The 72,089-nt window shown below is 40.4% G+C and overlaps 1 protein-coding gene across 1 annotated transcript; it reads right to left on the bottom strand.

Moving 5' to 3' along the window:
* Window positions 1-33,012: 33,012 nt before the first annotated feature.
* On the bottom strand, window positions 33,013-42,853 carry CHRNA9 (cholinergic receptor nicotinic alpha 9 subunit). Its single transcript, XM_075180623.1, has 5 exons — window positions 42,787-42,853; window positions 38,430-38,575; window positions 37,809-37,963; window positions 36,567-37,099; window positions 33,013-33,673 (listed from the first exon to the last, which is right to left on the bottom strand). The coding sequence occupies exons 1-5, from the start codon at window positions 42,851-42,853 to the stop codon at window positions 33,090-33,092; spliced, it is 1,485 nt and encodes a 494-aa protein (XP_075036724.1). The 3' UTR covers window positions 33,013-33,089.
* Between the last annotated feature and the right edge of the window lie 29,236 nt (window positions 42,854-72,089).

Here is a 72,089-nt window from a genome sequence, read left to right as displayed (position 1 = left end):
CTATTACACCCCTGCTGAACGATTTACAAGTGACAACCATTAACCATTAATTGAGTTAGAATCCCGACCAGGGCCTTATCTAAGTGGAGTTTGCATGTTCTCTCCGTGTATACCTGAGTTTCCTCCGAGTGCTCTGGTTTCCTCCCACACTCCATAATCATACTGGTAGGTTAATTGGCTGCTGACAAAATTCTCCATATGGTGTTTGTGTCTGTCTGTCTGGTCGTGTGTCTGTGTGTGTGTGTGTGTGTGTGTGTGTGTGTCTGTGTGTGTGTGTGTGTGTGTGTGTGTGTGTTAGGGAATTTGGACTGTAAGCTCCAATGGGGCAGGGAAAGATGTGAATGGCAAAATTACATAATTGTTTCACTGTGTCGCCAGCGGGGCAAGATCATGGGACTCACGGGCACACGCCCCCTCCGCACTCGTTCTTCAATTTTCGCAGGTGAGAAAAAAACAGGCAGCAAGTATGTATCGTTCATTCCCAGTTGGAACTTTAACATCATACGTGTACGTGCCAAACAATGAGTTTCCTGTTATGACTAATTACCAGTAGTTGCATTATTTTCTCAAACATAGGAAGTTTGTCTGTTTTGAAGATATCTGTGTGCATAAAAATCAAAGCAGGGAAAAGTTAACCTTTAAACCACTTGATAAATCTATATTTTTACCATCCCCATAGGGAACTGAAAACCACAGCGAAGACAGGGTTAGCGCTGATGATAACACCTTGATATATTAGGCAAAACTAAAAAGAAGGCTGTCCCTAGCGAAAACAGACGTTTTTACTGGGGTTAAGCCCTGACACCACTTAATAAATAGACCCATGGGAATTAAATAGTGTAAATAACAGGTTTCCATTGCATAATAGACTCTTTGAAATTAATACAGGAACAAATGAAACAAATAGACAAAGTTCATACATGCACCGTGTTTGATTTTTTGCTGTTTATCTATCTGTCAGAAACTTTCTTTCAAGCATTTTACAAGTTTTTATCAATTCAAACCACCACAAGTTAGAACACCTACATTTGAACTCCATGGGGCCTGATTCATTAAGGAGAGCAAAGCATAAAAAAGGAGTAACTTTGCACCTGGGCAAAACCATGTTACGATGGAGGGGGAGGTAAATTTAAAATGTGGGGACAGATTTATAGTTGGGGTAGGGCATGTCCTAGATCAATTTTACATTTCAGTGTAAAAATAAAACTATAAAGTATTTGTGTGTTCCAAGCAAAAACAGCCAGTATTTTACTTACCTGCAAAATAATAAACTCATTTGCACCCCTTGCATTGTCACATGTGTTGACCAGTAGCAAGAGGATTGTTGTGTTTTGTATATGTCGAATCAAATACAATTAGCTATAATGGAAATGCTTTGCTGTAATTGTCAGTTGTTTTTAACAGATGAATTGTTTAGATGTTCCTATTTTGTTTCAGTGTACTCAAAAACCAGCCATGGAAAAGCCAAGCCAAGAAGACAGCAAAATAGGCACCAGAGCCAAGCAGGGACTGATTAAGGGTTCAGGCTGCTCTAGGCTAATACGCTCGTAGCGCACTCTCTTCTTTCACGCAAAGCAGATGCGCGGTAGGTAAAACCCCCACACAAATGTTTATGTTCCCATGTTATTCAAACACAGCTTCACTTGGCTGTTAGAAAGAGTCGCGGCAATCTTTGTCACTCATTTATTTTTCATTAAAATCAGAACTAGCAGAATGGAGGTATGAGCGAGCGCTACTGAGCTTGAAGATGGAGGGGTCTGTCACGTCTGCACCTGTTGCCAAGCTTTACTTTACTACTCGCTTATCTTGTAACGCCTGCCCAAGGATGACTCATTGTCTTCAGCCTTTACCATGGGTATACGTCAAAATTAAAAACTTAATACATTTTTCTTTAATTTGGAGAACTGTCACGGGTGTTAGGGGAGACAAAGTCACCCACCCACAATCCCACTCACAACACCCCTGGTACTCACCCAATCCTGAGGCATAGCTAGGAGGCGCACCGTGTTTTCTCCAAGATAATTTGGAACTCTCTCCTTGCGCGTTGGTTCCCCCTTCTGGTTACTGCCAGGACCACCTCACTTCTGACCTCCCATATCCACCGGCACAGCCGCCCCACAGGCCTCCGCCCATGGCCTGAAACCCAGCTTTTGAGCCCGTCTAAAGGACTTTGGGTGCCCTTCCGGACCAGATAGAGGAGTCTGGTATACTACCTCTTGACAACCTAGTACTAAGATCAGGGAGCATCTGTCTCTCTCGTCACAAGGCTTAGTACCCACCTACTCTATCAGGAGCCTATAGCTCCTCTAACAACCAAGGCCTAGCACCCTCCTACTCTATCAGGAGCCTAGCCCCCTGCTAACAAGCTAGGGACCTTGTGCCCAACTCCAACTAAAGGGCCTTTTGCCCTAACTAATGGGCCTGGTGCCCAACTTTAACTAATGGACATGGTGCCCAAATTTAACTAATGGGCCTGGTGCCCCACTAACTCCTATAAGGAGCCTGGTGCCCAACAAAATCTCCCTACTGTGGCCATCCTATCTGCTGCTCGGGCCTAATGCTCGTTTTGTGGCTTAGACCTAGTGCCTGGTATAGAAAGGGGAATGAATGCAAGTGCGGGCAGTGGCCCGGAAGAAGGGGAGCCCAGCAAGGCCCTACCTGATTCCTGGCCTCTGTCGCCCTCCTCTTGACCCGTCACAGAGATCTTCACCTAGCTGGGTTCTTCTCCACTTGTCTCCGACGTCTTCTTGGCAGGATAGCTCTCGGCCCTTACAAGAGATCCCTGCTGCTGCTCACTGCCGCTGCCATTATCTCTTTCCTCTTCTTTCTTCTGCGCTTGATGTCTCTTCTGTTCGGCGTCTTCTTTCTTCTTCTTCGGGCGGAGCTTCTTTCCCGACATCTTCTCTCTTCTTCTGCTCCCGAAGAACTGACATGGCGTTATAAAGGGGGAACAGTGTGATGAAAGGGAGCAGTGGCATCAACTCCTCCTACCTCCAGTCTTCAGCCTGCATGGATCTAGCTCAGATCGTCAGCAGTACTGAGGTAAGTTAATAATATTGTAAACATCCAATGCACCTTACAGTCTGTATTATTAGAAACTATTTAATACAGTCCCAATGCACAGCGCCAAATAATTAAAAGGAAATAAAAAAACATCTCACATTTGTAAGGTCCAATTAATTGCTGAATATCAGAGCTGCAGAATAGGATAAATGATGCTTGGCAGCAGTCAAAAAAGTTTTAATTTTTCCATATGTATTCCTAAACTTCTGTGTAATACAGCAAAACACACACACAGTAAATTGGTGTTTTAAACAGCCTACAGGAACAGGCCCACACTTAAGGGCTAGTTTACAGTTGCCAAGACCACTCTGCTATATCTCTTTTATTTAACTGCAGGTGGGTGGAAGTAAGGGCGAGTGGAAAATTATTTACCAGGGAGAGGAAGGGTAGGAAATGGACTACGGGGCAGTGAGAACATTAATTACATGGTAAAGGGTTGCTGGGAAATGAACAACAGGGGAATGTGAGATTTTTTTTACTCAGGACTTTGTCCCGACAGCGGGGACAGTTGGGAGGTATATCCCCCCATTTAGCAGATAGGGCAAGCCAGAGTCAGTGAACGAGTACAAGCGAATTACAAGGGAGAATAGAGCAAGATGGAAGAGGGCTGGTGTTGGTTTAATACTAGTCATTACCCCTCAATGGGTTGATGATGCCCCAGCTCAATATTGAACCATATGAAACCCCCCCTTTCCTTACTAGAAATCTTTTGTTTGCCTCAGGGGTTACCTGTAAAAATGTCTTTTAGTGGGAAAATGCTGTACGGTCCCTTGATGTCATCAAATCTTGTTTTTTTTGCATATTTCTGCTTAAGTAGGAGCATGAGGGCCCATAATCAGCTAGCGACATACCAATTTGCCAAGTCCCTCCATCAGAAGATGCTAAATTTTGCACACCCGCAAATCCATGAATTCCCTGTAGAAACATGGGTCTCTGTGCAATTGGAACTGATTGACTATTATTGAAACTACTTTCTTGTAAGTTTTCCTGTATTTACTGGGTTAAAAAAAATGTATGTAAGCCAAACAGGCAAGTCTGTACCTTAGACAAAGTGTTTGGGAGAATTTGTTGTGTTGTCAATCTGAGGCACCAAAATGTGTTTATAAACTCACATACATATGATTTGGCTTGAGACACGGAAGGTAAATGTCCTTGACTGGCCAAGTCAGAGCCTTGACCTAAATCTGATAGACAATCTGTGGATGGACTTGAAGAGAGCAGTCCACGCCCCACCTCACCAAATTTGACTGAACTTGGAACAATTCTGCAAGGAAGAATGGGCAAATATTCCCCAATCTAGGTGCACAAAGCTGGTAGAGACATATCCAAACAGACTGATGACTGTAATTACAGCAAATGGTGGCTCTACAAAGTATTAAACCAGGGGACTGATCACCTTTCCAATCCTGTTATTCTAGTTTTTAGTTTTGTATTAATTTTCAGAACTGTTGCCTTTTCTTTCAATAGTTGAATGTTGTAAGGCGAAATGTGTAAATACAACTGGAAAAAGTTTGTTTTAATTTAAGAGATTGATTAATCATTATTAACAAATATGCAGGACAAATCGATTAATAAATCAAATAATTAATGGTAAATAATTAACTTTATAGAAAAAAAAATTATGCTCACAGGTATATTTATGTGTGCTTAGTGTGTGTTGGTTTGGGGGGTGTGTACTGAGAGTAGTTTAAATTTCTAATAACGCAAATTAAAAAGCAATATTATAAAATGTTAATATGTATTTATTAAAGATCAGTATAAAGGTATGTGTGTTATGTGTGTGTGTTTAGGGTGCGGGAGGTGGGATGCTGTGTCTCGTGTGCTTGCAAAATGCAATATAATTGAAATAGTGTATAATTAGAGTATGTATAACTGTTTTTAATGAGTGTGTTTTGTAACATAGTGCAAAATAGCATTATATCTGTAAATATAGTGCTTGAAATCTGCATGATCTCACCCAGAGGCCAGGAGCACAAGGGAGCCAGCAGCAGAAATGTTCAGCAAATGGCAGCCTAAGAAGGGCGGCGCGAATTTTATGTGGCCGGGCGGGGCGCGAGAATCTGGTTAAGATCCCCTTTCTCGCATATTAGCAGGGCTGGACTGGGACTGAAAATCAGCCCTGGCATTTAAGGTACACAGGCCCACCTTAGCTCCAGCAGGAACAAAAACATGTGCCGCCGCGCTGAGGCGGTGCCGAACAGGGCGTGACCTCATTGTGTTGTGGGTGTGGCCAACATGGGGCATTGATACATACATTATAATAATACATTACATTTATCATTTTAGACAAATACACAGGCACTACTGTTAGAAGCACACAGCTCTGCCTTCACAAGCAGTACGTTGTGAAGCAGGACATATCTCCCAACTGTCCTTGCGGTCGGACCAAATCCTGACTAAGGGAGACATTCACCCAAATTCAGGACTGCCCCACCAGATTCAGGACAGTTGGCAGACTGCTCTCTCCTACCTGTCTTTGTCACTTTCACCACTTGTAGCAGCTGGTTTCTTTAGCTCAGTTCATTCTTGTCTTGATCCTGGAATATTGGATGCCCTATTTTGAAAAAAAAAATAGATACATGAGATTTAGAAAACTCCCTGGTGTTAAAACAATAGCACTCACGTTTTATAATTAGGCCTCCCTCCAGTCCCCACAATAATAATATTCACATTTAATAAGTAGACCTATTTCCCTCCAACCAGCCCCAACATTAAATTAACAGTATACCCATTTAATCAAAACATATTTCCCTACCTCCAAACAGTCCCAGCAATAAATTAAATAGCATTAAAGTTTAATATAGCCATTTTTCACAACCATCCCTGACAATAAATAATTCATAATCACATTTAATAAGTAGCCCTCCTCCCCAAAATCAGCCCCATATTCAACTGATAGCCCTAAACCACCCCAGCATTAAATTAAAGGTTCCTTCACCTCACCTTAAATAATTAGCCCCCACCTACACTCCACCATTAAATAGCCTACCTCCCACACTATATTAAGATCCTCCCTTCCCTCACATATTATATTAAAATACTGCACGCGCACACACACACGCACCTATGTGAACATGGCCAAATGCACACTATAGCAAGATGGGGCCACACAGAAACACTATTAGCCCCACAGCCACACTATTAGCCAGACACACTATTAGCCCCAGAGCCACACTATTAGTCAGACACACTATTAGCCCCACAGCCACACTATTAGCCAGACACACTATTAGCCCCAGAGCCACACTATTAGTCAGACACACTATTTGCCCCACAGCCACACTATTAGCCAGACACACTATTTGCCCCACAGCCACACTATTAGCCAGACACACTATTTGCCCCACAGCCACACTATTAGCCAGACACACTATTTGCCCCACAGCCACACTATTAGCCAGACACACTATTTGCCCCACAGCCACACTATTAGCCAGACACACTATTTGCCCCACAGCCACACTATTAGCCAGACACACTATTTGCCCCACAGCCACACTATTAGCCAGACACACTATTTGCCCCACAGCCACACTATTAGCCAGACACACTATTTGCCCACAGCCACACTATAGTGTACATATACAGATGTATGTACAGATTAAGTCATAAGTATTTTACAATGAGCAAAGTCCTATTTTTCTAACTCATAAAAGCGAAGTGTCAACCCATTGAATAAAATGAATGCCATTGTGATTAATAGGTCTCTAAATTGCATGTATCTCAGGAACCATACAACATAGAAAAAAATGTAGAAGTTAAATTAATTATTACATTATTGTATAATTTTTAAAGCTTTGCCCTCAAAAGGAGGTGAAGCATTATTTCGAAAAAAAGTCCACATCTCGCACTGTTTCCAAAATACAAGCACAGAAATAAATGGCAAATGCTGGCATGAAATCCTTTGGAGAAATAAATCATATTTGGAGTCCGTCACTTTGCAGCTGGGTAATATTTCTTTTCCAAAACAATCTGACTAAGCTGATCTTTAGCGGCGGAGTGCCAAATAATTGCTGTCATTATCATATAGATTATAATGGTACTGGCATAAATAACTTTTCCAAATGGTAATGTCTCAAACACAAAGTACGCTTCCACATAATTGCAAAAACATATTTCTTGGGTGTTGTACCCAGGGCTGGTGGTCTGTCTGTAGGCGCCCTACATGCCCCTCCTCGGCACTGCGCCACGTCCAGCCTATCACTGATGTGGAGTAGCAGAAGCCCGCAGCATCACAGGTACCAAGCTGCTGTCTGCTCCTCCATATCAGTGGCCAGCGCTCGGTGGGGTGGCCACAGCTTAGGTCATCTAATTGTAGCACTACCTCTGGTTTTACACCTAAATAGAGGAACACCTAATTTCTTCAGGGACCTACTAAGTGGACACAAAAACAAGTATATTCCTAGGAGGCTCCAAATTTAAGTGACAAGTGGCAGGAGAGAGGACGATGCTGGGTCCCGGGTGCCGCCGGATTGGTAAGTTTTTTTTTGGGGGGGGGGGGGTTTCCCTCTTCCTGGCCCCCAGGATGCAGACGGGGCATAGAGTGAGGGTGAGGGGAGATGAAGCAGAGGGGACACAGAGTGTGTGAATGCAGGGGGCACAGAGTGTGTGGAGATGAAGCAGGGGGGCACAGAATGTGTGGAGATGCAGAGGGGGCACAGTGTGAGTTAGCTGTAAATTATTCTTTGACAGAAATATAATTGAAAAAAATATATAAAAATATTCTTTTCCCTTGGATTTATGTGTATTATTTTTGCATACAACTAAATAAGTATTTCTGTCCTGACCTAAATACTTATTAAGTTTTTTTGTCCCAACTGCTTGTAAAATGGGACTGCTTTTATAAGTTTTTATATATACTCCAGCAGTCACCTGTATATATTCCACCCTCCATTTTCCGATGCATTGATAGCTATTTGATTTCATTGGTTTGGGGAGGGGGAAGGGCTAAGGTCAAGCTCAGCTCGCTGTATAGATCCAGATCTTCTGGTGGATTTGCACTTCCTAACTTGAAATTATATTATTTTGCCTCTCAATTGGTCCACCTTAAGGCATGGGTTTCGGACCCCGATTACCATGAGCTACATTGGGTGTTGGTACACCAATTTAATTCTAATCACACTCCCTTACAGTCACTGCTGGCGGGGCGGCTTGGTATGCGGGCTCCTGCGCTCCTGATTCAGGCAGTTAAGATTTGGACAATCTGTAATAAAATAATGAAACAAACTGACATTGATCCATATACTCCTATCTGGGGGGCAAAGAAATTTGAGAAGTTGAATACAGTGAAGAGGGCCAGGGAGTGGTCTCGGTTGGGTGTGGTGTCGGTAGGTCAGCTTTATGATACAAATGTACTTAAATCCTTCGAACAGTTGGTTGGGGAATTCTCTGTACCCAGAACAATGTTTTATTCTTACCTTCAGTTACGACACGCCCTAAACACACAATTTAAAGGGGAGACTTTGGTGTTTGGGGTGGATCCACTGAGGAAACAATTACAGGCCTTGGGTTATAGAGGTCTGATCTCTGGAATGTATTCATGTCTTCTGTATGAATCCACTGCAGATGATTTGGATGGTTTGAGGAATCAGTGGGAAATAGATATTGGCCCTTTATCAGACAAGGAGTGGGAAATGGTTACAGACAGTACTAAAGGTTATACTTCATCATTAAAATTTTAACAAATACAGGTGTTTATCTTACACAGGGCCTACTTTACCCCTATTAGATTGGCAAAATTTCGCCCGGATGCTACCCCTAACTGTCCGAAATGCAATTCGATCAATGCTAACTTTTGGCACCTTCTATGGGAGTGTTCATGTATACAAATCTTCTGGCGAAGGATCAGGAGATGTATTCAGGTTACTGGAATTGAAGTGTCTCTTAGTTCACCGGCCACTTGTCTCTTTGGGCTCCGATTGAAGGGGAAAGTTAATAAACTGACAAAAATGTACATTTCACAGTTATTGATGTTGGCTAAGGTCTGTATAGCGAGGCTGTGGTTGGCCCCGACGAGTCCCACGGTTAAAAATTGGAAGGCACTGGTCAATACCACCATAGGGCACGAGAGATTTGTTTATACTAGCAGACAGGCTCTGAAGGAATTTGAGAATATTTGGTACAGATGGTTAGAGTCTCCATTCTATCCTATGTCATCTAGTACAGATGCTCTATCTACTTAAATGTATGGCTACCGCAGTTCTTATAATAAGTATCTGAGTCCATGTAATAAACCCTGCATGTGTAACATACTTATGTATAAGCATTTACGATGTATGATCCTGAATGAATATAGCACATTTATTATTATTATTATGCTTTAATGTAATCTTGTAAATTCCGTCATTTAATTCCGATATGTATGCGATTGTTTTTCTTTTCTTTTTGTTGTTTAGTATGTTTATATCTTAAAAAATTTCAATAAAAATACTGGATTTAAAAAAAAAATGGGACTGCTCAGTAATTATTTTGGAGGGGTGCCTTGAAAAAATTATGGAGACTCTAAGGGTGCCGCGAACTGCAAAAGTTTGGGAACCACTGGCATATTCCATTTTTTCTCATGATTATCTGAAACCAGAATGGAGGATTTACGTCAGTAAAAGTTTTGTTTCTAAAGTAAAACCTGCATTTACAATAGTGTCAACCTTTTCCCACTGCTTGTGATGGGAAATATTCTTTTGAATTAATCATTTGATATATTTTCACACACTTTTCAAAAGCCACCTTGGTTGCAATTTTCCTGAATATATTATACCGGTCTCACAATCTATGTGTTCTGCAGAGAAAAATGGCAAAAAAGCATGCATAGCAAATCTGTAGATGTACTGTATATCAGAGCAGAAATAAAGCTGTCAGATCCCAAGATTTATAAGTCTTGATCGTGTAATTTTATTCTAAATTTCAGGCGAATCTGTTGCAAGTTTAGGTTTAACATGTAAATGCCTGTACATGTCCATTTCATTTTTTGCATTGGTTCCATAAAACTATAAACAAGGTGTGGAAAGGCTGAGGTCCATTGCCAACAAACATAATTACAGAGTTGTAATGCAAGTTTGTATGTTTCAAGCTGAGCATATAATACTTGTAAATGCGCCATCTAGTGGTTTCTCCTATAAATAAGTAATACAAATCATGTCAACTATATAATCAGAGGAGAAAGCAAATGAAAGGGACCCCTTTAGAGCTGCAGACAGATAGTCATGGTTTATAAGCACTACTTTAAAATATATCAAAATATATATTTTTTGTAGGCTTTTAGACAGATTCTAAATAAAACAAATTAATCATTAGAGAATTTTTTATGTGATGGTGTTTTGCAGGATATATATACATATATCGGAGAAACTATGTAGTTATTTTTAGAAAAAATCATAATTTAAAAGAAACTCTGGCTCCTAGTATGCTCACGGAGGAGAGAAATACAACTAAATCAACATTCCTTGATGTAAAGGGCTTAATTAAATGCAATCATTGCAACATTTGTAAATAAATGAAATCATTAAAAAAGGTACCGTATTTACCCATGTATAAGATGCACCTTTTTTCGAAAAATGTTGGGTCTAAAAATGGGGTGCGTCTTATACAGTGGCAGCGGGGATCCGCGGGGAAGCGAATATAGTTCCGTTCCGCTGAGAAGTGTGCTGAGATTGAAGGGGCTTACTGCCGGCCAGTACACTCTCCCTGCCTGTCTCTGGCGAACGGACCTGCACATAGTGTGCAGCCGCTGGCAGTAAGCCCCTGCAATCTCAGCACACTTTTTAACAGCAAATACATTTTTTTTCAAATTTCGGAGCCAAAATTAGGGTGCGTCTTATACATGGGAGCGTCTAATACATGGGGAAATACTGTATTTTTTAGCCACAACAACAGCAAGGAATTTGAGATTAAACACCTAATGGATTGTATGACTACATCATGTAGCCTTCATGTGAGGGTGAATTACAAAAGAAACTCGCCCAGAGAGAAATGTATTGGATATATGAATTAGGCACTTTAACACTACAAGGATTAAATGAAAATTATGAAATTGCTCCATTTTTATAATATTTATTGCTAAACTCTGGTTTTATTGCGATGGGTTTAACCTATTTTAATTTTAACTTATTACTATTTAGTTATATACATCTTCTTATGTCGAGGTTTTGGGCATAGGACACATATATATATATATATATATATATATATATATATATATATATATATCTATAATATAAATGTCTAGTGGCGTGTGTTAGTCTGTCTGTGTGTGTGGAAAAAATAAAACCAAGCTGCAGCGCCACCTGCTGGGCGGAGTTATACACTGACCTACTAAATTCTTAGTGTGTGTGGAAAAAAAAATTCAGAAAGGGCTGAAATTTGGTATACTAAGATGTTTTTAATTTGTTAATTTAATTTGTTAATTGTTAAAAGTGTTTATAAAGATTTTAAAAAAATATATATATATTTCTTGAAGGAGAAGTGACAGTTGGGAGTGGTTGGTGGTTGCCGGGGGTGACAGTTGGGAGTGGTTGGTGGTTGCCGGGGGTGACAGCGGGGAGTGGTTGGTGGTTGCCGGGGGGGACAGTGGGGAGTGGTTGGTGGTTGAGGCCTGGGCTATGGCCCAAATGCATGACAAGAACCTTTTTAACACCTTAAGTAGCTTGATTTGACTAGAATGCATGAGTATCATGCACGGGTTAACTTGTGTATATATATATATATATATATATATATATATATATATATACCTGTATACATCATTTCCACTTTGACAGTTGGAGCACTGTAAACCAGATTAATGCTAATCCAACCATATAAATAAGACCTGCCACACTTCTTATTGACCCATTCACATCCCCAAGGTGATATGGTTATATTACCAAATCTTTAGGCCTCACAACCTTTGCTAGGTAGTCCTGATTTCCATGCGACTGCCCCAGTGGGCATCAATATGGTCTACCTCATGCAAAATGAACTTGACGTGGAAGGATCCAACGTGGATCAGGGAAATCAGGGAAACGGTCTAATTTGTACCGCTTTTCCAATCAGGAATATGGTGAAGTGTGTAGTGGGCATGCTACATTCATACATTTTTACAATAATCAAGTGAGTGTCACACTTTATTCATGCCTGAAGTGTAGCAATTCTTTATCAGTGGGATGTTACCAAAAATATGTTTTGTTTTAAAAATGAGACTTTTCACAGTGCAAGTTTAAAAATGTGTGCAATATCTTTGAGAAAATGGAATATGAATACGCAAATTCAATGCAACAGTATAAAGTCATGCATTCTCTATCAATTAATATGTCTGAGTCAATATTTTTCATTTTGTAGTTACAACTCCTGCTTTATTGTATCCTTAATTCTAACTCAACCACCTGGCTCAAACTCTTTCTCATCCATCTCATGCTCTTGTGGGATAAAGTTAACAAACAGGTGTAACCCTGTGTTAGGTTTTTATCTGCTGAATATTCTACTTCTTACTCAGTCCTGGTTTGCAGTTCAGGTGTCTCCTCTGAAATCTGATTGGAGGGCTGCACTTTATAACATGAAAAAACAGTCAGTATTTAACTTATGTGCAAAACAGAAAACTAGTTTGCACCCCTTACATTGTAACATGGTTTTGTCCAGGAGACTGAAATAAGATACCTCTTCATTTAAGATCCTTAATGAATCAGGCCCCTGATCTTGATAACAGTCTCACTTTAATTCAGGTAATAACTGATGGACAAACGAGTGGTGAACCACAAGGAATCTCTGTATTAGTTCACTCTTGGCACTGGAACTGGAGTCTCTGTATAGACCTTCTGATGTCTTTGCTACTGCAATAAATACTGTGTTGTGCATGTTATACTTCTAACCGCATGGGATATGAAGAAGCTGCTAGAGGCATTTGGTTTCCCTGTATTTGGCTCCTTTCCTGTTGATTGCAGATGTTCCACACACTTAACTCTTTATCGGTGTCTCTTGATAAACTTGTGGTGGTTTGCCTGCTACCTGGCACAGCATAGCTCCAGCGTTGCTCTTAGCATGTTACTAGTCCTGCCAGGAAGGAATGGCAGCTCCACAGAGGCTTTTCCTTGCATTACTTCCTGCCCATCATGCTGCTGGAAATTGTTTCCAGCAGCTATTAAGAGAAGAGCACAACAGGACACCCAGGGGTTGTCCACAAGGATGACTGCCCATAAATCCTCACACCAATCGACATAGGTAAGACATCTGGGGTTACATTCTTCCCTTCGTGAACTAATAATATAATTGACATGATTTGTTTATGCATATCTGTCATGGTGTTTGCAGCTTCCATGAAAGAACCATATGGCTGGGGTAGCTGGTCGTGAAGTACTAGCTGAAGTCAAGCGATTGGAGAAGGTAGAATAGTGCTGACGAAAGGAAAGTCAAGGGATTGAGGAAGGTAGAATAGAAGATGGTAGAATATTGGAGGACAAAGCCGAGGTCGAAGGATTGAAGAAGGTAGAATTGTGATGTACAGTTACACAAAACAATTCTCCTTCAAACCACAAGCAGTGAAATCCACGAGAGCTTTGCTCCTGCAACGGTTTTTTAAGACTGGCGGACTTTATAAAGGCTACAAACTGTTCAGATAAATTGTTCTGATTGATTTGACCTTTTCACTGAGGTACTGATTGCAGAGTGAAGAAAGCTGTACAGTAGTCCAAGTGAGGTGACTAGCAGGATTGCTGTTTTTAGCAGAGTGCTGATTACAGGAATTGAGAGAAGGTGTTTGTAGCTGTCGTTGTGAATTGTTTTCTGACAGCTGTCATCTGGAACTAGTGTTGTTAATCCTCACTGTAATTATCTGCTAGTTGACATCTGGAGCTAGTGTTGTGAATCCTCACGATATCCGACAGACACTTACTGGGTCTTGTGGCCTCTTTATCTGGACTTTGACTTGCTCTCTTGGGGACAGATTCAGCTGATCCTCTATGTACCTGACTCTCTTCAGGCTTGGCTCTCTGTTCTACCCCTTCAAAAGCTTCAGTCAATTCCCTTTGCCCCTTGAGAGAATGCATCACTTCCACTCACCTCATCACCCCAGTCCTCCTCTGTTATGGCCAATAAAGTCTGTGCTTGCAGATTTAGTACTTTTCGTAGTATATTCTCTTTTTCTGTGTCATAATGAAGTCGACAGATGATATCTCTAGGGATGTCAGATTGAGCATCTCTTGGTTTAAGAGCTCGGTGTGTGTTGTCAAATACAATTTGATTATCTGGGTGCATCAATGATCCCTGCAGGTTGGGCATCTTCAGGCATTCCCCTGATCCTTACATTATTTCTCCGGCCAGGGTTATTAAGATCATATAAGCAGCTTTGCAGTCTTCTTATTTCTGACGTCTTATGGCTGATTTGCTCCTAAAGTTTTGAATGGTAAGTCCCCACTTGTTACACTTCAATGCTGAAAGCTGGAAATCACAGCTATGGAGCCCGGAATATGGTGAAGCATATATTTATTGAACAGGTATGAAACAGATAATGCAGAAAATTATACAAACTGAGTATTGCAGACACTGAACAAGGATTTCTGAGAAAGGCTGAAAGCAGGTAAACAAGGAATACGGCTGGTGCAGGTGAACAGGCTGAGTTGAGAGGAACCAGGTACAGAGATGTTGACAAGCAGCTAGTAGTAGTCCCAAGGAACAGGAGAAACAAGTGATCACAACAATGTCAGGCACAGCAACATAAACAACAATGACCAGTAAAGGTAACTGGGAGAGGCAGGTATAAATAAGGAGGCAACAGGTGCAGATGATTAGCTAGTGCAGCAGATTAACACCCTTGAGAAGAGACAGGGCAAGGCACAATAGTAGCACCTTTGGTGGATTAGAGGTAGGGTAATTACAATAATCTAAAGTCCAATATAGTCCCAGAGGCAGGAGCTGCCGATGCAAAGCAGCATGCTGATGCAATGCTGCAGTACAAGTGGAGGCAGCACCACTTTTTCATCAGACTCCGCAAGCGCCACAAGATTTAAGCAACATGTGTGATGTTGGACTGCACTGTGTTGACCCACTTTGATTTCTTCTCTTTTGTGCCAAGAAATCTTGTTTAGTTGGTAGTGAGTCCAAACGGTGAAGTATATCACTGATGGCGCTTTTGTGTCTGCAAGATTGGAAGGAGAAGGTGGTTGCATGGGATAGACATATCAGTGTTAGAGTCCATAACTGCAAGTAAGTATCTTATGTCGTGTTGTGAAAGTACTTCTTTTGCTTTGTCAGTGTCTCTCCTCTGAGTTGGTTTCTTAGCTTTCCCCATTTCAAGTGTGCTAGAGAAATATCCGTAAGGTACGTTGAAGGATTCAATAGTAAAAATATAACATAAGTAGATAAGTTAGCTGTCAACATCAATGGGTAGCTAGATCATAGATGGTACATTGTGTTTTCATTGTAGGTCAGGAAAAAGAGATTCAGGATGTGTTGGCTGCAGTGCAACAGGTAGCCAGGAGATGGTGGCATATTCAGATATCTACCCTGCCATTGTTGTAATCAAAAGCTAGATAGCAGGTATGTAAAAGGAGGCAACTGTTTGTCTGAGATCTCCTGATTTAGTTTCAACAAACCAGTTTACATATTGAAATGGTGTCAACTGCAATCTCACTAACTGTCAATAGGTGGAGTCAGTGTTCCACAGCCTATAAAATGAGATCCAATATCATCCAAACATAATAGAACATGGGGATCAGGAGTTTCTCAATTGTATAGTCAAAAGCTTAGTCCAGCTGCTTGCCAGTCCAACATAACACCCATGCAAGCAATATCAATAAGTGCCTTTAGTGGCACCTCAAAGCGCAGTAATATAGTTGCGATAGGGACACTGTCTGTATGTGATAGATAGATCTTATGAGTTTGTAGGGGTTGCACTGAATTGGTGAGGATAGGCAAAATTTTACTTTATGCGTGAGATCTGTAGAGAGCAGCTGCAGTGCAATGCAACAGTAATTAATGTTGGGGCTCCATCACCAGGAGGCATGGAGAGACCCGTGTTTGGCAGTGACACCTGCAGAATTGATCATAGAGATGGAGAAGAGGTTTGGATGCCCTTATTACTCTGTTTGCAGAGGAGAAATATTAGTGCCGCTATGTGATGATTGCAGCTGATTTGGCCTCACATTCAGGGCACCTTCAACACATGCTGCAATCGCTAGTTCCTTAAGGAGGTAACAGAAGGATGACAGGTGTTTCGCAATTGCCGATGGGCCTGTTGTATAGGAATCTCGTGCGGTATCATCACTTGGTGGTTAGGATGGCTGTCTCCATGAGGTGAAGGCACTTTGTCAGCTACAGTCCTGGTAATGGTCCAGAGCATATAGGATGCATATAACCACGGTCCACTCCATGCTAGTGGTGCTCTTAAGGCGGAAAAGGTAACTTGGGGGAAGGGCGGTCCCTGATGTAGCTTGAGTTCCAGGAGGTAACAGGAGAGCACTCAGATGGCATGTCCACCTTGTTTGGCACCGAAGCCAAACACCCTACAAGCTATATGCATTGTGCAAGCACAGCCCTCTGAGCAATAAACATTTTGGAGTTATATTACAGAGCACAGTAACCCTAGACCACCATTCTGAGTATTAACCCCTACCAGAGCCTTTAACATCCCATCTTTTCTCTAATTCACCCATCTGATTCCATCTACCTCTTTTATTCCTTATTCTACTTCATATGCTATATATATGCTATAAAAATCATTTCATATCTCCTCTTTATTATAATATCTACATCTAGCTATAAACCAACACAGCTATCTACATTGCAGAGCTATACTAGACTATGCCTCCCCCAGGGCTTTCCCCCTCCTATCTAACCCCTATCACTTCTCCCTCACCCCCACCTTTTGTCTCATCTACAGGTTAAGAAGAACCCATTTGACTACTCATTGACCCACAAAGACTACAGATATAAACTACAAGGATAATTGGTATATCCCTACAAGGATAACTGATACACAGCTACATAGGATGCCAAAGAAAACAGAAACTAAAAGGAGAATAGATATATCAATAAAAGGATAATTAATACACTTAACATTTACTTCATTATTCTCAAACACACTTTTACACACTCCGCGCCTCCTAGATTAGCTGTGCCAAAACCAGAAGGTGGGTCTTATTTTCACGGCTAGCGTGACAGAAGGTGGCGATAAGGGCCTCATTATTCCACTTGAGTTCAGATGCAAGTGTGATAAACTGTACTATGTACTGCTCGACTGGTAGAGATCCCTGGTGCAGGTTAAGGGGACGATACAGCAGAGGAGACTCTACCAGGTTCATTGAAATTTTTTTGAAAAGTTTTAGTAAATGCTGCAGAATTCCAAAGGAGGGGATCCTCTCATTCCCAGATGGAAGGCCCAAGCACAGGCTTGCCCAGATAGCATAGAAATAATAAAGGCCACCTTAGTGCACTCGGAAGTAAAGGCACCAGAATTACATTCAAAGTGAATGGCGCACTGGTTTAAAAAACCTCTGCATTTCTTCGGGTCACCATCATAATTCTCAGGTGTCAGAATAAGAAGACTAGAGGCAGCTGTAGGAGTGGAGGTGGAAGCAGATGGAAGTGCAGAGGCCAGAGGTACCGTGACCGTACTGGAGTCAGCCAGGGAGTTCTGTAAGTTGTCCAATCCGCATTATAGTAATTGAGTCTGCTCAGCGTCTTGTTGATCCACCCGGCAGGCAAGGTGAAGTAGTAGCTCATGGGCAGAAGGTTCCCCAGTACCATCCGAAGATATGGCCAGAGTATACTGTCAATCCTCTAGAGCTATTTGCTGATTTTGGCACTAACCTATCTGGAGGCACGAAGTCTAACACACCACTGGTCTTCACCAGGGACCCCCGTAAGGGGGTTTGGATTTAGCTGCAAGAGACATGCAGGTTGCGGTGCCTCATGAAGGTAGCCAGCGATATAGACAAAGATGATCGGATGGTCAGGAATGCCGAGGTTTAGCCATGTGGCCAGCGCAGTACACAAGGAGGATCCAAAAGAATAGTCAGGTAGGCAGGGATCAAATACCAGAGCGAAAATGAAGAGCCAAAGGGAGAATCTAAGAGGAGCGTCAGGAGCAGCCGAGTCCAAAGCCAGGAAGTCATACCAAAGGTAATAGGAGCACATAAATGCCTGGAGATAGAAGACCTAATAATCTGGCACCCTAAAGGTGCCAGAGTCTTCCTTAAATAGAGGCAGGGAAACTGGAAACGCTGGCGGCGGTGACATCAGCAGCCACTACAAGCTGTCAGAATAGCGTCCCTTTTCCTAGCAATGGGACACGTATGTACAATAGGATTTGCCGGGAGGCCGGACTAGATGTGTCTGGTTGCTCTCTCCAACAGGAAGCAGACGTGGCTTCCTGCAGGAGAGAAGGCGCCAGTCCCTGTGTGGATGGAAGAGCACAGGAATGGCGCCTGACACTTTCCTTGCTTACGAATCATTTCTTTTAGTACACAGACTTCATTAGGAAACATGTTGTCTTGCTTCTGCAACAACTTCGATCTGCTGCACTTCTTTGATTAGTTGGGTGAAAGGCAATGGGTCCCTGCTAAAACTTGAACACCAAAACAAGATTGACAGGGTGATGGGCTAAGGCCCCATTCAGCAGCTGCTTCATCTGATTCTAGTCACATTGATCACACTTAATTCCACCCTTAGCCGCTGCTTTGTACGATATTTTATCAAGTCGGTGGAACTATTTGGACATTTTCTCCCCTATCTCTTGGTTAGTCACATGCAGCTGGTGCAACAGGTGCTCTACTTCTTCAGGTACCCTGTACATATTTTTGAAAGCATTAATACCATATATGGGAGGAGGACACTTCACTACTTCTACTTGTTGTTTTGAATAATTTCAGCACCTGGAACTTTAAACTCTTCACTATTGCCATTTTGACGTGTCAAAATACACTCCTCATTGAATAACACTGTCTCATCATAGTTCACACTCTTCTCCACCTGCGGCGTAGATAAATACATGCAGCCTCGACATACCCATTCATTTTGTGGGCATTACAATTATTTAACTAGTTTCTCCAGAGTAGCCACCAGGATATTTTCATGGCTGCTGCCCATCTCATTCTGACCACTATTAGGCACTGAGGCTGTGCTCCTCTGGGATAGATGGAAAAGACTATCTGGCAGGTGAACTTTGGGGATGCCTGTTTGTCCTCCACCCTATAACCTCCCAATTCTGGTTCTGATCAGAATGACACAAAAGCTGCTATCAAGTCTCAGTCTACTGGGCCTTCAAAAGCCCAGTCATTTAGTCCCTTTACACGCATCACTTCCCGCTCCCCGGCATTCTGGGAGATGGGCTGTCCATGGGGATTCTTGCCTGTAAACCAATCAATACGGTAATACAGTGGAGGTTACACAGGTGTCTCTGCACATGCAGGTTTCATAACAGAAACATGTCATTCAGGTGTAGCAGCTGTAAGAGTGGGCTGTGTGCTCTCCTGCAATGAGTGCACATCAGGCTATCTGATTTAGATAAAATCATAGTTGCCTACTCTCCTGGAATGTCCCAGAGACTCCCAAAGGGCAACCTCCTGAACCTTGCCTGCTTAGTTGATGAAGTGGGTGGAGGCGGGGCTAATCACATCATCCTGGCCCTGTCAACTTCTATAATAGGCCGAAATTGGTATTGTATAGCAGGGGCGGAGACTAATGATACAATTAGCGTGGCCACGCCGCGTGACACAGCCAACTTTGGAGATCTCCCGGGGGGGGTGGGGGACTTAGTTTAACAGTTAGAGTCACCTTATATATATATATACATCACTTTATCACCACACCAGTTTTCGGGTGACTCACTCTCTTCCCCACTCTCTGCTGTTTCTAATCTGCATGGGTGTGCCTGATCATTAAGCTGTCCATGGAGGCAACTGAAATGGCACCCCTGTAATCCATTACAAAATATACGTTTTATGTTAGTGCTATAATGTCACTTCAATTATTGCTAATTCAACCAAGAAGGTCGGTTTACATTTTTTTGTGTACAAAAATTAGCATTTATGTAATTTATTCCTTACAAGAACAGCCTCCTTTCTCATTGTGTAACATACATCCTATGTGTTTCCTCTTGGTTTCCCTTTCATCTGTAAGATGGCCGATTAGCTAAACAGTAAGTACAAAAGATCTCTGCCACTAGAGAGCGCTGCATACTAGCCGTGACAGCACAAGAACAGAAATACTGTCTTACATTGTGATATCTTACACTGCTAACAAGGACTGTTAGCTTGCAGCAAAAAAAATATTTGATAGTGAAGCTTTCTAGCTTACGCAAGTCTCTGCCAATGTCTTTGGCGATAAAGATATCTCAAGAACGCAAATTCTTGGAAAGATTAAGAGGAGCCACAATAACTTTATAGGGTTATTATAGAAGAACATTATATATATATATATATATATATATATATATATATATATATATATATATATATGTTCTTTTTATAAAACAAGGACAATAACATTTGTTGTGGCACTTACTGGCTACAGCCCAGAAAACTGCAGCAATACATAACCAGTAGTCAGTAGGACAGATATAATTGATATCATCAATCTCATTGAAAGAAAAGGCACCAGCCGGTAAGTATCGTATGTTAGTAATGTTATGCCTGTACTGCTACTTGGTAGGTTAGGTAGTAACTGGTAAATGTTTCCTCTGTGTGCTTAGCTCTGAGGTTATCTGGAGAAAAGTTGTGCTGTGCTATAAAGTTCATTTTGCTAACAGCTAATTGTTTAAATTGTTTTTACAGCCAGTGGCTCCTGCACTTCTCCTGTTCAATGGTAAGGACACCATACTCTCCTCGCAATCTGATGGTCCTTTAACATTTTTGAGTGGGACAGAATTGCAAAGTCCAGGGTTTTGCGAACCTGATAGAGACTCAAAAATAAATCAGTTTAGGGGTGTGCACAAATATACAACCAAGAACCGTAGATTTTTATTTTTGCTTCTGTTTCTAAAAATTGTTTATATGCTGTTCAGTTGTTGGTTACAAAGTTGAAGAAGTTTTGACACGATTTACCTTGATTTCAGAGTTTATATCATTTCAGTGTAGACTTTTTATTTTATAGTGGGTGCACGTGCCAGTTCAGTATAGTAGGGACGGGCACATGCACATGGAAGTGTAAGACACCCCGTGGAGTTACCACTAAAACAAGGGGACAACGAGCGTGCAGCCCCCCTGCAAAAGCGGAAACCAGCACGGGCTATATCAGTCTTGTCTGATCACACTATAGGAGGGAGACCCACAGCGTGGGACTCACAATTACAATTACTTAACAAGATCACCATATCACCTTCTGTATTAGTTAAATGCATATGCTCAATGCCACTACCAGAGAAATATTCTGGATCACTATTGTGGTATTTGGTGAAATCTCTATAAATCTCATGAGATGTAGCATTAGATTTTATATGATGCTGGTGTTTATGCAATCATTGTTTAATGATTCAGCTGATTAAGGTGCATATTTTTAAAAATACGTGTGACTTTTTTTATAACAGAGGTAAAAGAAAATCACTTATTGCTGCAATTTATCAATATAATATTGCTGGGCAGTTGAGCAATATTCAGCTCCACTACTAAAATATAAGAAAAATAAATAGATTGTAAAAAATAGATAAACAAATAAATAAAACATTTAAAAAACTAATTTCAAAAACCTTGTAACATTTCATTTTGAAAAACTGACATATTTCCCTGCCATTGATAGCCGTGCTATTGTCAGCATTAACCCCTTAATGTATAGGGCGTTGCGAAAAAAAAGCCATGTAACTGACGAAAATACCAATTTTCTCTCCCCAATAGGGCTTTTTTGCTCTTTCATAAATATGCCAAAGTGTCACAACTAATTAACAAAACAATGACTATCCTAATTTATTTCTTCATAACAAAAGATCACACTCAGAAAGTCCTTTAGAAAGGAAGGTTGAAAACTTAAGGAAGGTTAAGGAAAACAATTCATGCAAATTAATTCACCCCGGTGATAATTATTCTCCAATGGTGTTAACCAAGGATTCTCATTTTTTTTTAAAAAGCAATAGGAGCTTTTCTGGGTTATATATAAAAGATCATATTCTTTTTTAGATATAATAGATTCCAGAATACATTTACTTTAAAGGTCTATTTAAACTATCAGTGGCTCATGATAATAAAATGTGTAAAAATGTGTTTCCCCAGTAATCACAAGCACTCATTGTTGTAAACCTGTTTAGCAGGAACAATGGCTCCACAGCCCTTGTCAACTACTTCGACAATACTATGGTTATTATTGCCTAACTTAAATTATTATATTCTTTTTATTTAACTTTAAGTTATTACATTTATAAAGGATACAATAAGGTCATAAAATGTTCGTATTTTAGGACCCTTAACAAATGTGGGTTGAAAAACACATTTAAAAAACAAATAAAACAAATCTAGTGTGAATTCTATCAGTTTGAACACCATGGGGTATATTTACTGAACTGCCGGTTGGAAAAAGTAGAGATGTTGCCTATAGCAACATCTCTACTTTTAGTTATCATTTGTTAAGTACATTCTGTAAAATGACAGCTAGAATCTGATTGGTTGCTATAGGAAACACATTCAATTTTTCAAACCTGCAGTTTAGTAAATATATCCCCAGGAAAGGAATTGGGAGTATCAGTAGGTGAATATGGGGCAATGGGAGATTTCACTGGTGATAGAGCTTATACATCAAAAGTGTTACAGCTACTTCTCGATTAAGAAGCCTATTTATCAAGTACAGAAGGGGTACAAAATCATAACAAAATCATTAAAATATGCTTTATTCTCAAAATAAAGCATTTAAAAAAAATGCAATAATAATTGACATTTTTTTTTTATTTTACTTTTTTTAAAAAACTTACCCAAATCTGGGCTTTCAGATCCACTGCACTTGAAGGCTGTCTCACACATGCGCATGAATGCAGCAACTGGGCTGGGGAAGAGGCAATTCTTACAACTATAGTACAGTACAGCTGGGGCACCTGAGTGTCACTCAGCTGACTTATGGATACTTCTCTTATACATTACAGTTATAGGTGATTTTCTATTAATATATAAAAATCTTCTTCTCTAATCTAATCTTCTTATATTAAAAAGACCCCTACACCTCTGTAGAAACCTGTTTACGTACAGTAAAAAGCTCTGTATTGTTAACTTACAAATACATTTCATTAAGTCAACAAACAAGTTAAATTTACTCAGTCCATTTGTAGGAGCAATATGTAGACCTATAGATAACAATTGAATCAGTGAGTTCAGTTAAATATTAGTCAAGTTAAAAATACCAAATATTTGTGAAATATTAGTCATATTAAATGTGGATGGCTTCGATTTCCAATAGTATCTTTTGGGAGGTTGTTCTCCCTCCCATCCCCTATTATTGTTCTAACTGACTATTATTTGATATTATGATATGTGTGTATAGTGGCAGTTGTACACATTTGGGCACTGATGACCTTTGCAAATGTGGGACCCTGTGTGATACCCATTGCGGTCTCTACTATCAAAGTAGAGGGGACATGGGTATGTTTTACAATCCACTTTGCCTGAAATGTATTGGCTATTTAGATGTTACCCTATTACTTTGAAATGTTGAAACCTGTTATACTAATTCTTAATATGTAACGATAACCTCTGAGGACACATAATTATGTTCTTAGTGTGGTTCCTGGAAATATCATCCTTCCATGTGTCATTTACACAGCAATTAACAGTCATGTCCTCTCATTAGACATTTTTTTGTATGCATCTCTCCTTGAATTTCTGACCCTTATGTGTGAATCCTGGGGGTAAATGTATTAACCTGCGGGTTCTTCAACACCCGCGAGTTCAGCATCTTCGGCAATTAAATTTAAAGCGGCGCTGTATTGTAAAGGAAAGTTTCCCTTTGTTTATTTGTTTATTTGTTTCATTGATCTATAATAATTGATAACAGAATTAGAGCGACCTATCTATTTACAGTTGCATCTCAGCAGTAATTTATTTCTGATTTCCACTTAGTATAGCACAAGAGCACAATTTCCAGTGTGTGTGAGGGTCTCGCCCCAGGCCCTGTCTCCACCCCCCTCCGGATCTCCCCCTGCCCCAGGATGGTATTAACACTATTTGCATTTCATGTCTCCTCCCTGCTTCTCTCTTTCCCTCAAGGTTCCATGTTCTGTATATAAAATGTTATTCTCACCATCTGTTCTTGTTTTCTTGTATTTTAAACGTCTTTAGAATACAAAAATGTAATTATAATCATGTTCAGAGGACATGTCATTATTAGCACAATAGTGGAACATGGCGTGCCTAGATTGTACCATGTGAGGAGACCCAGACTGACCAACTCAGGAACAACACGTCCCTGGAAATAATATAAAAATGTTGTCAAATATGTATGTAGGCCATATAGATAGGCAGCCCGAACTCCTCTCCACTGGCAGTGCTATGGGGTCATGACATCACATCCTCAATGAATGCAGCCCGAACTCCTCTCCACTGGCAGTGCTATGGGGTCATGACATCACATCCTCAATGAATGCAGCGCGAGCTCCTCTCCACTGGCAGTGCTATGGGGTCATGACATCACATCCTCAATGAATGCAGCGCGAGCTCCTCTCCACTGGCAGTGCTATGGGGTCATGACATCACATCCTCAATGAATGCAGCGCGAGCTCCTCTCCACTGGCAGTGCTATGGGGTCATGACATCACATCCTCAATGAATGCAGCGTGAGCTCCTCTCCACTGGCAGTGCTATGGGGTCATGACATCACATCCTCAATGAATGCAGCCCGAACTCCTCTCCACTGGCAGTGCTATGGGGTCATGACATCACATCCTCAATGAATGCAGCGCGAGCTCCTCTCCACTGGCAGTGCTATGGGGTCATGACATCACATCCTCAAAGAATGCAGCGCGAGCTCCTCTCCACTGGCAGTGCTATGGGGTCATGACATCACATCCTCAATGAATGCAGCGCGAGCTCCTCTCCACTGGCAGTGCTATGGGGTCATGACATCACATCCTCAATGAATGCAGCGCGAGCTCCTCTCCACTGGCAGTGCTATGGGGTCATGACATCACATCCTCAATGAATGCAGCGCGAGCTCCTCTCCACTGGCAGTGCTATGGGGTCATGACATCACATCCTCAATGAATGCAGCGCAAGCTCCTCTCCACTGGTAGTGCTATGGGGTCATGACATCACATCCTCAATGAATGCAGCGCAAGCTCCTCTCCACTGGCAGTGCTATGGGGTCATGACATCACATCCTCAATGAATGCAGCGCAAGCTCCTCTCCACTGGCAGTGCTATGGGGTCATGACATCACATCCTCAAAGAATGCAGCGCAAGCTCCTCTCCACTGGCAGTGCTATGGGGTCATGACATCACATCCTCAATGACTGCAGCGCGAGCTCCTCTCCACTGGCAGTGCTATGGGGTCATGACATCACATCCTCAATGAATGCAGCGCGAGCTCCTCTCCACTGGCAGTGCTATGGGGTCATGACATCACATCCTCAATGCTTAAAGGAAGAAGAAGAAAAAAGCGCCAGTGTGGGAAAACGCTTGTGATTAGCTGAGCAGCTACGTGGACACTGCGTCACGCCAGGTCACAGTCATTTAGCATCAGGGGCAGACTGGGCTGGGTGGCAGGGGGGAATCCACCCCCAAGGCCGTTCCCATAGGCTGGGTCACTGGGCCACCTGCATTTTTTTTCCTTTAAAATATTCGTAATAGGCTGCTGAGTCGAGTGTTGCCCCCCGGGCTATAATTTGCCAGCCCTCCCCTGTTTAGCATGCAGTTGCATTCTCTTTTGTGGGATTTACTCCCATTGAATTACAAAGACAGAAGAATAAAATAAATGTTTTATTTTACAATACAGTGATGAAGAAGGGTTTGAGGAATGTTTCATTCAAATAAACCTTACTTATAACATGTGTCTCTATGTGTTTTCTTTACTTTTTGATACACTTTTGGTATGGTGGACAGATGTCTGTGGGTCCCTGATACATTATACTGGTATAATGGCAACCAGCCAATAATGTCTAACACTAGAGCTGGCAGAGGATTGTATTTTAAGGATGTAGGAAGAGGTGGGAGGGCTTTTATTCAGTTCAATTTAGGGACATTTCAACCAAACAGCTTTGCATCAGGAAAGAAGTTCCGTGGCCAATTTTTTGGAATAAATAGTGTGTGTATATATAGATAGATAGATAGATAGATAGATTGATATTTTTAATACAATGGTTTTTGTATGTTTTAATACAAAATATATTTATTTTGGATTACAGTATGTTGGTGCTCGATTCTTACAGTTCCTGATTCTTAAATTAACGCATACAAAGAATTGAATAGGACTCTTGGAACCTGCCCTGTACTTTGTATAGTGAAGTAATATGAAAGTGAAAAGTTCATTTCTATTGTGCAGGAGCATGAAAAAGTTTTTAAAGATTTTAATGAGAGGCAGGAGGGGGAGGTTCAAGCATTCCTTGCATTTTTGCTCAGTAACCATTATCACACAAAATGAGGAAATTAATAGCTCCCACAATATTCAATTTTTCCTTTAAATGCTGCATATGCCTGTGATAAGCACTAGTTTAAACACTTGGGGCTTGAGTCATTAAGGAGATCAAAGCAAAAAAGGAGTAAATTTGATTCTGGACAAACCATGTTACAGGGCAAGAGGTGTAAATTAGCATATTATTTTTCACATAAGTTAAATACTGGCTGTTTTTTCATGTAGCGCACAAATACTTGATAGTTTTTTTTATGCTTTGCTCTCCTTAATGACTCAGGCCCTAGAATTCCATCACTATTCTAATAAAGAAAGGTGCAATCATAGCTAGGATGTTCATATTTATTTATACATATCCATATTATATTACTTCCTGAGTGATTGCTTTAAATATTTAGCACACTGTTAGCAGGTTATAAAATGAGATTTGCTGCTAGCACACATTGCAATTGTATTTGATTACAGTCTGATCATTGATCCACACAGCTTGTATTACAGAGGCAATTCCAAGACCAGACTCACTTTTCTGGGACAATCAACCCAAATAACAAGGAAACAAAACTAGCAAGATTGGATTCAAAAGTTCATCCACAATAGTCTGTTCAGTGCATTTTCCCAAAGATGTAAGAATCCAGTGTATTGTGTTTTATATAGCTACAGTATAAATAATTTAGTTTTATTTTGTTTTATTTTGTATACTCTTACTTTTTATTCCAAAACAGATAATGATACAATTACTAAAGCTGGGTACACACTGCAGAAATTTCGACCTACTTTTTATGCAGAGCGATTTTACATGCGATCGATGATCCGATCACTCGGTCCATGGACTGCATACACACTAGCCTTGTTTAGGATGACAAAGGGAAGAGCGGACGTCCTTTTAGCGACTTTTTACAGCCATGTTGTCGTGAGCAATGTAATTTCGTACTCACTGTTGTGGATCGGTCGGAAGTCTATACACACTACACAGCGGAAACGAGATTGGACCGAAAATATTAAATGGTAAGACCAACCAAATGAGGCGATAATCGTCCATTTGGGCAGACTTTCGACCATCGTGTCACTGCACACACTGACCCGACTTTTAAAAGAGCGGTCGTATGTCGGCTGTTTGAGCCGATTATTGGATGAAAACAGTGTAGTGTGTACCCAGCTTAAGCTTTTGCACCTTCAGATCACTTTGATTATGCTAACTAAAATGCTATGATACAAGCAGGCTCTTTGCAATGGACACAATTGTTTCCAGAGAACAACGTTGTGTTGTAAAAATTTCCACTCTGTAAAGGGACATGATCCTCGCACCAGGCCAGTGCTGCTTTTCTTCATATCTCATCTTAAACTTTAATCAGATACATTTTGCATCTTGCAGTTGCATTTCAGGGGAGAATGACATTTCTACGCACACTTTGCCGAATGCAACAAAAAGCTTTACCCCAACTGACATGCCATGCGTAATAAAGACAGTCCTACTGCTCCCTCACTTTCATGCTTAATTTAAAACATAAATGAGCCTAAATTGAGCAATACTGTAATAAAAAATCTGGAAATAAATAATAAAGTCGTACTAAGGTGGTTGGAGACTGGCTTTGTGATGTGATGTTTACACTTTTGCACAGTGCACCCTTACCTACACTTTTTATATGAGGAAATGTATCCTGAGAGCAGTTTACATGGCATTTGAGTGTACATTGTAAAAAAAAATAGGTCCTCTACTGATGTAAAGACATGACTGAAGGATGTCAGAAAAATAAAGCAATATATGTAGAAGAGACCATGTACATCATCATCATCATCATCTATTTATATAGCGACACTAATTCCACAGCGCTGTTCAGAGAACTCAGTCACATCAGTCCCTGCCCCATTGGAGATTACAATCTAAATCCCCTAACATACACACACACACAGACTAAGGACAATTTTTAATAGCAGCCAATTAACCTACCTGTATGTTTTTAGAGTGTGGGAGGAAACTGGAGCACCCGCTGGAAACCCACGCAAACACGGGAAGAACATACAAACTTCTCACAGATAAGGCCATGAATGGGAATCAAACTCATAACCCCAGTGCTGTGAGGCAGAAGTGCTAACCACTAAGCCACCGTGCTGCCCATGTACATGCAATAAGTTACATTTATAAAGGTGGATAGTTTTATAGTAGGATGTTCCATGACAGAGTCAAACTAGAATCTAAAACTTCTACATAAAAGACAATACATAGTAATCTTACAGCCTTGGGATCAAGAATAAAAATGAATCATGGTGAATTGAACATAGGATTCTGACAGCATTGAAAGTGGATCATGTTAACTGATACAGTTTAAAGTGGAAACCCCCCTTTATTCAGAGGTAAACACAGGATTTCTAGAGGGGGTTTCCAAATACTTGATTTCAGAACAAACAAGGCAAAAACAAATATATATTTATATATACAAAAGCACAAATAGAGTACATTTAAATCTGCTGTATTATAGTTTCATAAGACCAAGGTATTAGCATATCAGGCCTGATTCAGAGGTGGATGTGAAAGTACCACTGATATGTACATACATGAATGCTTCTTTACATATACGTGTATTTTGAGCTTCATGTAGCTTAAAATATATCCAACTGGAAAGTTAGTGTTTAGATACATCCATTGCAGAGATGCAGCTGCCATCATCATCAACATAGAAAATTCCACCAGGCCTGTGGGACGTACAAAGATTTATGATTTACTCAAAATATGGCTGTAAGTTGTACCCATGTGTACAGTGACCAATCTTACGTCCAACCTTAAGTCAGGCCCATAATATAGATACAAAATCGTGAGTGTACCAACTTAATTATGCAATAAGCTAAACACTACATTACATCTTACTATTGACTAGTTTAACATACAGTATAATACGCTTGCAAGGCTAGAATTTAAGCACTGACATATTATTAATATATTACTAAGTATAGGTATCTGCGCATCCAGCAATATTGAAATGCTCCCGCTATGTGGCATGACAGAATGAATCATTATGAACAGATCTTATAGATCATTGATTTGTGTAGCGGGAACATATTCTGCAGCGCTGTACAACTAGTGGAACATTTAGAGATATTATGACTAACAACACTGTAGCAAACAATAAAACAACAAGGTGAGAGAGTCTAGCTCCTACATGTAATAACTGTGTGCTCACATGTGATCACACTGACACTGTTTCCCCCAATTGTCATCCCTGATATTGGGCCCACATACCACACTGTGCTCTCATATGTAGTTACTTCATCTCAACACCCCATAAATGATGCTATGCTCCACCATGTCACTCAATGTGCCCCCACATGTCACACTGAGCCCCCCATATGCCTGTGTTCCCACATGCTGTGGAACTCACTGTGTCCGTCCTCCCCATCTCAGTAAGGGCTGCTAACCTACTCTTTCAGACTGACAGAGACCTCATTAGCATACTGACACTACATAGAATCACCTATTAAGGTGGGTCTATTTCATAGCTGTCAGTCATGTGGATTCAGCACTGGCCATTCACTGGGCAGACATCATACACTGTTCATACAGTACGTCGGCTCCTACATCAACTCTCTCTGTCCTAAGCTTACTACACTTGAGTAGAGATCAGAAAAAATGTTTAAAATTGTTCTGCCTCCATCTAAATTCTTTGCCCTACTTTACTTTGCTTCCTTCCCTGGTCCTGTTGTCACTGGAGGACTGTCAGTAATGGGTGACCACAGGTTTGCTGGTAGTAAGGCTACTTGATTCATCATTGTCATCATCACCAGTATCACTAGCAGGCAATGCAACAATAGTACCATCATCAACATAATCACGCCAAGCAAGTTGTAGCGGCAATGCAGAAGCAAGGTATGCTGGGAGAATCGGGAGGATGTCAACCTTAAGAATAATAACTGGGAAGACAATTGCAAACCAACCAATCAATCATCATTACACCCCACTTCAACATATTTATCCAAATATTAAACTCCCTCTTGGATTGGTCTTGCTGAGCTTTATCATTAGAATTATCTTCAGATATTCAGAATATTGCATTAGCTCTTGAGAATTGGGTACACTTTTGGCTGTTCACATCTTAATCATTGGCAAGTGCAGCTAGTCTATATTAATGACATCTGTAAATAAATGTCTTGCTTTTTGACCAAATTCTTTGTTTACTGGTGCCTCCAAGTTTGTGTAAACACGAACAGAGACACTATATAAGGGTATTACACCTCTTTGATTTTCAAATTCCGCTGTTGCTAACCGAGGAGGAAGGTGGACTTTCAATCGTATTATGCCACCAATGCATCAATCAGTTTGTTCCACAAAATTAGTGTACCCTCATCATCAAAGCTTCATAGACTTTTAGTTTGATTGCTTTAATTTTAGCCAATGATTTCTCTTAACAGACATGTTTTGGGTCTGTTATATGTCTATCTGATTGACCAGCCATGTGTAAGTGCGACAGACCATAGACAGCCTTTTATAAGTTTATGAAAGATAATTACTAAAAGCTAAAGGAAATATAAACACAGTGACCAGCAGTGTTAGCACTAGACAACAATGTATAATCAGTGTACTAATAATATAAATTCTGGTACACTAAATCAATCCAATTATATGAATTTCAGCTGCTATATTTTTTATGCTCCTGCTGTCCAATCTTATCCAAACAGCACCAGAGAGCAGAATGAATTAACTTTCCCCCTGCTATTAAAATAGACTATAAATTCTGTGAAATTTGCAAAACCAGCATGGGATGGCATTATGCAGAGCAAAGAAGCAACAGCAAAACTCCAGAGGTTTTCTTGTCCGAACTTCACATTTCTGTGAAATTGGCTGTTCTATTGCTAAACTTAATTTACGCACCATTCAATTATTGTGTTCATCCTGCACAATTTCTACCAAATCTAATATATGAATGACTTTGGTTTGTTGTCTATACAGGGACATAGTGACTATACAGGTTGGGCCTGAGTCATTAAGGCAAAAAAGGAGTAAATGTTCTCTGGGACAAACCATGGTACAATGAAAGGGATGCAAATTAGTTTATCATTTTGCACATAAGATAAATACTGGCTATTTTTTCATCTAGCACACAAATACTTGATAGCTTTATTATTACACTGAAATTTAAAGTTGATCTAGGACATGTCCTACCCCAACTATGAATCTGTCCCCACATTTTAAATTTACCTCCCCCTCCAATGTAACATGGTTTTGCCCAGGTGCAAATGTTACTCCTTTTTTATGCTTTGCTCTCCTTAATGACTCAGGCCCGTTATCTTTTAGGTGAGTATAATTTGAGGATAAAGTTTTTTGTACTCTTGATGACCATTGATTCCAACAGTAAAGTTTAAGCTGCATCAATTCACCTTAAAAAACTTTAAAGTATTGTTTACACATGGGAGGTGAGGTGAAAGTGGGTAAAACAATGCATAAAAACGAACAAGCTTTTTAGATTTTTATGTATATATTAAAGTGGTAGCATGCAGGATAATTGTGTAATTATGTAATGTATATATCTGTGCAAATCACGGGTATATTGCACTCATTCAGAAAATTACAGTTCCCCAGGGTGCCTCTGGGATGTTAAATGCAAATTGTGTCTGCCATTTTTGGATGGGCAAACTGTAACAAATGAACTAGAAGGTTCCAGGAGATTCTTGGGGAAAAGGGGAGGAGCAAAAAACAGACTGGCTAGTGAGAGAAGTGATGTGTGTGACTGCTGGCTGAGCTAATAGAGGATCTTCCCACAAAGAGCCATTGAATCTATGGCTGAATTGTTGTCCTGAGGGATGTGTGCAGCCAGCCCAGAAAGAGGCACCTTTGCAGTATAGGAAAGACCTATCTTGCCACTGAGATGTCAGCAGGACTCGTATGAAGACAGATAAGTTTATTTTGCTTTGCTATGTTCAAGTTATTTAAGTGAGACATCAAACTGTGTTATAAAACCTCTGACTGGAAGTATAATATTGCTATTGAGAGGTTATAGCACTGGCTAAAGGAAAAGTTTGTTACGCTACTTATCTGCTGCTGTGGTAAAGCCTTATAAAACAAGCAAAGAGAATAAACCCACAAGTTTAAGCAGTTTTAGCCCTGTGTTCTTTGTTTTATTCCAACACTACTGGGGGGACCTTTGCCTCTTTACCATACCACCAGGTCTGTAGAATCCTTCCTAACACTACTTTTGGGGTGCCAACCATCCCGTAACAATTGTAATTATAAAATTTAAAGTGCAGCATTTTAGAACACAATAATGGGAACGGTGCCAATGACTCTTAATTTTCCTAATGCCTTTTTGATGTAGTTATTAACATCTGAAAGGCTCAAAAAAGCAAATAGTTGTGATTGGACCCTTAAGGCATTTATGAAACTGCCATTGTTATCTGTATTAACCATACAAGGTTTCATAATACTGTATAGCATTGCTGCAATGTAGTATCTTAAGTGTGCTCTTACGCCCTATATAAACGCTTTTGTCACTATTTTCAGTTCCTAAATGCTAAGCATTGCTTTCTGTGGCCCAGTAATGGTGTCACACAGCCTTCGCAATAATTAAAATGCTCATAAAAAAGACCATGCTGAAAAAGACCCACATGAAGAACCGATCCATCACCTTGGCCACCTTCTTCCACTCAATCCCCTTGGCGCTAATCGATTTCTGCTCTCTGTACCAGTTAGTAATGTATTCAATGTTACTTGCTAGGATTCTATAATGGATACAGTGGTTACAGTATGGATGATCTGGGACGTCAATCTCTCCTCCCTTGTTTCCGACAGCACGACCATTGAGCTTCGTACGAATGTCAATGTCACAGACAAAGTCGTCTCTACCAGAAAGGGGACACTTCAAGGTGTCAAAGACATCTTGGTCTTTATCGTATTCATCATAGGAATGAACACTGTCCTGCGAAACTGTGTCACATTCATCCTGGGAAGTGGTGCAGTTTTCGCCAACGTCATATACAAAAAATATCTTGGACATGTAGTCGAGTATGACGATCCTGGCCCACCGAGGGATAGGCTTTGCTTCTGCTCCACACAGGTGGATGTTCATGATGATAATTGTCAGAGCTGTGGATGCTGTAATCATGGTCATAGTTGCTATGTAATATTTACCTAAATAAGTAAAATGTGTTAAATGTTAAATATATATTTTTTATGTATATGCTCCAAAGACATGTTTATCCTACAATATATATGAACATCTAAAAAAAACATAATAATGGCCATTCAAATATATTACTAACACTCCAACAAAACATAAAATGAATACTATACATAAAAGGAACACTACTGAAAGATTTATTATTAAAAAATGTTCTGTAACATATATAAAAAAAACAATCAACCCATTCATTGGATTTTCTAACTAGATGGCCAGGAGTGTATATGAATAGGGAATTAATGAGGGATTGCTATAGAGTAGGAGTAGGTTAAATGAGTTTGTAGGTATGTATACCTGCGCAGACTTTGTAGCTACAGTAATCAGGATAGGGGGATGGCCATGCTGCAAGTAGGGCGTGATCACATCTCAATCAATGTGAGCGTGGTCATTCGCAATGTGGCATGACCACAAACCAGGGGCGTGCCTAGCACTTTTGAATCACGAGGCTTCGTCCTCCCCTTCTTGCACTGCACCCATTTATTGTCTGGTGTACGTTATACCGCTGCCCTGCATGAATGGAAGATTTCTCCCAACTTCCTGACCTGCTGGACAAGAGTGTTGGGAAAATGGGACAAAGCCTAAATCGTAAGAGTGGGGAGGTTTGGGTATGAAGGGGTAAGCTACTTACAGCGATGTAAGGTGTAACTACTCCCACTGAAGGAGGTACAGCTGAATTGGAGCCAAGTCACACCCCCGAGGAGCTCACACTGTATGCATGAGAGGAGAGCTGGGGCCTCTTCAGAGCATGCGCCAGTGCGGTGCATCCAAAATGAAGCCCCAGATGCGCAGGTGCAAATGGGTATGGGGTCATAGCAAATAAAAGGTTCTATCCCCTTGTCAGTTTACATGCTTTAACTAGCATAGAAAAAGAGCATCACTGGGAATGGATCACAAGCCAATAGAAAAAACATACAATTTTTAATTTATTAGCTAAAAATTAATAACTATTATGGCAGTGTTTAAACAAGGAAAGGGCTCAGATTAATAGGTATAAATAATTTAATTGAAATAAAAAAGAATACGCAAGTACCTAAACCAATCACATAGTTAGCAAGACTTAAATAAAACCTTCTGAATGGGATTACTGTATTTCAGCAGACATTTCTCAGGGTGTTACATGGAACCCTAGATTTCTGAGTGTTTACAGTACATTGAAAGAACCCTCAGTACGACACACCACAGATGCCTTACCAGTGTCTTATCGGTGCCTTTAAGTGCAAGGCCTTAAAGGAAGATCAGAATGGGGCGTAAAAAAGTTATTGGGGCTATAGGGTGAACATGGGTATTGAACATTATAGTAGTGGGCTTTTTTTTCTTTCTTTTTTTCTTTTTTTTCTTGAACTTTTTTTTATTGGAGTATCAGTATTTATGTAGATATTATTTTATTTTTGTGGGACAATTTATATATTATTATATTATTATTATTATTATTATTATTATTATATAAACCATGGGTTATTTCTGATATGCAATATAACAGTTCCCTCCATAAATAGTTATTTTTATCATTTTTGTAGAATACATGGAACATGTTATCAAGGGTAAAGTGATGTTTCCAATACTATGACTGCCCCTCAGCCATGCTGAGTCTGTATTGACAATTGAGCACCTTGTGCTTGTGGAAATTTTAGACGGAGTGGGTAGGCAATCAGTGATTGAACGCTCTGCAGACAATAGGCAGCAAGCATTTATTTACTGAAGTGCAGTCTTAATCTATTGCTGCCTCCTCAGTCTAATCATAGCCCTTGAGTGCTCACACAGTGATCGGCAAAGACTGATGCAGCCATTGATGTTTTCATCTTGAGCTGAAAGCCTTAGGGGTATATTTACTAAATGGTGGGTTTGAAAAAGTGGAGATGTTGCCTATAGCAACCAATCAAATTCTAGCTATCATTTATTTAGTGCATTCTATAAAATGAAAGCTAGAATTTGATTGGTTGCTATAGGCAACATCTCCACTTTTCCAAACCCGCAGTTTAGTAAATGTAGCCCTTAATCTGTGACAGTCAGTACAAATGTTGTGAAATTTTCATCCATCAGTAAAAAGAATGTAAAGGTCAGAAAAAATAGCTATTGTCTGTATATTACTATATTGCATAGATACTGTTAGTACCAAACAAGTGATCTTGAGACACAGTAGGCTAGTAATACCCTTTCTTACCTCCTCTGACTTTTGAGTGGCATGGTGACACCGTGTTTATCAAAGCTGCCTTGCAATATATTAGCTGTCTAAAGTGTGTATGTTCATCCATGTTTCCTCAAGGTACTCTGGTTTATACCCACAATCCCTAAATATACTGGTAGGTCAGTTGGCTTCAAACTAAACTGGCCCAAGGTTGTCTATAGTAGGGAAAATTAGATTGTAAGCAAAATGATGGCAGGGGTGATAGGAATAAGTAAACTTTCAGTGTACAAAGTTTCATAGTATGTTCCTGCTATGTGTAAGAATAAGAATAATTCATCAGTAACAAATGCTGGCTGTCAGTCATTTTTATAATATTGCCAGTAAAGACTATTTACAAAGGTTGGTAACAGTGAAAGAGGGGATGAAGGGAACAGCCACCCCAGTGACTATTCTGAGAATGGAGCCTGCGTAGGATTCCTTGCGAAATCTGGTCCTGAATTTGTGATAATAACAGCTGAAACAAAGGAGTGAGTGTGGCTCAGAGTGCAGATTGGGACGGTTGTGAGGGTGTATTAGTGTGAATAGTATGTGTTTTCAGAGAGCGTCTAAAGATTTCAGAGAGCGTCTAAAGATTTGCATATAAATAATGTTTATTGTACAGGAAAAATTACTGTATATCAAGACTTAAATTGTATTCTAACAGGTCAGTCAGCACTTACCTATTAATGGCACATTTTCAGAGGGAGGCATGCTCTCTGCCACCATTAACTGAAAGACAGTGAGAGCCAAGAGAACGGTCACCCCCAGGGAGACCTTCTCCCCGGAGTCTGCAGGAAGGTAGAATCCTAGTGGAGCCAGGAAGGATATCATCACACAGGGAATCAGCAAGTTGAATATATAAAAGGATGATCTCCTCTTAAGAATCAGAGTGAAGGTGACATCAGGGTAAGGTTCCGAGCAGCAGCCATAACTAATGACGTTCCTCACTGCTGGCATGCCATGCATTTCCCATTCCACGTTTTCCACAAAGTCGGACAGATCCCCAGTGTCCATAGCATTTATAATGTCCACCTGGTTACCATTGTAGGTCCAAGACCCAAAGGTCAGGTTACATTGCTGACTGTCAAAGGGGAAATAGGAGACATCTACTACACAGGAACTCTTGGTGATAGCTGGGGAATCCCAAGTAATTTTGCCATCATAACGCAGGACGACATTTGTATTCACCGGCTCAGAAAATTCATCATCTGCCCTGTTAAATGAAAGAAGTGAAGGACAGATGTGTAGTTCAGAGTGTTATATTTGAAGGAATAAAATGTCATTGTATTACAAGTTGCCAAGAGCTGTATCCTACATAGTTGATAACATGCATATATTCTGGTAACTAAGACTGCTGTAGTAAAAAAAAGAGAGTAGTATAAAGGCAAGAACTCTATCTTAGTATCTAATACCACGTTCACATTGCCCTAAAAACCCGGGATATTGCCGGGGCGAGCCCCAACGACCTGGGTTGTGGCTCAGTGTGAATGGAGGTCCCTGCATCTACCTGGGTCTGATGACCCGGGAATTAGACCCAGGACTTTTACAGGGTTATTCCCGGCTCTGTCCTGGGTAGCCGCCAGTGTGAACAGTGCGACCTGGGTTTTTCAACACGGGTCTCACAGAAAGGAGCTGATTGGGGGGATTAGGTCATCTTTGTCATCCAATCAAAGCTCCTCTTGTGATGACTCACAGTTGCCAGGGCAGACCCGGGTTCTATATGAACGGGGTTGACCCGGGAATTTCCTGGGTCCAAGTTGCAGTGTGAACAGGGTCTGATGAGCTGGGATGCAAACCTGTGATATTGACAGGGCGGCAGTGTGAACGTGGTATTAGTATGGTGTATGAATACCAGTGCTCTACTAACATGCCATATACACATTCCAGGAACTCTTATGTAAATGGATGAGATCAGTACCTACTTGTTATACAGCACAATGTCTGGTCTCCACACCATGTTGCTTGGAATGCGGATTGAATCCAGACCATCATACTCATCTCTGTTCCATGTCAGGTAAGCATCATACCAGCTCTGCCTGATCCACAAGTATGCCGTCAATATCTGGTTCCTTTCATCCTGAAAGACATATGAACAGGGCAGAATTCAAGAAGTCCTGGTTGATTGAGTTTCTCAAACATCTCCTCCATTAGACACAACAGGCCAAGTTTTCAAGGTTTTGCTTATCTGACTTGGTAAGTATATAACATATGACAACATGAAAGGAAATACTGAAAACAAAACCTGTTTACATTTCTTGGGGAGACAGCTAAACAATTCTGTTGCTAGCAAAAGTAATCAGACTTCTACATAACACCATTAGTGTCTCCCTTTGTTAAACGAGGTGAACAATCAGGACCAACACTACTATTAGGTGAACCAAGGTGGTCACCTATGGTGCTTAGGGGACAGACAACAAGAATGGAAGTCCAATGAATTGGTATGGTCCAACTTGACAAAAATATGAACAGAATTAAAGTGCATGAATTGGGAGCACTGTGTTTTATTAATGTTGTTTGTCACTGGTCCCAGTTAACATACTCACCACATCTTTGATCTGAGAAAGGGTAATTTGTAGGGTAACATTTAATGCTCTATCAGTATCTTCGACTGGTCTCAGTGCATTAGAATAACCCTCAAACAATTCTCGGAATAACAGCTGAGCGTATTTTCCTTTTGCAGACTCCACACCTACATTGTACATGAAAAAAAGGGGATATATTGCCATGCTATATTCAGCCTCAAACATACACTATAGAGACAGACTGGTCTGACTGCGCAATACTACTAAAAACTATAGTAAACATGCAATGGAATATCACAGCTACTCAAGAACACCACAAATAATCAGCTTCATTAAAATACTTATAAAATCTATCTTCTATTTAATTGTAACATATCTACCAAAAATGTGTAATGGCTAATATTCTGATTTTCATGCAGGCCACAGATTCCTCACTGTTTTTTTTGTAATGGTACTTTCTAAGTCTTCTGTTTTATAGAATTGCATCCGATAAATATCCTACCTATGTTAGTTAAAATGCTTAAAGTTCAAATATTGCATATCTTCCAGAGTGAAATATTGCAGCAGATATTGAAAATTTTCCACAGGTTGGAGAAGCAAGTATTGCGTGAAGCCCACTAGTTATTACCGAGTACGGCTACCCGTAACTGAGACAAATACATAGGAATGAGTTACAATCTTGTGTAATGTTAGCCACACATACCGCCCAATATTGCAGCCATAATAACTACAGCGGTGCCCAATCATAATCCGAATTGTTTGAGTCATTATCTGGCATGTTGTTTAATACATCTTAAAGGTGAGAACAGACACCATGTAATCAGATAGTGTGTGCACATATTTTCCAACCACACTAACAGTCTCCATTCATGCCAGATAAAATGCCGCCATTGTGCAAGTCTGCTCTAAAATTATAGTAACCAATCAGCAATTAGCGGTTGACTGTCTAGTGCAACTTAGACAATGAAAGTAAATGTCTGAATGGTTGCTATGACTTTATTACAGATTTACACTTTGAGCAGTGGTAAAAGTGCTAAATTAATTGGATGAAGTTGTTTTAAATTAATAAATATGGGTTGTTATAGTTTCCTGCATTAATGTGATTCGTATGCATGGGCGTATAAAGGTTAAATATGTATTTTGGTTTTGAATTTGGCAAAACCACCCTCGTGTGTTTTGGCTTTGGTTTTGGCTCTGTATTTTTAATCCACCACCATTCTACGGATGTTGATAGTTGATAGTAGGTTCAGGTGGAGTTACAGCAGAGGTGTCACTAATTCTGGTCAATACTTTTACAGTAGACAAGACCTGATGTCAAAATGTTGTGCTGAGTCATTTGCATCATCAATGGGTGTCTAAGATTTTAGCTAAGCACACAACAATATATAGCACATGTAGGTAACATTGGCACACAGTGGTAGCTGAAAGGAAAAATGGTGCAAGATTGAATTGTCCTTGGGTCCTCCCACCCACCCTTATGTTGGATCTTTAAAAGGACATGCACACTTTAACAAATCAAGCACTTCAGCCACAAAAGTGCCACTCCTTGTGGCTGAAGTGCTTGGTTTGTTTGGGCCCCCACAAAACAAGGTAATAATGGCCTTAAGCCACCTAAGGTTACAGTGCTGTTAATTAACTCTACTGTGGGAAGATGTTGTTGTCATCATCCTCAGCCTCATCCTTACCCTCATCAGTGTGTACATCATCCTCTCACATTATTTTCCCAACAGCTTGCCATGACACGATTCAAATGGCGTGACATGGATGAGGTTCCTTGATTGTTAAGGTCCCTACCTCTACTGATTGTGGCTTTACAAACGCTACAAATGGCTAGACAACTGTTGTCAGGATATAGGTAAAAATAATTCCACACATAAGAGGTGGATTTTTTGGTCTTATGCCCAGGCATGACAATGGGATTCTTCTTATCACGTGCCAGAACTGCTTCCACTGGTGCAGGACTTACACAAACAACATCATCCTCATCAACATCCTCATTAGTACCCTCGTCGGCTACACAAATATCCCCCTCATCCTGTTCCAATTCCAAAGTGGCATCCTCAATTGGTGTATCACTGGATACACTCGGGCTGTTCAGGCACACATCTGCAGAAATGCTGAAAGGGGCCTTCTTTATGGATACACTATCTGAATGGTCACGATTAACATAGCACTCCTGCATGGACTCTCCTCAAGGATTGGTGTCATTTATGAATCTGAGCATACATTTTCCTCTAATGCCTTATGTTTTCTTCCAGCACAGCTTTTACACGTAACAGTATTTGTGCACCACTTTTGGAGTCCGAAATTACTTGGTCTTGCTTGGTCACGAGTGACCTTACAAGAAGATGCCTTAGTAACAATTTTAGATCTCGCACTCATAGAGAAAGGCGAAGGCATCATTCTTGTTTTGTCACAGCGTGTGTAGCGTGTGTAGAATGGCATGTTGGCAAAAATTTCTGGCAGATAACTTTTCATGGATTCCAGCCCTTTTCTTCTTCACCACGGTAAAAGGTGTTTTCTTTTATGTTTATTTTCCCTGACTTAAAAAGACTATGTACTTTTACATAGGCTTTACCAGATGACGTACAGGGATTACTATCATCAGGACTGGTGGCAGCTGCTTGCTGCTCCTGCTCTTCTGTGTACTACTGTGAATCCATTTGGATAACAACTAACATTTTTTGGTGCAAATTCAGAAAAAAAAGGCTGCAAGGAGTGGTATATTATATTTGTAATTAAGCAATGACAAATTCAGCAATGGAACTCTCGGCTTTGGGTGTATATAACACCCTACACTTTTTGGTGCAAATTCAGAAAAAAAAGCCTGCAAGGACTTGTATATTTGTATTTCAGCAATGACAAAATTAGCAACACAGCTCTCGTATTTGGGTGTATATAACACCCTACACTTATTGGTGCAAATTCAGAAAAAAACCTGCAAAGACTAGTATATTATATTTGTAATTAAGCAATGACAAATTCAGCAATGGAGCTCTTGGCTTTGGGTGTATATAACACCCTACACTTTTTGGTGCAAATTCAAAAAAAAAGCCTGCAAGGACTTGTATATTTGTATTTCAGCAATGACAAAATTAGCAACACAGCTCTTGTATTTGGGTGTATATAACACCCTACACTTTTTGGTGCAAATTCAGAAAAAAGCCTGCAAGGACTTGTATATTTGGATTTCACCAATGACAATTAGCATTGGAGCTTTGTTGAACACTGCTACCATCCTCTTTCACTTCTGTACGTTTGCCTGTTCAACTGCTCTACACTCTATCCTACCCCTTCTGTATCCCTCTCTCAAATGGCGCTTGATCGCCATGGAGGGCGACATTTATAGATTCCAAAACTCGGAAGATCAGAGATCCGAGATCCGACGACGTCACAATGACGTTTTGCCTCATTTTGGAATACGAAAAAGCGCAAAAGCTCTGTACTCAGATCCCCTAAGTTCGGGTGGGCTCGGTTTTTTGGAAACCGAGCCCGCCCATGTCTAGTTATGATTAGTATAAGATTAATACTCAAAAGTACTGGGTTAGTTCAAACCAGATTTTTGCCAGTCCCCTGAGGCAAGACCCGTACACAGCTGTTGAAATGAGTTGCCCCCATTTTTGGGGAAGCATCGTTTGAATTGACCTTTGATCCAGTGTGCAAGCATATATATCAGTTATACTTTGTTATATTTTGCTATTAAACCTCTTTGTTCGTTGGACAATCTTTATTGTTAACGATAATTATGGACATTACAAAAGGTACATGGCCACATTCTGATTTTTGGAACAGAAAAGAAAATCAATCTGTGCTTACTTTTCTGAGATTTCAGGTCCAACTGGATATGTTAATGGCAAAAAGAGTAAAAACATTACACCAAATCCCGGACTACTAGTATTGTATGCTGCACCTCGGCAATTTTATGCTTAGTAAAAAGGCCTTTGGTTTACACATAGTAGCAGTAGTTATAGATAATTTCAGCTCCAAAAATATAAAGAGTCATAATTAAACTTTCTTTTTTTGTCAGTAGATTGCTCGTACATAATATATAATTTTATATTTATATCTAACAATGAGAACTCTCAGTAATGTATATACATTATCTCTGGGACCTATTTGCTCTTCTCTCAGATGCATCTCTGCATTTTTAATTACGTCCACATTCAACCACAGCAATACATTTTTACTATAACAGCATTGTAGTCAACATATACTTTACAAAGATTTATGCCTACAATTACCTGCCTCTCACAGTCACGTTTCATAATACTTTATATTCAACGAATGCTCCTCTATTAGAACAGATAGCAGATTAAGAACCAATTAACTGATTAAGATAAATTAGCTGCTTGTAATAATTACAAATAATTGAGCTCACCTTTCAGATCCAGAATTGTTGCAATAAGCCATGTTAAACCGTATAGAGTTGCCAAATGAGCCTTCATTTTGTCCAGTGAGGTTCCTGCAGTAATGTATTATTTCCCTAAATTCAGTAGTCCACAATGACAGGTAGAATTGTTGACTCATGAACACGCTGACAAACTGAGGCTGTAGTGGAAGTAAAGACCATCGTCACAAACAGGTTCATTCTCACTATACTATAGTCTTTCCTAGTATCTAAAGTGATGTAGGATAAACAAGGAAGGCATCCAGTGTACAATGACCAGAGAGAAACTGATATTTCATGGAGCAACCAGCCTACAAAAGGTGATCTGACAGTGTAATGGTTCAGTGACAACTAGTCTACTACCAACCATTGTGTTCTCCTGTTTCACCCTGATCAGTGAGACAGTGTATCATGGGATGGACTACATGTTTGTTTTTAATTGCTAATAAAGAATGCATTACACTCCATGGCTGAAATGAAGGTTTTCATGCAATTTTAAAGTCATTCCACTTGTCCTGCACCTGCCACTAGCTCAGATGTTAAGCACACTGGACAGAAAACAAGTTATCATTAAGGTATTAAAGGACAGATGCAAGTTACAATAATAAAACCTATTAATTTTACACATTACAATGCAGAGTACGTGCTAATAGCCATAGTACAATGTAGAGCCTGTGGTATTCATAGTATAATGCAGAGCCTGTTATAGTTAGATGGGTACAATGCAAAACATATTGAAGTGATTCTTGTACAATACAGAATGTAATCTAGCGACTTTGGTACAATGCAGTTCCTATTTTAGTGACCTAATTACAACGCAGATTCTGTTTTGGAGACCATAGTATATTATTCTATTTTAGTGACTCCGATACTATGCAAATCCCACTCTAGTGAGCCATGGTACAATATCGAGTCTCTAGTGGCCCCATTACAATGCATAGCCTGTGTTATTGAATCCACTGCAATGTAGATCCTATTTTGGTGAACCCAGTATAATGTAGTGCCTAGTCTGCCTAAGCCTGTACAATGCCCTGCCTATTCTGGTGCACCTAATAATATGTCGTTTTCATTCTGGCTACCCCAGTACAATGCAGACTGGTAGTGGACAATATAGACTTCAGTGACTTGTGGCTAGAGAACAATACAGACCCCATTAAATGCTGACTAGTGTGTAATGCAAATGTCAGACACAGATGACTGATATTTAATACAGACCCCTTCCACTATCATCCTATTATATCTCAGTCCGATAGATGTTCAGGTATTACATAATATACCGTTGTTGTGCCCTCGTACATTATCTTAGATTTGATGTAGCACCACAAACTGATGTAGCATTGTAGTTCTGCAATTTTGCACTTTCATAGTGACCTTTAATATATGTGACTTCTTTTTTACCTTCAGGTCTGATCTTCTCAGCCACATTTTTAGTTATTAATTAAACGTTTCTATGAAGAATTACATGTGTCAAGAATTGTCTTCTCTTCTACCTTTGTCTCATTGTCCCTCCTTTAATTTATACGCTGGGAACATGTGACCCTTTATACATCTGATTCCACCTGCTTAGCTTCATTTTATACTTTAGGGATAGTAAAGATTGCATAATAGGCTGGCACTTTACACGTATAATAATAATAATATTAACAATCATAGACAGGAAGACACAATATACATTACTGAAACAACAGAGTGAAATACTCTATTGCACCTGGTGGCTCACAGCAAGGGACTATATAGAGCAGTGGTCAGGGAACAGGGGTAAATTACCCCAAAAGGGGTAAAAATTAAATTCCTGGGGGTAATGCTGCCGGTTCACATGCTGTCAGTTGGATTGTAGACCCCTTTAAATGTGAAATTGCTGTTGTACCAGAAGAGCCTCAAGGGTTGGCAGAGGCACTTCTTGAGCTTCGATGCAATAATGAAGCACGTATTGCATTTGAAAACAAAGCAGATCTGTCAACAGCTGCAAAGGCATTCAAAATTGCACATGAAGAGGCAGTTAAAAATTGCTGCCTTGTGCAACAACCTACCTTTGCGAACAAGGATTTTCCACTCTAACGAACATAAAAACAAAGCAGAGAAATCGATTGAACGCTGAAGACTGTATCCAAATTGCTCTGACATCAAAATGCCCCAATATTGATGCTCTCCTATCAAAAATGAAGCAACATCATTTCTCCAAAACCTGAAGTTTTGAAGGTGAAGCTTTTAAAGAAATTTTGAATAGATTCAATGAAATTTTGAATTCCAATAATTAATAATATATTATTTCCTTCCTTTCAAATCAAGAGGGGTAATATCGGCGTATCTAAATATATTTGGGGGTAAAAAGTAAAAAAGTTCCTTGACCCCTGATATAGAGGAATCTCTGCAAATAAATAAATGTATTGCTCTCTTTACAACCGAACAAATATATTGTGAATAAATATTTGTATTTTTAGTAGTTCCTTTAGCTGCACATAACCTTTGGCAGGAAGAAAATGCACATCCGTTGCACTGTATAGTATAATGATGCTTACAAAAGTGAACAATGGCTTTTGTGTATGTAGTGCTGCACGTCAGTATGTCAGTAACGCCATCCCACATGTGGGATGTATATGCTGCGTGACTAATGCAGAAATTGGTATTCATTAAGGATACATAAATAGACTGAGTAGGAGTGTGCAAGCCAGCAGTTTTCAGTATTGTTCACTTCTGGGGCTTCTCTGGCAGCTAAAACACATTTTGCACTTTCACAATAAATGGAAGCAGTTTCCTATTAAAAGGGCAATCCTATAAATATCATACTTTATCTTAGAGACTGGTTCAATTGCTGCACAGAATCATGAGCACATTGTGTCCCCTCTGTTTGCCTTCTTTCACTAATAGAGTGGAAGTTAGTTGATGAATTCTATTTTCGAACTGGAAGACCCCAATGCCTTTGTCAAAAGGTAAGGAAGAATTATGTTAGACAATTGAACCTTATTCCTGTTCACCTCAGACCCAGGTTGCCCAAATGGCAATTTAGGTTTTGTATTGCTGGGGAGGGGGTTGGAACCAGGGCCTGATTATCCAGTAGGCTGACTAGGCTGCAGCCTAAGTGCAAGGTTTTTGGGGGGCACAAGATTCTTGGGGATGAAAAATTGTGACAGGGAGAGGTATAACTAATTTTAAACATAAGATAATAGTTGTTCTCCCAAAGAAAAAAAAAAACATGAAAGAAAAATGTAGAAATGTTCTAATCTTGACGTGTTCCCATGGTAAAGGCAGAAGACAATGAGTCATCCTGAGATGGTAGCAGGTGTGACAAATCCCCCCCATGCCTTCGCTCTCAGTAGTGTTCATTCACACCTCCGTTCTGATATACACAGGGGCTGGCTGGGCAGGGGGGAACATGTCGCCCGGGACGGTCCCATAGTGGGCTACCTTGAGCTGGGTCACTGGGCTACATGCATTTATTTTCCTTTAAATTATTCCTGATAGACTGCTGAGACGAGTTTTGCCCCCTTCCGGGCTAAAGTTTGGCAGCCATTCCCATACAGTACTGATTTTAATGAAGACAAAATAAGTGACATACAGTGTCGTGGCCCATTTAAAAAGCCAAGTGGAGTTGAGTTTCGAAAACACTTTAATGTGAACATAGATGGGGGGGGCTGATATTAAAATAAAGACAAGTCTGTTTTTACCTTTAGCCTGTCGTGGAAGACAAGAGGGCACAACAAGCGTATTAGCCCTGGGCGGCCTGAACCCTTAATCAGGCCCTGGTTGGAACAGCGTAATTGGTGGCGCTATATAAACGATAATATTCAGACAATACAATTTTGGACAGTGCTGTGTTACATCCACATTAAAGATGGAATATTTGTCTTAGCAGAGAAAGTAATCTATACCTCTCATTTATCAGAATGTAGACTGACCTTTTCACTATTCTTTACTTGATAGAAAGTTGACTGGAGAGAAAAGGTTAGTTACGGCAGGTCCTTATTGTACATTGACTACGTGCATATGCTCATTCCCCTCTGCCCATGAAATTGTACGCTGAAGTAAGGGTCCTTTGCGCTCGAAGATGAGTTTTACGTTGCTACGTGATCTGGCGTATGCTCCGGAACTAGGCAAGCGCAGTGCGGTTTTACATAAAATATGTCTCGAATCAGCATTTACACTCCTTAATGAATCAGGCCCACTGTGTCTCCACAAGAGCTTACAACAGGTGTCACTTTTCACTTGCCGATATCTCTCACTGGAATCACCCGAGATGTTTCTTGAACAGTAACAAAGCTGTAGATTACACAATCAGCTAATTAGTAATACAGCTATTACATGGCAGCACAGTAAACAGTTACAAGCTATGGAGAAGGAGGTGGGAACATACAGAAATAAATAGAGTTTTTGCCATAGAAGGACATTTGTTTAAAAAATTAAACAGTAGATATTCTGGCGTTTGTGAAAAAATAGCCCCTTAGAAAATAGATACTAACTATATTCTTCTAAGACACATTAGTTACAAGGTTCTAGTCATATTTTTTCCTGTAATAATAATATATAATGGTATAGTAAAACTTAATTTAAGATACAGATAATAAATGTATTACCTCACAAGATTTCAAATTCTCTAAAAATTTTCAAGATTAAAAGAAGCACTTTTTTTTATACATTCACGGGCCGCACAGCTGTGTATGATACACACTATTTACCGTACACAGCTGCAAAGACCAAAAGTCATAAAAATCATAATATATAGGCTAAACTTGGAAGACAGACAACTTGAGAGACAATGTAGACAATAGAGAGGTTTATATATACAGATAAATACAGTGGACCAAAAAGGGCACAATTTGTGTGATTAGAGAAACAGATCTGTGGTCAGGGGCAGGCTGGGCTGGGGGCCAGGAGGGCATCTGAACCCTGGGCCAATCACATAGTGGGCTACCTTGGGTCACTGGGACACCTGAATTTTATTTCCTTTAAAATCTTCCCCATAGGCTGCTGAGTCAAGTCTTGCCCTCCGGGCTAAAATTTGCCAGTCCTCCCCTGTTTGTATTATTATATAACCCTTCTGATCACTTTTGCTGGAAACAGAAATATTATGTTAAAGAAATCACAAGACAAGCCCCACTTTGCTGTCTTAATTACATTTTATGTCAGTTTAATACTTTACTGTAAACAAAGAAAATCTACTCACTGAATTTGGTCAGAAGGTTACTGCACACTTGATTTAGATATACAATTAGAGCCAATGGAATTACAGAAAATATATTTCTATAAGAGCCATTCTTTTTTTAGTGTTTTCTGCTTCACTGTTTACATATGCAGAGATATCCTGACCTATATCACCCAGGAGAGCTTTGTCGGCTTCCAAACACAACACATACTCTGTTTGAATTGAAATAAAACAAGACATTTTGCAAATTCACTAATTGAACCCAGGTTTATTAAGTCAGAAAGTCAGTGTTAAATCGAGGAGCAGACAGATATCTCACTGATGATATATGGGGCAGATTGTCGTCTCTACATATTGGGAAGATTTTTTTCAAAATTTCCATCATCTAATTGATAATAAGACGATTTGCAAATGATTGGTATTTACTATTCTGCTGCCTGGGGGAGAAATAAGCACAGATATAAGTTGTTTCTGGGGATTCCTGCTACTAATGATTGAGTCAGTTTAAAACATAGTAGTCTGTACTTTCACATTCACTGCAATAGAGCATACCTGTAGCCAACACTAATGTAGTTTTTATTTTTTTGTAATCATTCTCTTACTGTATTGCAGAATCACTGAGAAGTTAAAATGATGTTTTCAAACCATGTTTGGAAATCATCTTCTTCTTAGCTTAGGAATATAAAAAAAAAAAAAAAAAAAAAGATTGCGCCATTTAAAAGGGAATCTCCTGATTTGAAAATAAAATAAGTGTTGTTCAAAGCTGGACTTCTCCTTTAAATACCTGGTGAGCAGAGGGTTTTACCCTTAAATGACCAGACCAAATATCCCTATTTGGAATGGGCTAGTTTAAATGGGAATAACATTTTTATTGCATCCAACAAATTGGAACAAATATACTTTTTATTTTATTAAGCATTACCTAGGTGACAGCAGGCAAAATAGTAAAAACAAAAAATACATGTTTGCCTAGTTACTTGACTGCAGTCAGTGCAGCCCTTGAAATCTACCACTTAGTTGGATTGGCTAGTTCTCTTGAGCACAGAGATACCAAATATTTGTACTTTATTCAGGTTTGACAAGAATAAATGTAATCGTTTTTCAGCTGTACCTGTATGCAAAATCTGTAGAGTAGAAATTGAGGTGGATAGGGACGGTAGACACACAAAAATTGGAGGCGGCGGGGGCTTTTGTGGGTTTGGCGTAACAGACATTCTCAGTGACATTTCTGCATTACTGCACAAATGTATTGGCATGCAATAGGGGTTGCGCAGAATGGACTGATACTGTTTGGTTGGATTGCAATAGAGTTCAGGGTTTGCAAGGACATTTTATGTTATTTTTTCACATTTTATTATTTTATATACATTATATTATTTTATACATTTTTTACATCTTAACTTGTTTTGCACGGGGAAGGGGGGTGGTGTAGAGTGGGCTTGATATACAGTATGTCTCTCCTGCAATGTTAGGTCATGTCTTATAGTGATCTGTTGCTACTTGGTGGAAAACATAGATCGTGTCTCTCCCGCTGTACGGCCAGCCTCTCTTGGAGGAAGTCTCTTTGCTGGCATTGCAACATCAGCAATAATTCATGCCAGCCCCAATGCAGTAGCAATGATACTATCTGAGCACTATGTTTTAATAACCGTGAATCTTCCCAGTTACAGCACTGGAACCAGAACCTGTCAGCGGAATAATGATTCCAGTGGTAACATGTCTAAACACAAAACACAGCCTCCATTTAGGCAGAAGATAACTTAACAATGTTATTTTGAAAATGTGTGTTTACATGGCAAAAGTAACAAAATGGAAACAAAAATGTGCAAGATCAAGGTTTGAAAAAAGTTAGCATAATAGATTTATAGTAAGTTTCAGACACAATTTAGTTTTATTGATATTGTTGGAACAACGTTGCTGTTCGCTGCAGTACAGTTAGCCCAGTGCTGCAGAGAAGCTGCATATGTTTAATGTGTTGCCGGACAACTATTAATGCACACACTTGTTTAATTTGCTCTTTAATATGTACAGTAGTGAGGGTTGCAGTGTATATATGCTGCTACTATATAAGCTCATACCGAAGTATTTCAGGTGTGTTAATACAGGTTTTTTTTTTATGACTTATTGTATTCCTTACCCACTATGTACCTCCCCCCTTTTCCTCCCCCCCCCCCCCAACTTAATGTCTCCCCCTTCCCCTCCCTTTTTCTTTTGTACCATTACTTCAAATTTTTATAAAACTCAATAAAAAAAATTTTTAGGTTAATAAAATTTCCAGACACTTTAATAAAGTGTCACTTCAACAGCATCTAGAATAATAATAGATACTGAGCATTGTATCCAGCATACAAAATATGACACGTGGTTCTGTGCATTTGGTTAGCTTTAAAGAATAATGCAAAAGATAGCTAAATGGAAAATGTGGTGTTAAACTAGAAATGTTTTGAATGTATAATGTGATGAAAATAGAAATATTAAATAAAAGTCTTTGAAGAAACTGATATAATTTCTCAATGAATGAAATTGAGAATTTAAATCTCTAATGTTACACTAAAAATGTCTATGGTCATGCAACAACCATTATTGGGACGAAGAAAGCGGAAACAATAGCGTGCAGGGATGAGAGTACCACCCTTTTCTAACTTGATGAAGAATTTACTAAACTAAAAAGAACAAAAAACTAGCTATATTCATGGTAGTAGTACATCACTTTAATCTAGCAAACAAATAATTGCCTCTATACAACATAACACTGTGATAATGTAAAATTTCAAAGGGAATATGTATATAGGGCTATGTTCAATCTGTCTCTACTGTTTATAGCCCTCCCTGCAGATATTTCATTTAAATTAATTCACACAGTGCAGCTTATGCCTTATGCGGGGTGTGATCAGTTATCGCAGTCAGTGCAGGTGTAAAGAATGAAAGTGTCCCATTCCCTGTATTGTGTGACAGTGATAGTTGTGCCCCACACATTACATGCACACTTCTCCGACCCCAGTCACATGTGCTGTGGCTTGTTTGATGGGTTTCCTGCTTTAGGGGGTGTAGGAGACACACGCACATGTATGAGAAACATGAGCATGGTTCTCGTGCTGATGTTGAGACGTGTTAGAGCTGTATTCCACTGCCTGTAATACTAAAATAAACACGTTTCAGTCATTTAAAACTTAATTATAATGGGAAGTATAGAAATGTAATATAGCTCAGCATTATCATTGATTTTCTTATTTAATTATTTGTAAGATTTATTTTTAAATATAATAAATAGAAGTATTTATTTCATAAATATGTTATCATGAGAAACTATTTTCCCTCCCAGAAAACCCAATTGGGACTTTGCTAAAAGAATATAAAGGCATTTGCAGAACATTTATTTTAATTGTTGAACATCTGTGATTTACTTGACAAAATAAGCTGTCTAAACTATATATGAAATAATCACAGTTTATTGCCCATTGCATGCAATAAAATCTTGGTAATTTTCTCCTCTGATGCAGTTATTTTATAATGATACGCGTAAGGAGTTCACTCTGATTGTATAGATGATTCACTAATGCAACCTTATATTAAACTGATAATCTCTTGAAGTTTGGAGGACAGAGCTGCGACCACCATCTCCATTTTTCAGGACAAGTCACTTTTACATGACCGTCCACAATTACAGGCACCAATTGCATCAGGCTATTCACTCACTCATCCAAAGCTCTGAATTAGGAGTCTGCACACCTGTAAACAGTGAAGAGCCATGCCCGGGATTTCCGCAAGCGGATCATAGCCGCTGGAGGGTCCTGTTGGAGGGTCTCGCCAATACAGCAGAACATTAGAGCATATGTGGTTCAAACCCAGAGCGAGGAGGCTACCATATTATTCTGGTGTCTGTGAGTAGTAAATCTACCTGTTACAGTACAGAGTACACCCAAATGTATTATGGACATATGGGGGTAAATGTATCAATGCCCGGATTCTTCAACTCAGGCGAGATCGGCGTCTTCAGCGCTTAAATTTAAAGCGGCGCTGCCTTGTAAAGGGAAACTTCCCTTTACAAGGCAGCACCGCTTTAAATTTATGCGCTGAAGACGCCGATCTCGCCGGAGTTGAAGAATCCGGGCATTGATACATTTACCCCATGATGTGTTATAACCTGGAGAGTAACCTGCAGTTCAAGTAGAAAATCTATTTGGTCATAGTGATTTACATATACAAATAAAGAGCAATCATTAGAGACAGTCTTTAGTTACCACAACTGGTCTATTCAGAGCACATTTATACCAGCTGGACAGTAACGATTATGCTATTATTCAGCTATATCCAACTCTGTCTATGTTTACAACTAATATATGTGGAGAAGTTCTAAATCTGAAGCCATTCATTGTGTGATTCCTCGGGTTAACAACAGAGGATCTGGACATATATATTATATATTTTGCTATGTTTGTATATTTTCACTAGGACTGTTATTTAGATACTGTATTCTTGAGCTCAAAGTTTGCCATTATACATGTTTTGTTGTGGCATGTATTTGAATTTTTATTTATTTTGTTATATATATTTTACAGTGATAACATATGTTTTGTTATTATATATGGCTAAATAAATTGCGTTTTGGATTTACATGGTGTTGCACATGCTATATGAAAATTGTGTAAAAATGTGCATATTGTGCATGCTTTTTAAAAATGTACTTTTGGTTATAAGTGCTGCACTCTTTGAGATTTTGTTGCAACAAAATCTTGTAGTCTAAAGAAGGGAAAGGTTTTATATGTAGTATTGCGTATTACAGTGTTCCATTGCTACTTCTATTTGTGACATGCTACAATAGCAATAATAATAATAATAATAATAATAATAATAATAATAACAATAAATAATACTAATAAAATAAGGATATAAATCCATTGTCAGTTAAATCTGCCATGTTTGTAACTATGACATTCACAAATCTATTCTGTGTGCAATAATTTTCTAAAATAAAAGGTGGGTTCATCATTTAAAAATACACAGTATCATTTTTTATAATGCTATGTGTTTGTATGATGTTTTTAACACTTCTGTAAAATTATTTATTTCCTCGAATGTTTCCTACAAATCTACAAGTTTTATTTTAAAACTTTATAAATTGTACATAAAATTGTAAATGATGGGTCATGTAGAAAAATTATTAAATATGTATGTATGTCTGTGTTTGTGTGTTGTTTTATGTATAGTGCTGAAATCGCTCCCTGCTGACCACTTAAAGTGAATGAGGACACTGTCCCATATCACACGGGAGGGATTATTTCACAGAAAATGTTGCAAGCAGCATCTTCAGAAAGCAATAGCGTAAAAGCGCCTATCTGACGCCACCCTAAAGGATATGCGTTTTGAAGAGGGCTGCAACTATGTATCAACTCAGTCACAAACTTAAAGTACAGTTACTGTTGTAATAATTAGAGTTAATAGGGTAGAGATGGGAGTTTAAACTCAGTTTACATGGCAGGTGGATATTTAAAGGGGAAAAAAGTGTACATTTCAATTTTAGCTTGAGTACACAAACCAAACAGGCATTGTATTTGTCCCTCAAGCAGCCACCAACAATTGTTCTACTTAGTCAAAGTTAAATTGTTGTGCAGATGAACAATATGCCTCAGGCTCTGTACAATCCAATCACAAGGTGTTTGACCATATGGACCACAGATCAGACAAAGTCTGTAATGTGCGTCCAGCTTCTTCCATATGTAAACTTTTGGTAGTAAACAGAGATTGTTTACCGACTCACAGCCAGGACGGAGCAGTGCGTTCGTTTTCATGGACAAATGCATCTTCCCTAACCCACAAACACAGGCTGCGGCTGTAGAGAATGACTGAAGCTTATCTCCACATTCTAGAACCATGTGAAGCATTTAGAGATGTGAGTTAGATAAGATTAGATTTTCTAGGTAGTTTGTGATACAGCATCACATCGCTTTTCTGGCAGGTGCTTCCTGTGAACCAAGAAAAACATAGCAGTGTGGTTTGGTTAGAACTCTGCACAGCGTTTCATACTTTCTCAAGTTAACTCTTCAATAAGAGACCGAAGAACAGCTTGTATCACGTCCATAATGGATTAGGCTGCTTCTTTCATTGGAAAATAGTTAAAACAAGACAAGCACAAGAACATGTGCACTATGTAATACAACATTAAGCAGTAAGAGTTTTTCATTTACAGAAAAAAGTCAATTTTGGAATTTTATGTTTATTCCACCATAAAAACAACTGATAACAGTGGATCATATAGAAAAGATATACTATTAAAATATATTACAAAAGTAAGATGTAGGAATCCTAAATATTTAGGGACTTGTCAGGGCTAATGTGACATAAACCTCACACCCACAAATCCTCCTCGCATGTCCTCTTCCTCACCCTGCTCCTTCTCATGGCTGCTGGTGATATCTCACCTAACGCTGGGCCCCATACAATCCCCATTATCTGCTCACGCTCCTTGCTCCACACCAAACCTTTCCATCCACCCCGTTATTGCAATCCAGCCAACCTTATTCACATATCTACACTACCTTCTCCTGTGCAGTATGGACTGCACTGTGCACGCCAGATCTGTTTGTAATAAACTTACATCCATACATGATCTATTCATTTCTAAATCCCTCAACCTCCTTGTCATTACAGAAACTTGGCTCACCTCCTCTAAATCCCCTGCAGCTCTCTCCTATGAGGGACTCTTCCTCAGCCACACTCCCAGACCTGGAAACAGACAAAGTGGTGGAGTAGGCATTCTTCTTTCTCCAAGCTGCACCTTTTAAGTCATACTCTCTGAACCCTCCCTCTCATTCTCTTCCTTTGAAGTCCACACTATCCATCTATTTTATCCTCTCCGCCTTTTCATGTTGTTGTCATTTATTGCCCCTCAGGTCCAGTTAACCAATTCCTTCACAACTTTGACTTGCCTATTTTCATACTAGGCGATTTCAACATTTTCTTTGATAATCCCACTGTCTCTTCTGCCACTAATATTCTATCATTTACTTCCTCCTTTGGTCTCTCCCAATGGACCTCATCTCCCACCCTCTGTGATGGACACTCCTTTGGCCTTGTCTTCTCCCGCTACTAGTCCATCTCTAGTTTCTTCAATTTAGCCTTCCCGGTCTCCGACCACAACCTCCTTTCCTTCAGCCTCACCTTACCTCATGCCCTCCCCCCTGCACCCAAATCCACATGTACACAACAAAACCTAAGTACTCTAAACCTAATCTACTTCTCATTTTCACTAAAACAAATATTTTCTCCACTGACTGCATTGTCCAGTCCTAATCAGGCTGCCTCTTTCTATAACAAAACACTCAATTCAGCCCTAGACAATGCAGCTCCAGCTACTACATATAGTCTCCTACAATCCAAACCCCAACCTTGGCACACCAAACAGACCTGGTACCTGCAAAAGTGCTTCCGCACTGCAGAGCACCACTGGAGGAAATCTCGTTCCTATCCCGATTTCCTCCACTATAAATTCATCCTTTCATCTTAGAGCACTACCCTCTCAATTGCCAAACAAACATTAATCAAATCTCTAAAATCCACACAGTCTACAACTCACTTCTCTGCCCACCTGCACCTCGTCCCCTTTCCTCTCTCACAGCCCTTGATTTTTCCACCTATTTCAAAGACAAAATCGACACCATTCAACAAAATATTTCCTTATGCCAAATTCCACTCACTCCACCCACTCTACCCAGCTTTACTTATACTCACCAATCCACCCTTAATTCATTCTCTCCAGTAACTGAAGACGAAGAATCTGTACTCATCTCATCATCTCACCCTACAATCGGTCCCCTCGACCCTATTCCCTCCCAAATTCTCCTCTCCCTCTCTTCCACTGCACCTCTAGCTCACCTCTTCATCCTGTCTCTCTCCACTGGCATATTTCCATTCTCCTTTAAACAAGCACTCATCTCACCAGTTCTAAAGAAACCATTTCGATCCAGCCTCTCTCTCCAACTACCACCCTATTTCTCTCCTCCCTTTTGCCACCAAACTACTTGAGCAGTTAGTGTACAAACGCCTGTCTAACTTTCTCTCCTCTCATTCCATTTTCGACACTCTGTAATCAGGCCTCTCATTCCATTGAAACTGCTCTCACAAAAGTTATCAATGATTTACTTACTGCAAAGTCTAACGGACATTTCTCCATACTCATTCTCCTGGATCTCTTTGCTGCTTTTGACACTGTTGATTACCCTCTTCTCCTAGAAAACCTTCATTCTATTGGCCTTTATGACACAGCATTTTCCTGGTTCACTTCCTACTTATTGAACCACTCCTTTAGTGTTTCTATATCTGGCATATCCTCCCCTCCACTCCCACTATCTGTTAGGGTCCCACAAGGTTCTGTTCTTGGCCCTTCACCTATTTCATTTTACACCTCTTCTCTTGGGTCACTAATTCGCTCATTCAGCTGCCAATACCACCTCTACGCTGATGACACTCAAATTTATATCTCTTACCCTGACTTCTCTCCTTCTTTTCTATCTTGTGTAACCAATTGTCTTTCTGCTATCTCCACATGGATGTCCCAATGCTACCTAAAGCTTAACATGTCCAAACAGAACTTATTATCTTACCTCCTATCAGAGTCACCATTTGCCCTCAAATCTCCCTCACTGTCAATAACACCACAATTTCCTCAGTCTTGCTGCCTTAGTGTCACACTTGACTCTGTCCTCTGCTTTATTCCTCACATCCAGATTCTCTCCCAATCCTGTCGACCCCACCTTAAAAACATTGCCAGAATATGCCCTTTTCTTAACTCAACATGCTCCCAAAACTCTTATCCATTCTCTCATCATCTCCCGTCTTGACTATTGCAACCTCCTGCTTTCTGGCATTCCTGACACCTATATATCCACACTTCAATCCAATCTGCTGCAAGACTGATCTTCCTCTCTCACCACTCCACATCTGCTGCACCACTTTGCAAATCCCTACACTGGCTCCCTGTTTCCTTTCAGAATCAAATTCAAATGACTCACCCTTACCTACAAAGCCTTCAACAACACTACCCCTGCATACATCTCAAATCTTATATCAAAATACTTTCCCTCCTGTCCTCTTATATCTATGTCTGTCCTGTGCCTTGTTTCGTCTCTGGTAACCACCTCTCACTCCTGCCTACAAGACTTCTTCCGTGTTGCTCCCCACTTAAGGAATTCCCTGCCACGCACAATCAAACTATCCCACAGCCTTCAAATCCTTAGACGCTATTTTCAGCTCCCACTTTTCAGGGCACTCATTTGGATGACGACATGTAAAACATTTCCCACATCAGGATAACAAGCGTCTTCTATGCAGTTCTGACACATTTTCCAGAAGATAAATAGTAACTATGTCTTTTCTAAACAGGACTGCCCCATTGCAAGATTCAGCTAAGCAACAGAGAGATGTACCTCAGACACCGAGAGAGATGTACCTCAGACACAGAGAGAGATGTACCTCAGACACCGAGAGAGATGTACCTCAGACATAGAGAGAGATGTACCTCAGACACAGAGAGAGCTATACCTCAGACATAGAGAGAGATGTACCTCAGACACCGAAAAAACTGTAACTCAGACATAGAGAGAGATGTACCTCAGACATAGAGAGAGATGTACCTCAGACACCGAGAGAGATGTACCTCAGACACCGAGAGAGATGTACCTCAGACACAGAGAGAGCTATACCTCAGACATAGAGAGAGCTATACCTCAGACACCGAGAGAGATGTACCTCAGACACTGAGAGAGATGTACCTCAGACATAGAGAGAGATGTACCTCAGACACCGAGAGAGATGTACCTCAGACACTGAGGGAGATGTACCCCAGACACTGAGAGAGATGTACCTCAGGCATAGAGAGAGATGTACCTCAGACATAGAGAGAGATGTACCTCAGACACTGAGAGATATGTACCTCAGACACCGAGAGAGATGTACCTCAGACATAGAGAGAGATGTACCTCAGATATAGAGAGAGATGTACCTCAGACACTGAGAGAGATGTACCTCAGACATAGAGAGAGATGTACCTCAGATATAGAGAGAGATGTACCTCAGACACTGAGAGAGATGTACCTCAGACACTGAGAGAGATGTACCTCATGAATAGAGAGAGATGTACCTCAGACACTGAGAGAGCTATACCTCAGACATAGAGAGAGCTATACCTCAGACACCGAGAGAGATGTACCTCAGACACTGAGAGAGATGTACCTCAGACATAGAGAGAGATGTACCTCAGACACCGAGAGAGATGTACCTCAGACACTGAGAGAGATGTACCTCAGACACCGAGAGAGATGTACCTCAGACACAGAGAGAGCTATACCTCAGACATAGAGAGAGCTATACCTCAGACACCGAGAGAGATGTACCTCAGACACTGAGAGAGATGTACCTCAGACATAGAGAGAGATGTACCTCAGACACCAAGAGAGATGTACCTCAGACACTGAGAGAGATGTACCTCAGACACTGAGGGAGATGTACCCCAGACACTGAGAGAGATGTACCTCAGGCATAGAGAGAGATGTACCTCAGACATAGAGAGAGATGTACCTCAGACACTGAGAGAGATGTACCTCAGACACCGAGAGAGATGTACCTCAGACATAGAGAGAGATGTACCTCAGATATAGAGAGAGATGTACCTCAGACACTGAGAGAGATGTACCTCAGACACTGAGAGAGATGTACCTCATGAATAGAGAGAGATGTACCTCAGACACTGAGAGAGATGTACCTCATGAATAGAGAGAGATGTACCTCAGACACTGAGAGAGATGTACCTCAGACACTGAGAGAGATGTACCTCAGACACCGAGATATATGTACCTCAGACACTGAGAGAGATGTACCTCAGACACTGAGAGAGATGTACCTCAGACACCGAGATATATGTACCTCAGACACTGAGAGAGATGTGCCTCAGACACTGAGAGAGATGTACCTCATGAATAGAGAGAGATGTACCTCAGATACTGAGAGAGATGTACCTCATGAATAGAGAGAGATGTACCTCAGACACTGAGAGAGATGTACCTCAGACACTGAGAGAGATGTACCTCAGATACTGAGATTTAAACCTTGGACACCGAGACACTGATGAGATATATGCCACAGACACAGAGATACTGAAGGGATATTTATATAATATATAATATATATAATAATCCTTATATAATTAATAAATAACAACTGGAGCCAATAATCAGAATTCAGAGGGATAATAATCACATTTACTAATTAGACAGAGACAGTATTCAATAAGACAATCCAACACGGTCGTTAGTTCTGTGTTACTGGGCAGTTAGCATCATTATCAATGTAAGAAATGTAAATTCATAATGAATAATTAACTGTTCTGTTTGTAATCTGTTTGGTTTTTCTTGCCCACCTGGGGACCCTCAGATATTGAGGGCTGCGCTTCTGAACAACTTGCAGCTGAGTTAGTAGCCACTCAGGGAATTATTAAGAGTTAGGAATGACAGCAAAGAGGAGCAAAACCATGTTGTGCTGCGGGGAAGACATAAAGTATGCAGCCCAATTTGGAGTTGGAAAGTTCCTAGCTCAACTCTACATTACAGTAAAAATAAAGCTGCACAGTACCTGTGCAGCATTATGGAAGGAGGTGCTACCCATAATCTCCATGATGCTGGACACACCCCCCAACTCCCCCCCCCCACTTGTCACAGTGCTGCTCACAATAGGCCCTGCATAATGTTTAGCTCCAGGCCCATGAACTCTTAATCTGGTCCTGCCTGTCCCCCAAAACCAGAGATCTATAAACTGCCCATTTTTGATTTATTTAAACATTTAAAACGTTGTTTACCAGATTTAACTGTGTGAACACTGTTGTTTTACAGGAAAAATTAAAGACGTATAGGTGGATTTACTAAGCGCTGCAGGGTGCCTAGTCATATTGCCTACTCAAAGCATTCTCTAATACAAACATGCAAACTTTGCAAAACACTTATACATTTTGTAAAGCTGGGACAATATTTACTTTTATTGCTATATTGTCTTTTTTTACTCTCTATTAAATTTTCTCCTTCAAAGATCTCGTATTTTTCATTCAATATCAGTGTTCTACGTTACTTTACATTTGTCTAAACTATAGTAATGTTTCAGTACAGTAACAAGCAGGTGTAATTTTATTTTACAGTTTTTCTTTCACTTTTTAACAACTGGAATTTCGAGTAATAGGATAACCGTTCAATTTGGTTATATTGGTGGCCCAATCAGATAAGGTGTAACCAGCTGCCTTTCAGGTCATATCACTTCCAGTTTTATTGAGACTGTAATTTACCACATGCCGATAATCTTCTCAGGCCTGAGTCATTAAGGAGAACAGAGCAAAAAAAAAGCAGTAACTTTGCACTTTGGCAAAACCATTTTAAATGGAGGGGGAGGTAAATTTAAAATGTGGGGACAGAATGATAGTTGGGGTAGTGCATGTCCTAGATCAACTTTAAATTTCAGTGTAAAAATAAAACTCTCAAGTATTTGTGTGCTAGATGAAAAAACAACCAGTATTTTCCTTACATGCAAAATAATAAACTGATTTGCATCCCTTGCATTGTGACATGGTTTGTCCAGAAGAACATTTACTCCTTTTATTTGTCTTACTCTCCTTAATGACTCAGGACCGTCACCACTATTTTTAAGATCTTTATCTGGTACTAGAGTCATATTGGTGTCACACGTAATATGAAACGGTTACAAGATGGGTTATTCAATAAAATGACTTTGTGTAAAAATGGAGTAAAAGTGGGTTTTTTTAAAAGAAAAAAAAAATACAGTTGTATATCATAAATATAAAAACTATGCAAAAATACCCCATAATTAAAGTGCCGTTCATTATTGAGAATGCTGTTGATTTGTTTTTAATAAAAACATGGGCATTGCATCAAATGTTTTAAGGTGCATTTGATTAGCATCAGAACACATTTTTTTTCGCTATTAATCTTCAGCTCCTGCTTATCTAGTGTCAGGATGAGAGCATAAATCTTATATGCTGAAATAGAATATTGAATGTCAGGGCCTAAATAAATCTTTGCATGAATACCTAAATTAACCTGATCTTCAACTCAGATAAATGTGTGATCAAATGAGCCCAGGAGGAGGTAATTGAGTTAGGCAAACCCTTTGTGCAGAGACCAGCTTAAGATATTCAGATCACAGACATCCATGGTATTTGAACATGTATTTCCCTAGCTAATTGACTTCCTTTCAATAGGTAGTGTAAACACAAACTAACCCCTGGGTGTAAATTGGAGAGCCATATGCCTAGGTGAGACCCTTGTAGACAAAGATAGCGTTTGAAGACTACCTATAAATATATATGGAAATATGGGTATCAAAGGAAAATGTGTCACTCACCGGACTGTTAGTGCCTTTAGGTCTCTCTTGCTCCTGCCGGCGCATCTCCTGAGCCGCGGCCGTCCGCCATCTTGACTAAGATTGCGCATGTGCAAAAACCCTGAACTGTTAATACCTCGCCTCTAGTCTCATTGGTTAATTAATCACCTCTCAGTACTTAAGGCACCTGTTGCCCTATTACCTTTGCCTGTTCTTGGTTCTCATTCCTTGAGACTCGGAGGTGTTTCCTGTTTCTGCTCGTGTTATCTGTTTGCTCTGGACAAGTCTTCTCTCCACATCGGTAGTAGAACTTACCCGCTGCAGACTACTCTCGCTACCTCCGTTACCTGCCTGCTTCTGGACAAGTCTCCTCTCCACATCGGTAGTAGAACTTACCCGCTGCAGACTACTCTCGCTACCTCCGTTACCTGCCTTCTCCTGGACAAGTCTCCTCTATACAGCAGTGGTACAACTTGCCTATTGCAGACCACTCACGTTGCTCCGTTACATGCCTGCACCTGGACAAGTCTTCCCTTCACATCAGTGGTACAACTTGCCTATTGCAGACCACTCACGTTACTCCGTTCCACGCCTGCACCTGGACAAGTCTTCCCTTCACATCAGTGGTACAACGTGCCTATTGCAGACCACTCACGTTACTCCGTTCCATGCCTGCACCTGGACAAGTCTTCTCTACACATCAGTAGTAAAACTTGCCTATTGCAGACCACTCACGTTACTCCGTTCCATGCCTGCGCCTGGACAAGTCTTCCCTTCACATCAGTGGTACAACTTGCCAATTGCAGACCACTCACGCTATTCTGTTACACACCTGTGCTGGACAAGTCTTCTCTACATATCCGTGGTGAAACTTACCAGCTGTAGACCATTCATGTTTCCTTGTGATATAGCTACTACTCTGTATGGTACCTATTAGCTGGACTAAAGTCTACAAGTGCCTCTGTATTGTAGCTGCAAGTCGCTGACTCTTCTGCTATATTGTTGATTGGTCTTTGCCTAACGTTATCCAGTTATCAAGTACTGGCCTGCTACATGCTACCTGCGTGCTGAGGCACTTGGACTCTTTCCTCATTTTATCCTGTTTACTAAACTGCTGTACCATCACAGTTCCACGGTGCCAAGACTCAGCATTTATACTATTGACATTCCTTTCCTCTATTCTACTGTATGGTTCCACTGATTCACCACACTACCCAGAGGTCCGCACTTCTGGTAAGTGTAGCTACACCTGGTGAATTCTGGGTAAAACTCCTAGTGCCTGTGACAAAATGTCTACATCGTTCACATTTTTGAAATCTGGATGCCACTCCGTACTGAGGGGCAAAAACCACACAAGGGTCTTGAAACATAGATACCAACTACACAGGGAACAGCCATAGGCACAGGTATTTCAGGATGAGATTGGATATTGTTGTAATCTCATCATATTTGGTATTTAAATGTGTGGGAAATTATGATTGGTTTATTGAAGGGAACTTTATGTCTCTGGGAGGTATCTGAGGAAAGCTAAAACCAGTCAAAACTTAGGAATAGTTTGAACAAACCTGAGGTGACACCCAGGGGACATTTCCGCCCCCACATTAGCATTCACACTGCCCCTGTGAATGCCGTCCCATTTGAGGTTGCTTAAAAATCTGTGTTCTGAAGGAATAAACTGTCAGACTTTTGGGGAAATCAAGTTACATTGATAAGCTGTCCATCTTCTTAGCCAATTCCCCTTGGCCAGAATGCAATTCATGTAAGTGCAAATCTGAATGTAATCCTTTTTATTTTAAACTGTTTTTGTTTGTTATGTCAAATTTATTAATTGTTTATTCATTATTTTTCTTTATATCTGAATGCCCTGTACTTTTTGTATATTAAATCTATAATTTAATAAGTTGCGTCCTTGATACTCTGAAGAATCCATTGCCTGTTTAGAAGAGAGATTGCTCGACCAGGTTAACCCTTGGAATGCCAGTGTGTGATTTGTTGATACATTTGATTAACAAGCTGTGTGTGCTTGTATTTAAATTTGTTTAACATCCTGGAGGTGTGAAGAGTTAACCCTGTGTGTGCTGGTGTGGGTCTTGTGAGTTTGTGGATAACTAGAAGCCTGTGTGCCAGTGGGGGACAGTATATTGGGGTCTTATTGCCCGTACCCAATAGGTGGTGGCTGAACCTTGAAGTGTCTGGGGGGTGTGAGAGCGCTGTGTGGGGGCGATTCCGTAGGTCTAGAACCTGTGTGATAGGTGAGAGAGACTGCGGGCTGAAATCGTGTGTGACCTCATACAGCAAACACTCCAAAGTCACGGCAGCTGGGAGCGTGTTCGTGACATATAGATATATCCATTTTTGAAGTGGATTGGGGTTAGAATAAATTGAAGTCAATCAGATCATCAGAAATTTCAAAGCAACACAGATTATTTCAGATTAATATGCTTATCTTGTGGGAGGCAGTGACCTAACCACTTGCGAGAGTACGCTAGTGAGGACAGGGCTTCACGTGACAGGATGGATATCGTAATATGAGGAAGGGAATGGAGGCAAGCAGGAAGCCACAGACTGAGGTTTGATTGTAGAAAGAGCAAGGTCCCGTAACAACCAGAGTAGTAGTCTGCAAAGGTACTCTTGCATTGAGGAGAAAAAAAAACATGTACAACTTGTCCTTACAAACTCATGATATTGATTCATCACACTGCTCTGTCACTCTCTTGCCAAGTAAGAATGCTTCAAGTCTTCCATTTCAAATCAGTTCACTAATTCCAAGCTCAAGACCTCGTAGTCTACTTTAAAGCAAACATTGTTCCTATGTTGTGTCGCTCTAGAAATCTAATTTCCTACATCACACTGTTCCCCATCCAACAGTCTATGTTCTCGTCAGTTACACTCAGGGAGGAATTCAATTGACCGCAGGGTTTTTTTGGTGCTGCGTTAAAAAAATAAATACCTGTGCGGGTTTTGACCAGCTGCCGTGACCGTTTTTAGCTAACGGCGCATAAAAAATTGTGCAATTCAATTTGAAATCTTGTAACGCTGCCCCCACGCGCTAATGATTGGTCAAACCAAATTTTTTATGGAAGTGGAGCGGGGGATTAACGCAACCATCTTAAATGTAAAAAGTAACACTGCCACCAGCAAACTGTCATTTGCTGATGGCTGTTGACTGGTTTGATGACTGCATAGCATCTGGCTTTGTGAGTTTTCTTCATTGCATTGAATTGGCATATATTAGCATTACTGCACAATGCTATTTTAATAAAAACATGCTGCATTTTTATTTAAAACACAATTTTAATGCAAAACAATACTTCATACTCATTAGTACATACATACATACATACATACATACATACATACCCATATTTTACTAACACATAACACCGCAAATACATAAATACCTATATATACCTATACTTATAGCTGTATATGTTCATTTTTTTATTTTTGGGTGTATTTTTGTGCTGTAGTCTGTATTAATGTAAATTGTTTGTTAAAACTGATTTATTGAAAAAGAAACCATTAGTACATACACATATGGGCAGCACGTTGGCTTAGTGGTTAGCACTTCTGCCTCACAGTGCTGGGGTCATGCGTTCAATTCCTGACCATGGCCTTATCTGTGTGGAGTTTGTATGTTCTTTCCGTGTTTGCGTGGGTTTCCTCCCACACGCCAAAAACATGCTAGTAGGTTAATTGGCTGCTATCAAAATTGACCCTAGTCTCTCTCTCTCTGTCGTCTGTGTGTGTATGTTAGGGAATTTAGACTGTAAGCTCCAATCGGGCAGGGACTGATGTGAATGAGTTCTCTGTACAGCGCTGCGGAATCAGTGGCGCTACATAAATAAATGGTGATGATGATATTACATACAACCACATACATACCCACATACATTAATCAGTGTAATATTTGTTGTTTTTATTGTATTTTTTTTAACCTAGTACAAAATAATTTTATAGGATAGGTTTTTGTATTGCAGATAGGCCAAAGTAATAATAGTGTCAATGTATTTATTAGTATTCTTTTATATCAGTTAGGTTAGCAGTTTTTAGTATAGTAGTTATATTAATATAACACATTATTTAATAAATTAATAGGTGTATTTAGGTAGTTAGTTGAGTTTTTAAGCTAAATATTTTTTGGTATATTAGACAAATTTTAAAGAGCAGCCATGTCTAGGGAGCGTAGGGATCCTCTCTTTCCACAGGACACCCAAGAGGCATCAAGTGTTAGTAGTGGAGAGGGATGGTCAGAGAATCGTGAACAGCGTCGAGAAGAGCGAAGAAGACAGCAATTTGTGAGCAGCATTCAACCATCTTCAAGCAGACAGCAGGCACATCAGGAAGATGAGAGTGAGGAAGATGACCATGAAAGGACAGCAGCATCAAGGTCCAGGCAGTTCATGGAGGAGGAGAATGATGTCCTTGTTGATCAGGTACTGCAGCACTGTCATGTGCAAGCTAATGTTTAGGCATAAATCTGCAAATATATGTTTGTGTATTACTTCCTAGAAATAGTGTGACCTGGTGCTCTTAGAAGCTGTTAGATCAATGGGTTTTGTGGATGTTAAACCACCCAGGGGGGCTGGTATATAAGGATAGCACCTTATACCATTTATGGCAGGATGGCAAATGTGAATGCCTTTGAGGAGATCTCTTGCAAGACAATGAAATCTCACACATGTTTGGGAGGCCCCAGACAGGCCGACTGCAGAGACTGGGTTGTATGTTAATGACAGATTCAAGCTGAATAAGGGCACAGGAAAAGATCATATCATTTTCTCCAATATCATACATACCAGAGGCATGTGTGGTATGCAGATGAAGGGAAACTTAGGACCTGTTGTGTGAAGGTAAAATCATGTTCGTAAACCATACTGTTGAAAAGTTAGGACGGTGTAAAGAAAACTTGACTTAGAGGTATTCAAACAGCAAAGTCATAAGACCCTAATTTGCATTCTCCCCTCCTGTTGGTTCTGACCTCACAGGGAAGGGGGCTGGGGGGCCCTGTAGCTTGACTTTAAAACTGTATTGAAAATGTAACCCTGGGTTCTTCTTCTGAGGGAGTTTAATTGAAGAGGTTCCATTTTTTCCTGCTCCTCCCGGCACCACAAACTTGATTCTAAGTGAGGTATCAATTCTGTGTTTTATCCTTTTTATTTTATAAGAAACAATTGCACTCTATTTGTATGTCATTTTATTATCTTTGTATCTTAAGCATTGTGGATGTATTTTCCATATTAAATTACACTTAATAAGTTCTAGTCTCTGTGTTCTTATGAATTCACGCGACAGTTTGGTCCAGACGCTACCTAATTGAAACTGTGCAAACCTTGTGGTTTAAGTAAACTCTGATTAAAGTAAATTGTGTTGGATTAATGCTAGGGAGAACCGAAGGCTTCCTAAATAAGAGTGTCAGCTCTTATCTGAAACAACCTTGGTGGTGGTAATTAGTATCGCAAAGCTAGTGTGTGGCATAGATAGGGAAGGATTTAATCATTTTAGACAGACCAGGTGGTTGTCTTTGTGGTTGACCCTGTGTCACATATGCGTCACGCAGACTCAGGTGAGTGCTGTTCGTGACAAATTGGTGGCAAGCTTGTGGGATATATTTTTAATTTTTTTTTAAGAATTTAAGTGAATTAGGGTTGTGTGATCCCTGAGAGAGGAAATACAGACTAATTCACCAGAGACTGAACTCAATGCTTAAAACATTATAAGACATACAGCAATTGTTTCTTTCCCTCCCCTTCTCTTTTTTTTCTTATCTTTTTTTATTTGGCATTAAGCGGAGGAGATGGCGGCTGCATATAAACGCTTGACAAAGGAGGCGCTGATTTCAGACTGTGAGGATGGAGGAATTCCCACCAGTGGCAAAAGCAAGGAGCAATTGATTGAAGCTCTTGTGCAGAGGGATCAGCAACTCACAGCTGTGTCCGAGGAAGAGAATAGCCAGAACTCAGAAGTGGACCTGACTGTGGGTATTCCTCAAAACCAGGGACTGTTAATTTCGGATGATTCTAATGGTTCATGTGTGGACACTGCTATGGATGTTTATTTGCAAACTGCCCTAAAATATTTGGGCCCAGCGGACATTACAACTAAAATGCAACTCATACAGCAGTTCCAGGAGAAGGAAGCTGCTGACCGTCAGGAGAGAGAGAGACACGCTGCTATGGAGGCAGCAGAGAGGCGTGCTGCTATGGAGGCAGCAGAGAGGCACGCTGCTATGGAGGCAGCAGAGAGGCGCGCTGCTATGGAGGCAGCGGAGCGCCAAGCAGAGCGACAGGCAGAAAGAGAATCTGCCGAGCGAGAGGCAGAGAGGAGATATGAGCTGGAGCTTGTGAAGCTCAAACGCCAGCCAGAGACCAGAGATGCTGGTATTAGCAGACCCCGTCCTGAGAATTTCCCTGTATTGGAAAAAGATGGGGATTTGGATACTTTTTTGCGGGGTTTTGAAAAGACATGCAGACAGTATGGACTGGCCAAAGATCAGTGGGCACAATATTTAACCCCTGGTTTGCGAGGTAAAGCATTAGAAGCCTTTGCAGATCTTCCACCTGAGATGGACGGAAATTATGAGGCAATCAAAAGTGCCCTGTTGCAACGCTTTAACATCACCCCAGAGGCGCATAGGCAGAAATTCAGAGATTTAAAACGCAGTGCCTCTGACACATATTCAGGACTTGTGGCCCAGCTGTGTGCTTCATTCAAACAGTGGGTTGGAGGGCTACAGATCACCACCTTTGATGCTTTGCAAGATTTGATGATCCAGGAGCAGTTTCTGACTTTGTGCCCGGCTGATGTGAAGGAATGGGTAGTGGATCGGGACCCTACATCATCTGCGGAAGCAGCTAGACTGGCTGACAAGTACACTGTCACCCGGGCACCTGCAGCTAAAAGAGGAACTTTTGTGCCAGGGCAGTCGGCCTGGAAAGGGGGCCGGCCAGGAGGATCAACGCCACCCCCCTCACCGCCATCACCCACTGTTTCTTCATCTTTTGGGAGAGTTGGGGCAAAGCCTGCTGTGGGAGACACCCGCAGGTGTTTTGTGTGCAACCAGGTGGGGCACATTAGTACCGCTTGTCCAGAGAAGAAGACCAGTTCACCCTCCGCTGGGGGGGTACCTTCCCTGCAATCTTCACCAGCTGTCCTCTGTGTTGCGGGACCAGAAGGGGGCCGGAAGGACAACCTACAAACAGTCACTGTGGGTGGCAAGGTAACTGTGGGGTTAAGAGACACTGGTGCGGATGTTACGTTAGTTCATTCAGAACTGGTAGGGTTAGAGGACTTCATTCCAGGAAAATGTATTTCTGTGAAAGGGGTTGGTGGAATTCACCTAACTGTACCTGTAGCCAAAGTTTACCTTGATTGGGGTGCTGGAAGAGGTATAAGGGATGTCGGGGTCTCAGATAATATGCCTATAGATGTGTTACTGGGGACAGATTTAGGAAGAATGTTGTCTCAGTATGTCTGTAATGACGATGTCCATGCCACCCCTGTTACTGTGTCAGAATCAACTGAAAGTACCAAAGTTTGTTCCCAGGTAGCAGGAGGTGACAAGGAAAAGGTCTGTTCAATTGCACCTGAAATGTGTAAACCAGGATGTGACAGGGACAGGGAATGTCTTATTATATCTGATGTAGGTAATGATGCTAATGTCACTGTGTTAGAATCAGCTGAGAATACCAACGTTTGTTCCCAGGCAGCAGGATGTGACAGGGAACGGAAATGCCATATTATACCTGAAGTGTGTAATGATTTTAGTGCCGCCCATGTTACAGTACCAGAACCTGCTGAGAGTAACCACGTTTTTTCCCAGGCACCAGGAGGTGACAAGGAAAGAGAATGTATTATTGTACCTAATGCGAATAATGAGGATAATGCCAATAACAGTATTGTGTTAGAATCTAAACCTGTTTTTACACTGACATCTTGTCATGGGATGGGGACAGCGGATACTGTGATTGCAGATATGGGCATTAATACTGGTATAGATAATGTGCTTTCTAGAAAAGGGACAGATGACCATGTGATTAATTCTGTTGTGCTAGAGAAAGACAATGTTTCTACCCAGGTAATATGCTCAGAAGATGTTGTACAAGGTAACTGGCAGGGAGGGCAGAGGGAAGATGTATATTCTGTGCCTGAATCAGCTGCACACAGAGCGGGTGAGCATGTGGGGGAGACACATAGTCCTGACCAACGGGAAGTAGCGAGGGACAGCAATCCTTACATTGCTGCTGGGACCTGTAGTTCGAATGTTCACCACTTAGATCTACATCTGAGTTCTGACCATTCCTCTGAGTTGCCTATAGAGACAGGGGAGTCAGTTGCTAGCCCACACTCACTTATCCAGCTATCTAATGGCTTAGAGGAAATAGATGAGGGACCCAAACTCCCTGTTACACTACACCCCCAGATAGATGAGTCTAAGGGGGAGCGGAGTGTCCTGTTCCTTAGACCCTCAGATCAGAATCACATAGTGTATCCCACAGACGGGGAATTGTGTAACGGGGAAGCAGGGCAGAGTGGACGTAGGTATTCCGCTGTGCCAGGATTGAAGGGTTCCCATTTACAGGAGTTCTTGTGGGAGGGAGATGTTCTCTCAAGCAGCACCCACAAAGACACACAGTCAGTGAAAGGTGCAGAGAGCGTAGGTAAGAATGCAGAGGTTTGCCCACAGCTATTGCAGGACCAGAAGTTCCAGCTGTCTGAGATAGTTAAGCCCTTCTTAACCCCTCCCCCCAGAGAACCTATTGAGGCCCAGCTATCAGCTATTCCATTTGAACCTGGTGGGATCTGTGGGAGATGGCTTGGGCTATGACCTGTCAGTCAATTCCCATGCCATCTCTTAAAAAGGGAAGGTGTCATGTGCAAGCTAATGTTTAGGCATAAATCTGCAAATATATGTTTGTGTATTACTTCCTAGAAATAGTGTGACCTGGTGCTCTTAGAAGCTGTTAGATCAATGGGTTTTGTGGATGTTAAACCACCCAGGGGGGCTGGTATATAAGGATAGCACCTTATACCATTTATGGCAGGATGGCAAATGTGAATGCCTTTGAGGAGATCTCTTGCAAGACAATGAAATCTCACACATGTTTGGGAGGCCCCAGACAGGCCGACTGCAGAGACTGGGTTGTATGTTAATGACAGATTCAAGCTGAATAAGGGCACAGGAAAAGATCATATCATTTTCTCCAATATCATACATACCAGAGGCATGTGTGGTATGCAGATGAAGGGAAACTTAGGACCTGTTGTGTGAAGGTAAAATCATGTTCGTAAACCATACTGTTGAAAAGTTAGGACGGTGTAAAGAAAACTTGACTTAGAGGTATTCAAACAGCAAAGTCATAAGACCCTAATTTGCATTCTCCCCTCCTGTTGGTTCTGACCTCACAGGGAAGGGGGCTGGGGGGCCCTGTAGCTTGACTTTAAAACTGTATTGAAAATGTAACCCTGGGTTCTTCTTCTGAGGGAGTTTAATTGAAGAGGTTCCATTTTTTCCTGCTCCTCCCGGCACCACAAACTTGATTCTAAGTGAGGTATCAATTCTGTGTTTTATCCTTTTTATTTTATAAGAAACAATTGCACTCTATTTGTATGTCATTTTATTATCTTTGTATCTTAAGCATTGTGGATGTATTTTCCATATTAAATTACACTTAATAAGTTCTAGTCTCTGTGTTCTTATGAATTCACGCGACAGTTTGGTCCAGACGCTACCTAATTGAAACTGTGCAAACCTTGTGGTTTAAGTAAACTCTGATTAAAGTAAATTGTGTTGGATTAATGCTAGGGAGAACCGAAGGCTTCCTAAATAAGAGTGTCAGCTCTTATCTGAAACAACCTTGGTGGTGGTAATTAGTATCGCAAAGCTAGTGTGTGGCATAGATAGGGAAGGATTTAATCATTTTAGACAGACCAGGTGGTTGTCTTTGTGGTTGACCCTGTGTCACATATGCGTCACGCAGACTCAGGTGAGTGCTGTTCGTGACAAGCACTATAAAACACTCAGGGTGCAAACGCAAAAAAAACTCCCACAAACGGAAATCCAAAAAGATTTGGAGCCGGATAGCATCAGACTTGACAACTGTTGGAGTGCGCCTCAGAACTGTTGAAGTGTGTCAGAAGCGCTTTCGGGACTGTAAGTGCACCACCAAAGCAAAGATGGCAACAGTATCAAGACATGCCAGGGGCACCGGTGGTGGCAAGCCACTGCGGATCAAATTGAAAACATGGGAGGAGAAAATGCATCAGATTCTGAGGGCTGATCTTGAGAAAGGAGTGGAAGGGACAGTGAACACCCTGGAACCCTCCACTTTCATGCCACAAGGTATATTTTATTTAGCAACTGTTTAAAATGTTTTTTTTATTATTTTGTTATATGTTAAAAAAAATATGTTTTTTCATTCGAAACAGAAGCAGAAGAACCAGCTCGCCCCAGAAGAGATGCAAGGGAAGCAGTACCTGGAAAGAGAAGAGCCAAATCTGAAGGTAATTTTGAAAACTAAAATTTAACAAATGTATTTAACTGTTATTAGCAGTAAAGCTAATCTTAATAGTGTACTTAAAAATTATTTCACAAAATAAGGTTTTGATTTTCTATTGACTTTAATTTAAAAATTTGTTCTTAGGTAATGATGCCTTTGTCTAATGTGTGTTTTATATTTATTTTAGATTTGGGTTTTTCTCGAGGACAGAAGAGCCGGAGTAGTGGAGAAGGGGAAGGTACGATCCAAAAACTTGTCAACAATTTAAGACATTATACACA

Source organism: Mixophyes fleayi, chromosome 1 (assembly GCF_038048845.1).
Source record: "Mixophyes fleayi isolate aMixFle1 chromosome 1, aMixFle1.hap1, whole genome shotgun sequence".
Lineage (NCBI taxonomy): Eukaryota > Metazoa > Chordata > Amphibia > Anura > Limnodynastidae > Mixophyes > Mixophyes fleayi.
Note: the sequence above shows the minus strand (reverse complement) of the source record. Positions and strands in the feature narration are given on the sequence as shown.

Excerpts from the sequence above, each read along its gene's own strand:
- CHRNA9 (XM_075180623.1), bottom strand. The coding sequence starts at position 42,853 with ATGAAGGCTCATTTGGCAACTCTATACGGTTTAACATGGCTTATTGCA. Across the intron at positions 38,576-42,786 it reads AACAATTCTGGATCTGAAAG|GTGTGGAGTCTGCAAAAGGA; the intron begins GTGAGCTCAATT and ends TGTACAATGTAG. Across the intron at positions 33,674-36,566 it reads TGAAAATGTGCCATTAATAG|GTAAATATTACATAGCAACT; the intron begins GTAAGTGCTGAC and ends TTACTTATTTAG.